The sequence below is a fragment of the Chaetodon trifascialis genome, chromosome 5 (assembly GCF_039877785.1).
Source record: "Chaetodon trifascialis isolate fChaTrf1 chromosome 5, fChaTrf1.hap1, whole genome shotgun sequence".
Lineage (NCBI taxonomy): Eukaryota > Metazoa > Chordata > Actinopteri > Chaetodontiformes > Chaetodontidae > Chaetodon > Chaetodon trifascialis.
Genome location: NC_092060.1, coordinates 12383849 through 12455645, shown reverse-complemented (window position 1 = coordinate 12455645; position 71797 = coordinate 12383849). Strand labels below are relative to the sequence as shown.

The window sequence follows — 71797 nt, the reverse complement described above, 5'->3', positions numbered from 1 at the left end:
AGTTAAAATGTCATAGAGGTTAAAACATTTAAAGGTTTGAGGAGAACGTTTTTCTTGTCTTTGTTGTCTGGGCCAGTTGTGTTTTGAGCTTCTGGACTGTTTACTTTCCTCTACAGTTCAAGTAGACTGAGACTACAGAAAACTAGCCAACTGATCAATGGTCGAGAGCCTCTGCAATTTCCATTATGAAGCCTGTTGTTGAGGAGCCTATTATTGAGTGTTAGGTGTCAAATCAACAATTTTATTGTTTTTTCCTCAATGACTGTGAGTTTGGCAGCTTAGCATGATTGATAAGCATGTTCAAGCATCCTTTCATGTTAAGCATCAATGCATTAAAACATGCAACCAGTCATCAGTAATAATGAGTAGAAAAACAAATGGAGTTTCAAAGTAAGCACTCCTTCACAACCTAATGATTAACTTTGGAAAAATGGCACAGCCATGCCTGCGCTTCCGTCACCCTGGCAAGGACTTGACAACAATAGCCCACCTGGACTCTGCCATTGCAGCTCAAAGTAATCAAACGCTGTGTGCTCAGAAAATGCAGACATGTTAAAATCTGAAAGGATGACATTAAGGATGAGAGATGAACAGGATGACAGAGGGCTGTGTGAGACAATAAAATCAAGGCCATCCAAGAACCAAGATGGATTGATGAGTCCATTGAGTGGAGATGGCAGGCAGCCAGCTAGCACAGAGGTCAGTGCAGAAGGATATCTCTTGGAAGAAATGATGCATTTAAGAGGGCCAAGGCTGCCAGGGTGGGCTCACTGGCGGGGAGAGAAAGGAGATATGAAGTGAGCAATGGATGAGGAGGCGGGGAGTGGAGGCTGGTATGTAGATGAAGTGGGGACGTGAGAAATATTTAAAATGAGAAAGAGAAATGATGGCGAGTGCAAGAAAGATCTATTAAACAGAATACAGGTAAGTAGACAGTGGGAGGGGAAGTATGCAAGCAGGAGTGAAAAGGAGTAAGAAGGGGTTAGATGTGCAAGTCAAAAGGCGACAGGTGGAGAAAACATGATGTGATCAGCCAAGTTCATTTGAATTAAAGCTCTGTACATTCATGACAAATTTGTCACATTATCCGTAACAATGTTAGAGGATAAAAGAAAACAATAAAAATTCATCCAGCACGTGGACACATAGCGTACTAGAGAGGCTCCCTCTTTCTACACAGACACTAGGTTCCACACCACAGTGTGAGCCAAAAACATTCTGCCCGAGGAGACTGGTTTTATTAATCAAACTGATTATTCAATGAGTCAGGCACTCACACAAACAAGGAATAATAATGGGTTTGAGCCTTAGCCACCAAAAATGAAAAATATCACCCATCTGCCCATTGTGATTTGCTGTGATGGTTCCGGCTAAGTGTCTGCTAACACCCCGACTGGCTAATTGAGTTAGGTTTATAACGGTGAGGTCCACAATGAAATTTATGGAACCCATCTGCCACATAAATAAACAATGCTGATGGAGATGAAGTGAATCAGTCAGAAGTTAACTGTCTGACTTTTCAAAAGGTCTCAGCTCTATTCACTGTTTGGCATGCCGTCTCCAGACCCTACCTTTATTCCCGGCACTCTCCGCTCCTTTCAAATTCCCCTCTTGACATTCCCCCTTAGCCCGAGGGCTGCAGAAATCCATGCTGTAATGTGAACAGCAGCAGAGGTTGTCTCCCCTCATCATTTCTCTTGCCTCACTTTTTTGAGGAGATGAATGCTGCACGAGTTATTCGTCAGCTATGGCTGATTGATATCCTCTGTTGAGGCCCTAAAATGCAACTCTTTGCTTCCTGTTGCAATTCAAGGTTACCAGCCTAATAAATGGAAGCATTTTGAGGGGGAGGTAAAGTAGAAAGCTTTCGTAGATGTGTGATAATGGTGATTTAGTACACCTGATAAAGTGAAACATGAGATCTAAAGAAAGAAAGACAATGCTCATTTGAGGCAGAACAGTGGCACCAAAGTGTAGCATGAATGAGTTCGACAGAAGGGTTTCAACAAAACTTCAAATCGGAGACGTAGACATAAAGAGCTTAACTCCTCTTTTAACTTGCCATGATAATGTTTGATGTGTCAGCTCATTGCATTTCTCTCGATTTAGAAATGCAGTCAAAGAATGAAATGAATCCCCTTAAGATGTCCCCAAGGGAAGTTCTTCCGATTTTTTTTTCCTCCTCCATCTGTCAAAATCATACTCTCACTCCAATACACAGCCTGCGGAGTATATAAAACGAGAAGGTTGTCGTAAATGTATATTAAGCTTTTTAGATGCACAGTTGACAACTACCAAGGGCTAAATCGCTCAGTTGAAGCAGAACCTGTTCTCAGGCAAGACGTAACATCCACATCATCCAGGTCATATACAGCGAGCCTTCTCACCCACAGGAGCATCAAACATGCATGCATGTGCAGGCTGCGTGCACATATTAGGATAAAAAAGATAAAAAGGAGTTTCCTCTCAGGAACTGAACTGGGTGGGTTAAACTACACAAGATACAATTACCATTTTTACATTGAGAGAATTCTTTTTCCCTTACTAAGAAAATACATACTGTAGGAGATGGAAAAGATTATCTGATCTAGTTCAAATGTAAAGCAGTGGGACCAATTTAAGGTAGAATGGCAATAATAAGTCAATCAGTGACATCAAATCAATCAGCAACTGCTCTGATCGTCAGTTTTCTGAGCAGAAATGCCAAATATTTTGTGATTCCAGCTTATGCAGTGTGAGGATTTTCTGCTCTTCTCTGTCACATCATTATGAAGTGAATATCTTCTGTTAGTCAGACACATGAAGACCTGACTGTGGGCTCTGATGGGAATTTATCATTATTTCTGACTTTTGAATGATCAGAAAATAACAGAATTTTTTTTTTTTTTTAGCTGCAGCCTGAATTTTAAGCTACGTTTTTGTAGCTATCATTTTCAACTGTGAAGAGGTTGTTCCACAGGAGCATTACTGTAGAGCGAGTTTGCTTTCTGGTGCTGACCTTTTGTTGCTGCAGGTGCTCCACTGCGCTTGGATGTTCACTGCAAGCCAGCAATGTCATTTTGTATGACTCGCCAGGCAGGCAGCACTAGTAAGTTTAGGCAGCTTGTGTGACTTCAACCTCTCCTCATTGGGCACAGTCTCCATCTGCCAGGTCTGTGTCAGCTTGGCAAATGTCCAACAAGCTGTGGGTAACCCCTCCTTTCACTGCCACTGCATCCACATGGGGAAAGAAATACCTACAGCAGTGCTTTGATAGTTTTTCTAAAGCACTGAACACCGCAGCTGGCTTTCTCTGGATGAGAGGTACGAGTGTGTTGATGCACAAAGAGGTAGCTTCCCTTGTAGTGAAATGTTGGACACGTTAGACTCACCTCTTTTGACCACAGTAGCCTCTGTGTAGTCCTCAGCCTGCTTCCACTGTGACAGCTAAGTCCCATCCCAGTTCAGCTGACAGGCCTGCTTGCATCAGGTTGTGATCCCTTTGACTAGAGAGCTTTAACCTACCTCGCTCAAAGAAAGGCCAGACTCCAGATAAGTTGCAGATGGCAGCTCAGCCCCCATCTCTCTCATTGTACTGCAGAGGTGTGAATTCCCTCAAGGTAGCTTGGCCTGCTGCCCCGTCTGGTACAGCAGCAAACACGGATTGTGCTTACTTCCATCCCTTGTAGCTTCAGTCTGTGTTGAACTCTGCAAAATTTCAACTTTTACCGATAAGATGGAGCTGCCGGTACTCTGAGTTCCTGCTATATTTCTTGTCCTTCCAGTTCATGGAGTCAGATTGGTTATTTTCCAAAGCTGTCAAGTGCTACAACACCTGTCAATGTCACAGCTAAACACCTACCATGCTTATGTTGTCATTCCCTCAGTCTGGCATCAGCACAGCCATCTTTATCTAGGCCTACCAGGTGCAGGCCAACAGAAGCAGAATTACAAGTTTCTATTATATTGTCTAAAATCATCATGTGTTGTTTATGTCAAATTTTAATCTCACAGGCAGTAATTGGCAGATAAATGTAGGGGAAGCAGAATGTAGGATAACAAGAAATACCCAAGTAAAATACAAGGGTCTAAAATTTGTACTTTACAATCGGAAACCATTGATCCAAACCTACACTTCACCAGCTTTTTCTGATCTACCATCACATTTATTTGGCAGCCGTCTGTGTTTACTTCATTGCTGCTGATGGATTGTCATCCACGTCGCACCCTGGATGAAAGGCACACATTGGTCGACAGCAGGTCAGCGTTAGCGTACCCTCTTGGGATCTGCCCTTATAGATAGATGCACAGCATGAGTCCCCTTTTGTACTGCTAAATTCAGCAAGTCTGCTTGTGGTTTCTTAAACTACCCTGTTCTTGGCTCTCTGCTTTGCCAAGATAATATTTGACTTTCATGCACTGTCGGCTCATACCTTCTGAACCAGTGCATAGCCGGGGTAAATGTAGTGTTATACCCAAAATTTGTGTGTACTCATCATCAGGTTCTTAAGCTTAAAAGCTATTTCTTTTGACTTAGATGTCTTTTTCCTTCATGTTTCTTAAGAGCAAAGGGGACTGACTGCCTTGTGCATACGTGACACGACGGCTGCTTGACTCATGCAATCAGCTGTTTGCTTGCTTTGCAACTCCAGCTCAGGGAAAGTACCGTCGAAACAGTCTCTGTCCCTTTGGATGGTGCATATGATTACCACAGCCTTCACTGCTAGCAGCACTGATTGCCTGGCAACGCTCACATTCACTCTCACAGGAGTAAAACTGCATCTTGGAATTATTTAAATGACTTTCATTGAGAGATGCCATTGATGATAACTGTGTTTCACCCTAACACATTAATTAGATACTGGCGTGTGAATGTGAGAGGCTCCCATTAACCTCCTCTCTTCTTTTAGCTGAACTGCCAGGCATTGTCAAGGTGTTACTTCATATCCTTCACACAGTTGGCATTACACTGGAGGAGCTGACCAAAGTGGAACGCTTATCTACATAACGGCACTTTGCAGAGAGAAAGACGTGACACGCAACAACAGCTGGCCATCCACCGTCCTTGGTGAAGTGCAGAATCAAACTCTGGGAGGAGGCATGTTACATGAAATAATTATTCACTGCAAAAAAAGAAAGAGCCTCACCCTGACACACTCGTACTTATCAGTCCTGAGGATGTGCCCTCTCTAACACCTAACTTTAATCATCTGTCACACAAAAATCCCAGATGATTTAACTTGCACCTTGTACCTGTCTTACAGCGAGCTGGTATTGTACTGATTTATCCTGTAAATAACCTCATGGTATTTATGTGGTTATATGAAAAGAAAGATGTCTTGTACAAGCAATAATATGAAAAGATAAATGCATTGTGCTAAAGTAGCCCTGTAAAACAAAATAGATAAAACCATAAGGCAGTTTCTGGCCTATTCCAAAGCATTTATTTGGAGTTGAAGTGCAGTAGTCAGGCTGTCCCAGCTTTCAAGGATTATTAGGTGAGTTTGTGCTGTCAGGGACGTGCTGTACTCAGCTGTTATAGATGGTTGTGTTTCACTCAGGGACCAAGTATCCTATCAATCTAACACTTTAGAGTATCATCAGTACTTCAGACCCTGCATTCTGCAGCTGAGAAGAATGAACTGCCTTTGCCACAAGTTAAATCACTATAATGCCTCTTGTTTTAAAGTAGTTCACAATCAGTTAATATGTTACGAGACATGTAATGTGCCGCTTTGTCATATATTTTCCCATCCCAGTATAGCCATTGTTGAGTAACTCATGCATGGCTTATTGTCTTTACTTCTGATATGTGATTGCAAGGCTGCTGTTCAGAGAAGCTGAACACTTATATTTCCTGCTGTAGAATTAGTTTACTGTTGGATCTCAAAATAAATATTTCCTTTGAAATGCAAATCCTGGTATGCACAAAAGGTTTTAAAAAAGTGTATAGCTGGGCTTTCTGCTACTCTCCTCTTGCTGAGGAGCATATTGTGTGTATGCTGGGCTTAAACAGGGGTTTGAGAAGATACTGTCGTCATTTATGATGTCAGGCTGTTCGCTCAGGGGAAATTCTATCTGAATCTGAGCATCTCGTGATTTTTTTCAAGCATTTTTCTGACCGCTACTTCAAAAAAAAAAAAGCACTTTGCATCATTATTGCAAGTGAGAGCAATGAATAAATTATGCTCAGTGGTACAGTAAACAAATGCAAAAGTGTGTTTTTAGTTGTATAAAGTGGGTCCACTGTCCAGAGTGAAGGATCCTTGCATAGATTTGTCATATTATTGAGACTCTTCATCTTCTGGCTGAACTTTGAGCTGGTATCCCTTTGTACAATGGCACTTCAGAACTTATTCATCATGTGTGCCAGCAGTTTCTGATGCCTTTTTGAGCAGTATAAAAGATGTCCTTTAAGCGTTAATCAGAAGAGCTCCTGATCAATTGTGAGCGAAATATAAAAAAACATGTATAAATGTGGTAAAGGAGCGCTCACATTGGCTGCTGCACTTTGTATCTCCCTGCAGATTGATTTCTGTGCTGTGCAGCAGCAGAGTCAACTAAATATGTAATAGCCTGGCTATCTTCACAAGCTCAGGAAATTACGAATGGATATTTAATGAACTGGTTGGACTTCAATATATCACTTCAACATGTGCACATGCTTATGTGGGAGGAAGAAATGGGTGAAGAAGGCAAATCCTGTTGGTCAAGAAATAGATGTGCTTTATCTCATCGTCAGAGTCTTAAATTAGACCATCGAGTCTATAATGTCAACTCCTACAAAGGAATTTTATTCAAAAGCAAAGTACTTCACATCTTATCAAGCATTACCATGGTGGGTGAAATTAATGTGATGGTACTATACGTATGCAGAGATACAAAGATAAGATTGTCCATTTGTTGTAGAATACTAGAGTCGTGTGTGTGCTCGCTCTAAATGGTATTAGTCTAAAAGCGTTAAAGACAACCCATTTTTCACATACTGCAGCCTAAATTTAGATATTTCTCCTCATAGCTGGAGGCATAGGAGTCTAGATTCTCTTGAAAATGTCAGCGAGACAACTCTGAGGACTGGTAGCAACAGTGACAGCTGACAATGAATGGGTGGCTGACATTGTGCACAAAATACCAGTATCACATATTGTGATGATGCACAATGAGATAAAGAAACTATGACTCATCACCATAAATCCCTATTTCACTTGTTAGGGCTTCAGTTTTGTCTCTCAGGCATGTGGCAGATTAGTGCCTGGAGGTTTTAGTGTCTTGCATCATGTACATAAACACTGATGACTTCTCGAAGATGACTGTTATATATATATTTTTTTAACACAGCTATTTGTTGAACTGCATTACTGTCACTGAATGGATGGCAGCATTCTAGATGTTGAACGCAAGTCTGTTAACGAATGGCATCGAAAAGCAAAACTACGGCAGGAAAACGGATTCGTGCTTCTGTTTGATGTACACATAGTGTACATTTTGCTCAGTGCACAATATGAGAAACAATTCCCTCTTACAGTAACACTAAGCCTGATTGATGAATCATCCAACTCCATGCCACTCGCTGCTGCAACTCCCCAAAGATGCAGTTCTTCGTTGCAAGCATGATAGTCAGTGGACTGCACTCCTTCACAGGCAAAGGTCCTATAGAAAACAAAATTATCAAAGACAGACCAAGGCGTTTTGTGAATTCCTCCTCCACACTCAAGTGCTTTCCCTTGTTGCTGAATAGGAATGCTTTTGATCTAAAACTTGAGGCCACTGTGTTCTCAGATGACAATGAATATTACATGGAAACAGCCTTGAGATGCAATTCAGCTTCCTGTCCTCCACAATGATGTAGCGTTTGTCAACAGGAGCCTAGGCCACATGCAGGACTGAGGGGAAAAAAAAAGCCAGAGACTCTCTGCAGACTTTCACAGGATTAGTACTGCAAAGAGTTTAACTAGCCTGTGTGACAGCTGCTGTCAGCTAATTGAATTCTGTAATTCATCATTCATTCTTGTTTATCGCCAGCACAACAGGTGACAGGCTGATGAGACACCTCTGAAGAATTAAATGATGAATGAAACCCACTGCTACTCTCAGTGTGTGTCATGGGCTCCCTACCTACCAAATGACAGGATGTCTGTGTATTGCATCAAAGTCAAAATGCTAGTTTCAGGTGAAATCTCACATGTCTTTTGAACCCGGTAAACACCCTATCATTCCCTCTGTATGCAGCGCTCCATTATCTCCCATATTGCAAGAGAAAAAGGGTAAGGAGGAAGAAATTACCATTATGCAACGCAATTACAAGTTGCTCAGGGGTCCGAACACCCACGTACTGCATTACATCGGGCCAAATTTTCTTTAGCCACGGTGAGTGGTTGCTCATACATATTGCACCGAGGAGAGATTATGTCAATTCATTTCCACCAGGCTTTGACAACATTTCGCAGTAAGTGTAACACTCAAAAATTCATGTACCTGGATTTCAGCCAAATCCAACCCAACCCCATAAAAAGAACTTCAGAAGATGATTCCATTATGGCTCTGGAGTTTTCCTTTGAGTTTAAGTTAACAATTAAGCTGTATCACATGCGACATGCAAGTGCCATATGCAGAGTTTTCACATGGACATACGAAGCGATAAAGGTGGTTAGTTTGTGTTGCCTAGCCGTCAGCTGTTGCTTGGTTGCTAGGTTACGGATATGAATCGTTAAATCAGGTGGAGTGACACTTGTGTGACTCCACCTGATTTAACTGATTGTCCTGACGTATATTGGCACTTACTCAAATGGCTGTGACAGATGAGCTCACTGACAATGACAGAATGAGTAGCTTGTAAAAAATGTAGAGTGCTGCATTTCCACCTTGAATTCTTGATCCAGTGTCATTATGAACACCCTCCTGGTTTAGGCTTTATGTTTATTTTTCCCTAATGCGATGAAGGTACACTTCCAGCATCTTGAAAATGTCTGCAGATGCAGTGGCACCTGATTACTTTCATCAGCTCTTCATTAGTTATGCCTTAATCACAGATCATAGCAGCTGATGCACCTGGGAGTGAAATGGTCTTAATATGGCTGCTGGCAGAGATGAGCTCTCCAGCTGTTTGCTGCCCTCCAAAGCTGTCAGCCCTCATTTGAGCCAATTGCCCTGTGGAACTCAATAATCAAACCTGTAATAACCTCACACAACCTTGAATGCACCCGTGTGCAGGACCAGCCGCTGCACATCCCATTTCTCTCTCTTTCCCTCTTCCATCGGCCCGAATCTAAGTATTGTGCAGGTCTGTGTGCAAACGGCAAACTGAGTGTGATTCATTTCTGACTGCTTCAGAATGTGCCCACCTAACATGGCATTTTTCAAGTTAGTTTACATGGCCTGGGTTTGTAGTAAAGGGCGTACTTTCCATTGTAGCTCACTTTGGAGGACAATAAAAAAATTATTTTACATAAAATGTAACATTAACGTGGATCTTCAAGACTGGCGACATTTGCAAACACAGTAAGAGATGGGAGCTCTTTTATATGCTGATTTGTTTGCCCATACTGAAAATAATTTGTGTAAATCATGCATTAAAAAACATTTGATTATCTTTAGAATGTGTTTCCAGTGAAACTTAACCATCAGCTTCAGAACAGATGCTATAACTTGTGTTTATCCAAGCAAAAAATTTGAGTGGTTCCTCTGTCAGTGAGGTGTGTTATAGAAAGACAGTTTTCCTGCTAACAAAGCATTTCCTGTGCTTGGATAAGAATGAGAGTTCATTACAAACCTGATTCAAAAAAAAATTAGGACGTTGTATAAAAACATAAAACAGAATATGATAATTTGCAAATCTTGACATATACTCAGTCAAAAAACAGTACAAAGACAATTAATGTTTTACCTCAGCAACTTTGTGGATTTTTGTAAATATCTGCTTATTCTGAATTTGATGCAGCAACACGTTTCAGACAAGTTTGACAGAAGCAACAAAAGACTCCAAAAACACCACAGGTAAACAGTTTGATTGGTAACAGGTGATAGTGTCATGATTTGGTCCGAGTCCCAACATTGTGTGAATCAGGGTTGTGCGTTGAAGAAATAAAGTGTCATTATGCAGAAGTATGATGTCCTGTAGGGAGTGTTTCGGAAAGCGTTTGCTTAATTAAATACAACATAGTCTCGTTTTGAAGATCCCACATCTCGCTAAATTTAAAGGATGCTGTCATTAACATACCTGACCTTTCTGTCACGTTAATGCAACTGTAGCGTACTTCAAATATAAGCATTTCACAGGGGTATTCTTTTGTATTAAACAGTATCTTTTTCATCCTTGATGAGTGCATAACATAACGCCGTCTGTTGCTTTCAGAGAACCGTAGTCTCCTTTGTGGCCTGATTTTATAACTGGGAGGCACCGCCTGACTTGTCCTGTAGCGTTCTTAATGAAACGAGTTTAAAGCTTAAACTTTTCTGGACAGCTTCCCCTTTCTACTTTGCCTAACAAGAAAGGTATTCCATTTCACTTGGGAGCTTTCAGATACGTTTTAGTCTCCATGGTGTGATGAGGTGCCAAAACTACCAGGGGAAGGCAACTCTGTGGAGAGTCTGTCAGCGCGCTAAGGATCAAAGCCATTTGCAAAGAGCACACACACATCAAACACAGCCGTGCAATGTGTTACCTAGCAACCCCAGACCAGGTGTTGCAGAGAGTAGGAAATATTAAAGCCCACATTCTTCCTGTTTTCTGCAAATACAATTTTAAAAGAAATCGATAAAGCCGTGAATGTGTACTGCATGCGAGAGGAGTGGAGCTTTTTTTCCTGCACTACGGCAGACAACAGGGGTGCCAGGAAGATAAGAGTATAATATCAAACCCTGAGGCCAGAGGAAAGAAAATATGAAGGAGTGACGCATATCCTCTGATGGATCTCACTAATAATGCCCATATCCTGCCCATATAAGGAAATGTACACTGAAGTGAACACCAAAAAATCGTGACACACACACATGCCTCACCAAAGAGAGGAGTGTGATATGTGAAGCTAGAAAGGCCCAATTCCACTGAGTGGCCTTGTCAAAATGGAGTTAGGCAATTATGTCTGATGCAGCAGGGTAGTGAAAGGGAGCAATGCTTTGAGCGCTAAGGTGAGGCCACTGGGTCCTCATGCATCACAGGCAGCCCTTTATCATGATTAGAACACAGCTGTCATATTAAGCAGTTCTACAGTCCTACAGTTTAACAAGGCTGAGCATGGGGCATCCATGCCTGTTGTCACTGGCAACAACTGCATTAAACTGCTGGCATCCCCCCACCACCACCACCACCACCACCACCAACGGTGAAGTCAAGCATAAGTCAACCCCGAGGGAGGACGACACTGTAATGTGGTTTGAAATGCACCACTACCGCTGAGATGCAGGTGAACGTGTGATTTAGGGACATTAATAAGAACCGCGTCCTCGTTCCGCTCGCTCCGTGTCACGCTGGGCCAGGTTAGCGTTATTTACTTATAAATGGTGATGGTCATCGCGGGGAGCTAATGCGAAAAGCATCAGGAACAATATGTGTGTGTTAGCCCCTCAGGAACACTTGAGAGAGCGCAGAGAGTGATGTGGCAGCGCAGCCGTCCCAGCTTGTCTGTCTTAGCCAGCGGAAACAGGTGTAAGCTGTGAAAGTGCTTGATGAATGTTCTCTTTAGTGCCGGTGACTGACTGCCCTTATTCAAACAACAGACAGCTCCTCTGGCTAAGTACTCTGGGAGCAGATACTGTACATGGTTCACACAGGCATACAGTGCAACCAGGCAGACAGACACACACACAGATACAAGAACAAGTGTGCGAATATAGACTCATAAAGACGTTTTTTTTTAGCATGCGTTAGTATCACACAAAGCCCAGTTTTGCTCCATTTTGATGAGAGGACACTCACTGGGAATGTGATCACTGTTTTCATTTTCTTTGTTGATGATGAGAGACATGAGCTTCCCCACCTGTAGCCTCCCCTGAGGTGGTGTATGTGGGCGTGTGTGTGTGAGATGCATCCATTCTGATAATTATTACACTGCAAGGATGAATAGGCTGCAAGAGGATACAGCCCTGTACATGACAACTTAATCAAGCCGCACAAGGACAAAAATAGGATTAAAGAGGGAGAGAGAAATGTGAAAGACGTCTCTCCTTTCATGATCTATGAATAGAGTGTGAAACAAAAGGACAGCAGTGGATGGAAGGCCTGCCTGATGAAGACAGACAGTTCCCTTCTGGGCATAAGGGATGACTGACAGAAGCACAGGGTCGCGATCTGACTTCCCCCTGACAAAGGAAATAAAGAGTCACATTTAAACAAAGAGCTCGCCATCCAAACACAGCTTTCATCTCAGTCAGTCTGACTATGAGACGCATGAAAGGAAAAGATGCACACACAGGCACAGAAAGCACAGGCAGGCAAATCAGTGAACACCCACTTTTAGTGCATCCTTTATTACTTTCAGATTATTGCTTTTTCTTTTCCCAGCTGGCCTCTGACCCCCCTCTGCACTGAACTTTTATTTACTGTTTCCTTTTGATCTTCTTCTTATGCTGCATGCAATTATATAAATGTAAAAGCCAAAAGAGAGAGGACTCTGCAAAGGGAAGTTTCCACATGTAAAGTTTGTGCAATTTGTGCCGAGCTACCTGCACGTAAAATATTGATGCAATGATAAACCTGATGTGAATGGGAGATGATGAGGGGTTCTTAAAAAACGCCATTGGTGTGGGGAGCTGCATGTCTGATGGCCCCTTGTAACCTTTTAGCTGACACCCTGACACATGTCCCAAAGAAACCAATTACTCCCTTGTCTGATGCTTTTCTGCAGCTCGATATGCCAACTTTTATCTGATTCTTTCTTTGGTCCAGGGCTGTAGTTATTCACGATTGAACTATTTATTTTTTCCTTTAATCTTACTCATTTGGTGGCTCATACATAACAAAAAAGGTTTGTTGCAAACTTTTCTGCTGACAAATATAAAATCCTTTAAGGCACAATTGAATTTATGAAAATAATAGGCAATTAGAAAGCACTGAAAGGGTTTGTCAAGTGCAGTAATGTGAACGTAATGTGAATTTGTGTTTGGGGCAGTGAAGCAAATACAAACAACAAAAATAGTAACATAACTGGTTCACTTTGTCCAGCCGGGCAGCCAATGTGTACCACAGACGGGAGACTACCTACAGTATCATCCTGGATACAGTAAATACAGTCCACATTCTCACGCTGTGTGTATCCATGCAGCGTGTTATGCAATGCAGTACAACTGCACTTCATCAATCACCGTGATACCAATTCAGTCTTGATACAGAGAAAAAGACTTTGTCCTGTGGGTTGTAATGGAAAAAAAACAATAGTAGAAAAAGTATTATACACCAAATAAAGAGCTGCATATCACAAAAAGAAAACTATACACACACGAACATTTGTTGCCTTCAAAAGCTTCTTGTGGTCTGCAGCATGAAACCCTTTGAGAAAAACAGTCTTCTGGATCTGATTTGATGCAACTGAGCTGTTCACTGGGGAAACACTGCTCGCATATTTAGCTTTGGTTTTGTCACAGATTTCACAATTTTGAACCAGCAAGCAGCACGGTGTCTGGCAGTGCCGCCTCGCTGGGTGTGTGGATGATTATGATTCTCCGTAATATTCTCTGTATGGCTTAAATATTTGTTTAAACAGGTGTATGAAAGAGTTTTTTTGAGGCACTTTTGAAGGCAGCTTGTCAGAATTACATTTATTCAAGACAATAGCCTTGTTTCCTAATCGTCAAGCGAATTTGAAGGAAACTTTTGAAATGTTGCAAAAAGAAATAAAGGAAATGTGAACTAGGTGTGTTTCCATCAACTTTTTGGGGGCGAATAATCTAGGCTACGCAAAGCATATTTCATCAGAAGTTGGTGGTAGCGGTTACATTATGCATGACTGTAATAAACAGAATAGAAAAAGTAGAAGTTGCAAACAACTAAGTGAGTTGTTTGACAACCACCATTAAACCCTAAAGAAGACAAAGAAGAAGAAACAAAACCATAGCTGCTGCTTCTTCTTCTTTTCGGGAAAGGTGTTTCCATCACCCATAAAGCCCATTAAGTTTTTCTCTGAAAAGGCAAAAGTCATCTGAAGAGAGAAATATTTGTCTTGGGTCGTTCCTACAAAGTAAAGTCAAGGAAAAACCAAAGTTCTTCATCACATTAGACGTGTCTCCCTGTAATTAATAAACTTTTTTTTTTTTCAATTGAGCATCTTCTTCCTCTCTCGATCATGTTAGGTAAATGTTTGCTATGTCAGAACTTATTTGGAAAAGATGTTTCCATCCCTCATTAACTGCTTTAACTCCTTTTAAATAAAAAAGGCAAAAACCACCTCAAGCGACTCTTTTTCATTGTTGTTTTTTTTTTTGTTACAAAATGTAGGACTCTTTCATCAGCCCTTTCTAATGCCATGTTTCAAAATACATTGATGGAAACATGGCTACTGATGCAAAAACCACATGAAGATCCAACGTTACCATAAAATAGCATGCAACATTGCTCACTATGGCCTAATAGAGTACACTCAGAGATGTTAAAGGGATAACTGTCAGTGTAAATGGTATAGCAAGATGTCCCTCACCCAAGCCTGACATATAATGTAGAAGATGTTCCATATTCCACACACAAATGGTGTGACACCTTGCTTCACAATGAGGCTACCATCAGATGCTTCATGCTAATGCGATTCTTCTCTCATACATCTCCTATCTCACCTGAAGTACAACATGACTGAAAGCACTGAAGCTAATTCTCAGATTTACAGAAATAATCAACCGACTTTCTGCTACATACATTAAAGATGCATATTTGTGATAAAACATAAAATGCTATCATGTGCATCATGAGGAATTTGCTCCAAATACGTGTTCTACATATTTTTTTTAATATCTATCTTCAAACCACTAAAAATACTTTAAGTGTCACTTTGGCAGAGTAACCAGTCCAACAGCCCCAGAGCAACATTTCTATCTGTGAGCAGACGCATGCTTCATCAAACTTTAATCGCTCCCAAGTGATGTCCTCCTCTAATCGAACACACTCAGGCCTCTGCCCAGTTTGTCACTGAGGAGGTAGATAAAGTACAACTGTAAAGGTTTATCCCTCTGAAATGAAATATTATTGTATATTGCAAACAGGTTAAATGATATGACATGATCGCTAAATTCCCTTCTGACTCTTGACACTGTGACTTACACTGCGCTATCCCATGTCCGAGCTTCAATTTATGATAGAAGAATGAGCTGGAAAAAGATGACCAGGAACAGTAATTCTATTTTGATAGATGCGATTGCAGCATGTTGTAGTTTATTTTGGTATTTTGAGCGTTCTGCAGCACATAGCTTTGCCCGTTCCTGACTCAATAAAGCACATTTATCATTTAACCCCCAACTCAGGCTTTGCATGAAGGAGAAATGTAGATAAGAATTTCCTGTGTTTTGCCTGTGCTTGTTGATGCGTGAGGATGGCTCAGTGGGTTGCACTGTCTGCGTGGGTTTCATCCTGTTGCCCCTTTTTCCGCTAACAGTCCAAAAACATGCAGCTCTTGTGAATTGGAGACTTAATTTCCTGTAGTGGGTGTGAATGTGAGTGTGAATGTGTTTGTCTATATGTGTTAGCCCTGTGATAGACTGGTGGCCTGCTGAGCGTACAGCACCTACAGTATAGGCTGCAGCTCGCAGAGACCGAACAGGATAAGAGGATATATAAGATGGATTGATGGATGCTACATGTCAGTGTACATTGATTTGATTCTTATCCATGACAGGCTGGAGACGTAGTCGCATCACTCAGACATGTCTAATGAAAGCATGGTTTCAAGAGAGAAAATTACAGTGTTGCTAGTTAAAGTAGACAATGGAAGTGAGAGCCAATGCTTTGTGTTTCAAACTGTAAACGATCAACTGTCAATGAACCATTTTAAATCAGAAACACATGAGATACACACAGTGCATAAAACGTCCTGAATGCCCCTCTAACTCTTATTGACTGCATTTTAGCAAAGTTTATGATGCAGTTATTATACAGTGCAGAATACAGTGATGGAAAATGTATCCAAATGCTTCCTCAAGTAAAAGTTCAAATATAACAATGGAAAAATAAGTAACAAGCAACAGAACTGAAAGTACCTACAGTATTAGGCAGACTGTGAGACTGACATGTAACATAGACTAACATATAAACAATACCTTAATGATGTAATTGGTCCGAATTCTAATGGATTGTTAATTGCTGTATATATGAGTACCATAAGTACCTAAAAAACTTCAACTACAGCCATCATATACATGTAGTGAAGTGAAAAAGTACAGTATTACCTTTTGAAATGCAGTAGCATGGAAGTGTACATTTACACAAAATTGAAATACTCAAGTTAAGTACTAGTTCAATCATATATTTACCCTCCACCTCTCATTGAATCTAATAGTTTTCTTTCTTGTTGTATTTCATATTGTTTGCACGATCACTCTGTGTGTAACATGATTTAATTTCGGGAGGTTGGCTTCTGTAAACATTAGTCTACAAATCTTATTGTCTGATCTTATTTGGATGAAATGTTGTTTGGGAAAATGAAGGAGAAAATGTAATATTGGTACCAGAGGAGCTTACAGGAGAAGGAGGCATATTGTTTCATCATAATACTCAGTCGTCTTTGAAAAATACTGAAGACTGGCTCCAAGATTTTGAGGGCAGAAAACTGGCTAATTTGAAGGAGAGCAGTATGTGAACACAGTGTGGTCAGCAAGTTTCCTGTCAGCACTTGATCCAGAATGGCAGCATAATCTCTTTGGGTGGCAGCTAATTGTGTATCGGTCTGAATTGCAAATGGATAAGTGCTCAGGACACAAAGAGACACAATCAACACACATGTGCTTTCCCATACCACGCAAGCCCCGCTTCCTGCCACTCAGGCTACACCAAGGAAAATAAACCAAATGGCCACTTGTGACCATGTAGCGGCATCATACAATGTCAACAATCACGTCTGCATTATGCAAAAAGTGGGTAAACAACAGACTGAGGGACACAAATTGGCTCAACACCAGCTGTCTAATTAGCTTTGTGCTGCTCTTGAAAAGCAAACAAACAGCGAAAGCGGGACGGTCTGAAAGCCGGCCAGGCATCGGTTCTAAGTGTTCTGTTCCCCCCAAATCAGACGGGGCGCTCCAATTCTGCTTGCACAGAGAGAGAGAGAGGTTTCAAATAAGACACACAGATTAGATCATACGTTAAGTCCCCAGAAGGCCTTCGCTCGGTTATTTTGGAAGCACTGTAAAGACTCACAAGAGGCTCGGCTAGAATTTACATTTTAATGAAGCCTTAGCTGATTGCTATTACGCGGAGTTCCTTGAAACGCCCTAGTTTAAGCTTATGTGAAGCACAGAAGAAAGCATATGTGCACACACACATACATGGGAAAATCAGCCTGATGCACGTGTGCACACGGAGGCTGCAGATACACACACGCCTCACTAATTTAACACACTCCTGCTGAGAGGTTGTTGCAGAAACAAATTGTCCTGTAAACATAGAGAGAGAGCAGAGAGGACACCCAGGGGTGCATTACATGGCGAAAACACATTCTGTCTGAGCACGATGTGGCTGGAAAGAACATTTGGACAATTTTCCTGCATTAGAACATGTGCAAAATACAAGCTTTTGAATTCATATAGGACACAAGGAGTTCCAGTTAGAAAAATTTAGGGGAACAGGGAGCGGGGATGTCTTTTTTTGTTGTAACGTCACAGTGACAGGCACGGCGATGAGTAGCGGGAGCACGGTGACAAGTGGCACAGTGACGAGTGTTACTGACGAATTCTGTTCGGCGAAAGACGACATGTATCATGTCAGAATCGTCTGGACTCGTCACTTCACTGTCATTTAGCAACAGCCCGTGTGGGAGTGAAGACAAATCCACATTCCCGCGTCGTTATCAGGCACACTGCAGTCGGAGGCATGAGTAATGATTAGTCACGTACAGTGGTGGCTGCTATTCACCAGGCATCACTAAAAAAAAAAGATGGCAGCAGCGGCACCTCAAAACTCCTGCCGTTAATGACATTTTCGGTGGGTGACATCAAACACTCTACAAAGGCAGTTTCGTGCTGTGAAAAACAAATCCAGCTTGTGCTGTGGGACTCGGTGAAACTGAGTCCTGGCAGTCCTAAGACTTGTTTAAAAATGATCAGTTCCTCCCTTGTAAATGGCATGAGCTCCTGGCACATCCAGAACAGGAGACATCTTATCTGCAGCCTCCCTCTTATCGCTCAGCCCCAGTGGAAGCTATTGCCAGGTAGCAGGTTGTCATATGACACACAACGCTGTGACAAGCCACAGCTCAGCATAGTTTGCCACACCACTGGCAGCTCCCATGTGATAATACATAACACAACAGTACTGCAGGGTCTCAGATAGCACAGAGGGGAAATATGAACCCAGTGGTGATTTATATCTGCCTTATTAAAGAGCTGACCTTGACCATGGGGAAAACTGGATTAGTCAGATTTTTTAACAAAGACACAGGATGATGTTATGCTGCTGAAATGGGGAGAGTCTCTCCCTTTTCATGCTCTCTCTGTTTTTCCCTCACTTTCTCTGTCTTGCCTTCACTAGCATCCAGTCGTCATTGTCCTGTTAAACAAAAGGACGGGCTGATGCAACAGTCTGCGGCCAGGCGTCTCTCCCTGGCACAACATTAACACAGCAGACACTGACTCGGCACTCGCTGTGGGGTAACAATGCTCGAGCAAACAGCACACGCACGCCAGCCATGCTACCACAGTCATAGACAAAGCCTGATGAAAGGATGCTGGAGGTGATTGAAGGGATAAGTGCGTGCTGCAAACTGCAGTTCATGGCAGGTAGAATCCATTTTTTTTCTCAGCTAGAAATACATGAGCGTGTAATTTATGACTTTTAGAAGGATTGTGCAAGAGGGCTTTTTCTCCAAGACATGTAATCATTTTGGATAGGCCCACATTGCCCTGCTGTTACATTTCATACACAGGCTCAAACTTGGCTTTTTCACTTAAGGAATTTGTGACACATTCGGTATCTAAAGAGCCCCTTAGTGAAACAGAGACAAGCACGTAGTAGCCATAACCTTACTGATGCTGACTTGGGTTCAGTTCAAGTCATTCTGAACGCTAGTAATTGCAGAATGAGAAGAAAAACTCTCAGGAAGAAGGTCAGTTGTTGAACAGATGAATTGAAAGGTATTTATGTCGCTGAATTGACTGGGAGACATTGAATTGACCTTACATTAAAGGGTCCCTACACTCCTTTCTCCTCTCCCACAGGGAACATTAGTGCTCCTTTTCTTTCACCCTCTTCATCTCCTCCTCTCTTCCCCTTTCTCATTTTCTCCTCTGCTCTGTACAAGGCTCGCCGCTCCTTTTTCCCTTACCGTTAGACGTTATCTCAAAGAGCAGATCACCATGGCAACAATTAGTCACATCGTCATCGCCCACACTTTGTGTTTGATGGCTGTTTTTATTTTGGAGGGATTCGTCGATGCACCCGTACCTCACTGGCAGATCGCCAAGTAACCTGTTCTGGTGATGAAGGAACAATGTTGCCATCTGTTGGATCCGTGTGTTTGCACACAGTGACCGACATTGAAAAGCATCCAACGTTCCTGTGATGACTCATGACAGGCAATCACATGCCAATTAAGACCTTCGGCTGCAACCAAGAGCCGTATGGCTCAATCGTATTTGAAACACATCTAAGCCACTGCAGTCCCTCTTTGAAAAGGTCAACATGCACCGTAGCGTTTCTTCCCCTTGAAAGGAATAGAAACGGAAAACAAAGATGCTGTTTCCCTCTAGTTTCTGATATGAAATGCAGCCATACACAACATAATGGTGGTATGATACAAGCCCAACTCGAGTATGAGTAGCTCGATGGCAGCTCAGTTAATTAAACATAGAAGATATTTGGGCTTAGGACCAGGACTTACATTTATTCATCAGCGCCTGCCATATTGTATATCTCTAAATGAAAAGAGTGCTCTTGCAGCAGGGTACCAACTAATGTGAGAGATAATATATTGGCTGAGATTTTGGCTGAGTGTTACCCTTGAAATCTTGGATCTGTTTCTGCTCTCCAAAGGCGCTAATTAAGTTTTTTTTTTTCCCCTAAGTCTTACCGTTAAGTGATGTAATACTTCATAGTCACAAATAATTTTCCATGTGGGACAGATCATTGCTCTTATTATTTATTCTGCTCACTTAAGTCCTTGCCAAGAAAAGGGTGTTAAAATGTTTACCTACATTATCAGGATTTCTTCCTCAGATTATAGTACTAAGACAAATATTCCCCAGCACTGAAGCACAGGAACAAAGCTGGTTATTCAGAGTGAGATAATGCAATACTGAAGGTAAATGAACTCAGGTCTGCTTGGGGCATTTCTGCACCGGCACCACAGGTGGGGACCCCTGCCAAGACACATGCCCAGGGCTACACATTAATTATTATGTTGCAGAGCTGTTTAGCCAGAAGTCCAATTCAGCGTCTTTATAGTTGGATTTACAATATGGCTTGTCCTCTAAAGATAAATGACCATGTCGCAGCGTCCAGTCACTGGCACACGACTGTGTTTGCTTCAGGTTTCCACCAAAAGAAGACAGCAGCTTTCCAGTTCTTGGACCGTAAAGCTCTGCTATGGCTTGCCAGACTCTGGGAAATAAAAGGGACAATTGGCCTGCAGATGCTCAGTGGTCTTCTGTAAATTGAGTGAGTACTGTCTTCATCAGCTCTGCAGCAGTGGAGGAACAGGGTCTCTGTAATTCCACTAAAGCTCCCATGTATAATGATGACGACGATGAATGATTTTTACAGTCAAATATGCATCTAAGGTCAGCAAGGTAAAGGTAAAATGTGCAGATGAAGAATGAAAAGCACATTTCTTCAATTACCCTGTTAGATCCTGCGTCTTTTAGTTTGAAAACATTCTCAGTTACTCCTCTTACATTTTACATTACAGTGTACATTAGGATTCAGCACCAACCCTTAAAACATAAAAAAGGTTGTAGAATATTTTCCATGTCATTTACTGTCAAGTACACTGCATTTTTTAAGTTTCCTCACCAAAGCGTTGCTATATTTGGCTGCATATTGTAACACCCCGCCGTGAGGTAAATGATCCCCCAAAACCTTGGCTTAAAACTCTGTGAAATGTTCTGCATTTTATGCTTTGCAAATTAATGCAAGCACCTCGTTTCCTTTCATTATTTATTCATTGGGAGCAAATGTTTTTCTCTGTATCCATGCAGAGGCTTTCCCCCCTTCAGAGGAAGATACAGGATCCTAGGTGTAAAAAATTTTAAAAAGAATTAAAGAAACACTTTTGCACACCATACCCTCCCTATAAATACTAGATTGAAAACATTATCTTGATACAGGAGGATAAAAATAGTCTCTGACTTGTTTTTCAATTATTGCTGAGTTTTCAGTGCGAGGCAAAAAAGCCTATCCCTTTTTTCCATACAGATTTGCATAAAGTTTTATGGAGATTACCAGTACAAAAATGCTTCGACTGTTGATCCCTTGCCAGTCAGTGTTATTCAGGGATCGGGCTCAGATATCTTCAAATATCCTGAATATCGCTACAGCGTTATGTAACTGTGATGGAAACCACATCAAGAAAGCTTTGAGTTTAATCTGCTTTAGGACCCCATAGGTTGCAAACAATCATTATCATCATTATACTGCCTGTTTATCCACAAAGTATTGAACTGGCGCTGATCTTTAGAAATAAGTTTGCAAAAAATCTGTAGAAACTATCATTTATGTGCTCTTAATGAGCTCTTGGTTGAATTTGCATTCTTTAGAACAATTGCTTTTGCCAATTATCTACAGTAACTTATCACACCAGTCACCAGACCTTACACAACCCCATTCAATTAATCTGGATCGAGATCTTAACATAGACAGACTGCACTCATTGTTAAAGTCTTCCCTGAACCTTTAAATGTCTGTTGTACTAGATGTCCTCAAGAGTGCATTGATCCTCTCGGGTACATTAACCTATCAATGCAGTAGGCACTGTGCATTATGATTAAGCACATGGAAAACATCCACGTTCCTCACTCAGAGGTCAGAGAGAGGCAGCTACAGTAAACCACAAAGCACAGCATGGAGTAAAGTCCAGACATTAATATTGATGAGATGAGAGTTCACGCTATGCCATATCTATCATGGAGAGAAGATGCCCTGATTAAGAGTGGCCGGTAGTATCGGGGGTCTATTAAGCCTATGGCACATCTGGAATAGATAGGTGAGTCCGAGGTATTGATAGGGACACATGGTTGTATAAGGGAGGCGAGGGGGACGAGGAAATAGCCAGCCATTGAGATGCGACGTAATTAAAGTGCACGGGGTGCTTGTGCCGCTGGCGGGCTCCTTGCCACGTTTCCCATTGACTTTCAACTGGACGAGGAAGGTCACCAGCAAGGTGTTTAGAGCAATCTCCACAAATTGTTGGACTGAGGCTTGATAATCTCCAAGGCTTTAATGGATCTCAGATCTGTTTACCAAGTGAGTGCACCTTACAAAGTCATTTGGCAATTGTTTTACCCTCTAACGCAATAATAGAACTGGAATTGGCTTTTTGATCAATGACATCAGTGGTTAAGTTGATATATTCAATAAGCACGACAACCTTGAGCCTCGTAGAATTACTGTGTGCGTTTATGTGTGCGTGCGTGTGAATTACACAGAGAGATGTGTGGGTTGCACTGTACTCCTGAACTGTACAGAGGGATTCTTACTTTTATACAGGAGGCATTTGTTTTCATCTCCTCTACAATATCTCATTAGGTTGTTTTGAGCGGGTTTCTCTTCAGTAGTTCGACCTATAGAATACTTGTGAGAAAACAGCAATTTACATACAGAACAAAGGGTGTAAAGTGGCAGTGGGCACTGTCTGTTCTTTGCTATTGCTGTATGTTTTTCCCAGACTCCCCACACAGCTGATTATTACATCAAAAGTAGCTATAATTGAAAAAAAAACTGCTGAGCGTACAGTAGTTTAAAATAGTGAGGAGGGTGATATGGAGAATGTTCTGTACTGTCTTGTCATGTGTAAGAATTATTGAATTTTTTACCAAGGCTGGGCAAAGGAAGCAGCGAGTTCGAGGAGGAAAGGGACCCTGGTCACTCTGCTTCAGCGTTGATCTGAGGGCTGTAACGTTTCCTCTGGTCTACTCTCCGGCATTAATGGTTGAATGGATAGGATTGGACATGCCTGAAGACTCAACCAGCCTCTAGATTTGCTCCCAGCGAATCTCAACAGCCTGCATCTTAAGCTCAAATAAGCACTGTGGTCACTGCCCTCCAAATAATTTGAACAACTCCCAAGTGAACCCCCCCCCCCTTCTCATTTGTAGCTCATTTATCAGATAGTTGTGTGGTTTGCTTTGACAGAGACAAACCAAAAGAGAAAGAAGGAGAGAGAGGGAGAGAGAGGAATGACTACCATACAACCAGCCTCAAATAATTTCACTTTCACAGCAACAACTCTGACAGGAAAAATGAGATTCTAATATACACATTATTTGAGGAGCCAATAGCTAATAGTTACAGATGGTTATTGCCCATAAGATTGCAGGAGTTCGGTCTCTTAGGCTGACACGAGGAGAGGGAGAAGGAGGAATGAGAAATATGGTTTCATAAGTCTTTAACAAGAACTACTTATGACTTGTTACGCCGCATTGCAGCTCAGATGCAGTTGTGAAATATCCACCCTTTGGAGCCTTTTAAGACAGGATTCTTTTTTTCCCCCCTACTATTTCTTTGTCATCTTAATTTCACTGCAGCAATATCCATAATTCACAGTGATTTTCCCGGCCCCCTTGTCTTTCCCATGTGAAGAAGTTTTGGAGATGGATTCCCCCTAAGTTTCATAAAAAAGTGTCAGATTCTCAGGCGAACAATGAGAACACTATTACAAGACTTGGCACAGAAAAGCCTCAAAGGCCTTGGCACAAAAGCCTGTACAAATTGAGAAGATAGAAGTGCAAACTCATTAGCTTACCAGGTTTCCAATCACAGCATTTTTTATATGCTGGATGTCTCAGTCTGCAGAGCTCTCATCTGATGAGAGCCATTTTGCATGACTTCAAAGGATACAGTTCTGCCTTAGAACTCGTAGCTGATGTTTCCAGCGCTGATATTTTTTGTCAGAACATGTATGGCGGGATATGTTTCACCTGGAAAACTCTCCCGTTCGTGTTAATAAATTTGGCTCGTAACCTCCATCAACAGTGCACGACATCCTGCCTTCTACTTCCATTTTGGTGATTCCAGAAAATGCTGAATTGTTATATGGCCCCTTGCTGTTCAGAGCCTATTCTGTGCTTTCTGTGTTGCAGTGTGACAAACTTCCTTCGCCACACTTTCTTCGGGCACTTTTGAAAGTGTGAATCTATCTGCGCCCATCCAACATAGAGCTAAAAGACAGCCAAGATATTTCCCAAATGGCATGCAACACGACACAGAAACAATACTTGACTTTGTGTTTAGGGGAAGAGTCAATTGCAAACTCGGATGAATAGGCTGGTTTGATATCGCCTCAGCGTGCACTTACAGCAAGGCAAATTTCAAAAGGCCAACTCTAAAATAGCAAAGTGTTTCAGCCTTGTAACGGGTAGCAAGAGAGAGCTTTATATTTGACATGGGAATACCTATGATATCACCTGCCAGCACCATGCACAACAAAGCACAAAAATCACAAATCCGACTGTAAAATATGCTCTTTGTGATGCAAATGAAGCCCTTGTAAACAAATTTGACTTATCACATGTAAGCACATTTGATAGTTGCTCAGCTCCTTATTTTCTCTCTGCAAACCCAGCTAGACATCTTTGCCCCTGCCATATATCAAGTGTTTAATCTGCAGTTTGAATATCGTGATTCACTCTCAAACCTGGATTCATTTACGTAAGTGACTGGATCCAAAACTGCAGCCATACGCACATGCATTCATTGCACCCTGGCTATCAATGTGCTCCACTTTTAATCGTCCCCCTGGGTACACCATATGGGAGATGTTGAAAGATATACTGCTGTCATTCGTGATCCTGTCTTTTTTTTTTAAATGTGCTGCCTTGCACAATGATGGTGTAGGTAAGATATTACCCTATTATCCCATTAAGGTTCGTACCTCAGAATCTGCAGCGTTCATTTTCAGACAGCTCGTCTCCTGCACCATTTTCATCCTGTTCTGAGAGATGCTCCTCTGCAAGGCTGCACTACCATCTGCTGGGGAACCAACAGGCAGAGCCAGTCGCAGCAAGTGCTCAACTCTCCTTCGTCCTCACTCGCTCTCTCTCTCTTTCTCTCTCTCTCTCTATAACGGAGATTGATTTCTCTGTCTGTCACTGATGACATTGTACGACTACTGCGTTTAAATTAGCGGCAGTCTGATAAAAGAATATAAATGGATAAAATCTCCTTGGGCTTAAAAACTTATAATTCATTGACAAAATACAGTGAAGGGCTGCAGCCATTTCAAAAGCGCCATTGATATGACTTAAAACTGACAATGACCTGTGACAGCTCCCATTTCTGATTAGGCTGGCAGTGTACTAGACAAGAGTGCTTGACTCTGTGCACAGCCAATAGCCACAGCTGTTTGACTCCTCTAAAAGACAGCACAACACATTATGTAATGCAATTATGCATCAACATTAATTGCAGGCAATTGTGCAGGCAACCAGCCAGCTGGGATGGGTTTATATAACTGCCTAAAATTGACAAATAAAAGAAAAACGGGAAACCTTTTCCTGTGAGGAGCAAACTTGCAGGCAAACACACACACAGACACACACGGAGCCACACGAAAACCATAAGTTATCCCTCTGCTCATGCATTCAGCCTTGAGACAGTTTAACAAATTGCTATGACATAATTGTAATATTGCTTCCAGTATGTCATGCTGTTAATCTGTATAGCTTGGCTTACATTCAGGTGCCGTATATCGAGCTCAGCCATTGGTGAAAGTGCTCTCACACAGATTGCATGCATAAAGAAGATGGAGAATAGCTTTGAGCACTTTGTATGTACAATTAGCATAATGCCTTTAATTGTAGTCTATCTGTTATTACACCCAAAGGATAGTTCCATCAGCAGACTACAGACATGCCCACATGTGGATAATGTATACAGTGGATAAAGGATCACTAAAACAAATATGTTAACAACAAGTGATACATAAATTAACACACATTATCAAAAGTGGGGGTGTATTCTTTAGAGAGGTCAGAGCAGCATTCTTTACGACAAGTACAGACACGTGTGACAAACAAAGCGCGAACAGAGCACAAATCCCCTGCAGCAGGGCACATTATGACATCCACAGTCAGATCAGGCTTCAGCATGTCTAATGAACGCGCACATAGATTTTGTTTTTCCATCTTAAATGTGAGTTGAGAGTGCATCTTTAGCCATTTTGGATGGCGATGCGAAACTTGCCTGTCGCAGACATGCATGGAGACACAGAGAGCTGAGACTGCTCAAGGTGATGACAGCAGCATCCTTCTACATCTAATAACAGCTACGCTCAAGCTCCGGAGGAGTGTCATATACAAGTAAATATTTCATTCCATGCAGCCATAGGTATGCATTAAACTGAATCGATTCATGTATGTCTTGGTTGATATGTACCCTGGTTAGTGCTGTGAATAGTAATCACACCCCTTGAGAAGATGAACAGTCTCTGCTGCCACCTAGAGGTCTTTGGGGCTACCTTTGGTGGTTTATTCATCAAAAAACGTCAAGAATGTTTTCTATTCGAAGACCTGCAGTAAGCACTCCCTCACCCTTCTTTTCCCCCATGGTTTACAGCAGACTAAAGAATATTAATGCAATCTGATGTGGTAAATGTATCCAGTCACTCGTGATTGCTTGAAAGAGGGAGTAAAACTCAGATTTCAAGTCCCTCGCAGGCAGGGTTTTATTTTCACTCAGCTCCAGGAGGCAGATGCAGTGTGTGTGCACGTGCCACGGGGAAATGACTTGCAATCTAAACAACTGTAAATTTCAGCTGTAGCGCAGCCTCGGCCTATGTCAAGATTTTATAACTCAGATTGATTGGAATTATATAATGCTTGCCATGACTGACTGACTCCACTCAATGGATCTGTAAAAGGAAATGCATGATGCAGGAGCTCAGGCCGTAAAAAAAAGCCATGATAGATAAAGGCAGGGTTCACTGGGGGCTGGAAGGACCACTGCCGACTGAGAAATCTGACTGTGCTAGCGATTTTAGAACTGCACACAGAAAACATTTTCTTCCACAGTTTATCTCCCAGAATATAGCACATGGTGAATCACCTTTATTTTTGGGCTGCTGGGTCTGTGGAACTGGCCTCAGATAAGCCTGACTACTCGTTCCCATTTTAACAACTGGACACCAACCTGTGTAACCACACTCATCTGCTGTGGACCACTGAGCATATCTTCTGCAAAAATTGGAGGTTGAGAAGCAGATGTTATTCAATTTTCAGGATTTTGATTTCAGATGTACAGCCCTACAGCTCATGATGAGTTGTTTTCTTTAAAGTGCTGTGTAAGTTAATGTAGTGTAGTAAAAGGGTATTTGTTAAATGGATCGGAAAACCAAGTCCTCGGAGGCTCGACACTGGACCCTTATATTGCAAACCGCGAGCTCCTCGAATTCAAATGAGGTAAACCTGCTGAGAGGAGGCTTTACAAGGTGCTGTTCATTAAAACATTGTTAAGTGGAAGGATTTTTGGAATTTTTCACAGAGGGGAGCCAATCAGAAGCAAGTCCAACTGTGATGTGTTTACTGGAATTGGCCCCATTAATCTGAACTTTCTTAAAGCTGCAGAAACTTTAACCATTAAAACTAAGTTGAACTTTAATTGCTTATGGTAATTTTGTGGTTTATTATCTATAAACGTTATTTTTAAAATGCCCTAAAAGATTCATTCATTTCATTTACAAGACGTGAACCAACGATTGTAAATTCAGAAATTATTCTGATCGTGATAACTTGAAAATACCTATCCTAGTACTTCAGGTTAATGACTAAGCAGATAATAAATAATTCTCTTCAGTCCGGTCAGTTTCCCCAGGCCTTGAAAACTGCAGTAATAAAACCTCTCCTAAAAAAGACAAATCTGGATGCTTCAGTAATAAGTAACTACATGCCAAATCAAATCTTCCCTCTCTAGGAAAAATTATTGAAAGGGTTGTTTTTCAGCAAACGCATGCTTTCATGATGCAGAACAATCTTTTTAATGCATTTCAGTCTGGATTTTATCCACACCACAGCACTGAGACTGTACTTATGAAAGTTTTAAATGGCATACATCTGAATAATAATGCTTCCAAAACCTCAGTCTCAGTATTATTCGATCTCAGTGCTGCCTTTGATACAGTTGATCAGGACATACTTCTTGACAGACTGGAAAAGTGAGTGGGACTTACTGGCGCTGTACTACACTGGTTTAAATCCTTTTTACAAGATAGAGACTACTTTGTGTCAGTTGGTGAGCATGTGTCTGAACGAAAGAAGATGCGTGGGGTGCCACAGGGGTCCATTCTCAGACCACTTCTTTTCAATATCTACATGTTTCCCCTAGCTCAGATTATGGAGCATCATAATATTTCTTATCATACTTACGCAGATGATACACAACTTTATATTTCTGTGTCATCACATGACTACAGTCCCTTACTTTCACTGAGTCAGTGTATTCATTAAATCAATGAGTGGATGTGCCAGAATTTTCTTCAGCTTAATGCAGATAAGACAGAAGTGATTATATTTGGCCCCAAAAATCAAAGGTCAAAGATCAGTGCTCATCTTAACTCCATGTCACTGACAACAACAAATAAAGCCAGAAATCTTGGTGTAATTATTGATTCTGACTTTAATTTTAACAACCATTTAACGCTCCTTACCAAATCAGCCTACTACCACCTGAAAAATATAACCAGAATTAAGGGATGTCTGTCCAAAGAAGACATGGAAAAACTTATCCATGCATTCATTTTCAGTAGGTTGGACTATTGTAATGGAGTCTTTACTGGCCTAAACAAAAAAACAATTAGGCAATACAGCTGATTCAAAATGCTGCTGCACGAGTCCTTACAAACGCCAGAAAAATAGACCATATCACTCCAGTCCTCAGATCACTACATTGGCTTCCTCTGAGTCAAAGAATAGACTTTGTCTACAAAGCATTAAATGGTCTTGGACCAAAATATATTCTAGATCTATTAACCCCATATGAAGTATCCAAAGCTCTCAGGTCATCAGGGGCAGGCCTATTGTGTGTTCCTAGAATCAGAACCAAACAAAGTGAAGCAGCTTTCAGTTATTATGCTCCTCACCTGTGGAACATTCTCCCTGCACACCTGAGGTCTGCACCAACTGTCAGCTCATTTAAATCAGGGTTGAAAACATTATTATTTGCTATAGCTTTTACTTAAAGTAAAAATGTCTGCTCAATGATTTTAATCATTCTAAATGCTAAATTATTGTCTTTTACTGGCTTCTGTTTTTAATTTTCCTTTAAATGTATTTTTATCTTTATTTTTATATTCTCTTCTTTCTTTCTTTCTTTCTTTCTTTCTTTCTTTCTTTCTTTCTTTCTTTCTTTCTTTCTTTCTTTCTTTCAAATGTATGATTTGAATGTATTTTTATGCTTCTGTAAAGCACTTTGAATTGCCTGGTGTATGAATTGTGCTGTACAAATAAATTTGCCTTGCCTTGCTTTTGTTCGGTTATTAGCAAGCTTTACATAACATTCAACTCATTTGCCAAATGCTTTTGTCCAATATCCGAGTGTGCGTTGTACTTGGGTTTTAGCTCCAGAATCCTACCTTTTTTGCAATTTAAATGAAGTTATGTGACAGAGACTTGTGTGTTTTTTCACGTATGTGTCTTCACTGAGTCGAGGGTCTTAGATTGGAGTATCCAGTTCTACACTACTCCCACAATCATTTGTCACCTCAACCACAGATGTGAAATCTGTTACTAATGCTGGTCTGAATGTGGCTCTTCATTCATTTTGGCTGAAGATGATAACTGTTAAGTGTATTGGACCTGGTAAATTGACTCAGTGAGTCATATTAAAAGTGTGGATGAGTGAATGTTTTTTACTAAGTGGCATACACTAATTGTTAGAAGGAGCGTGTGCAACCCAGTGGGGCTGACTCGAAATCCTCCCTACTTTTACAACTGTGTCACTAGATTTGGCACCCTTTCAGACCCCTTTAGAGACTTCAAACATGAGCCTGGCAACAAATCTAGCAACTTTTTGGCCAAACAAGAAGTACAGTCCTTTGAGGAGAGTAGCCTACTGCTCAGTGAATCTGCAGACATCCTGCTTGCTGTGGCTGAGGCTCAGCTGTGTCCTGTGATTGTGAAAGAGCAGCACATAATGTAGGCTAGCCTAGTTTTGTTTGTAGCTGAAAGAAGGTTTTTCCTTCTTCTCTTTTTATACTTTGCATATGTTCTCAACCAGCATGTTATCACAGTTGTCCACTTACTGTAGAGTTCATCTTATTGCAGTATTTGTATAATTCAGTGGGTGACATTAGGGATAATGTTCATAGGTTTTTCAGAAATTATAAATTACAACAGTGATTCATTGCTATGAACATTTTTCCACCATCTCTGCTCTACAGACCTTATGTTGATGAAAAAGGTGTCTGGGGTAGTAACTGGGACGACTGAAATGGTGCCGTATTCTTATTATTATTCTTTGAGCCCAGTGAGCAACACAGTCATGGTATTTATTTTTTACATGGTTTCTCATGTCTAGGCATGCTAATTTTATTTACATAGCACATTTCATTAAAAGTAAACTCAATGTAATGTATGTATTCAATGCATGTCAAACATCCAATCGCTCACTTTTGACCAGGAGCTGCCTGAATTGTATTTCACTGAAATTAATGGTCAAATTAATGAAATTAATTTGGTAATGCTGCTGAATATTTATCATTTTTAACAGCAGAAGATAAAAGTACTACATGTTTGCTAGCAAACAATTGTAGAGCGTCTCTGTTATGATGAGGTGGTGACATAAACAGCCCTTGCATTGAATATTTACATGGAGTTTCAGCAGTGGATGCTGTGAATGCATAATTAGCCTGCTACTATCACAAACGACCACAAGAGGGCAGATGCCGCCCACAAGTAGAGCCAGTCAGCGAGGAAACGAAGATGCTGCACCTGTGAGCTGAAAGCAGCTTTGAAAGACAACTGAATTAACTAAATGTAAAATTTTCTTGCGGTGTGTTGATGGAGGACGTTGGAGACCCTTCTCATCTTGCACCCTGTCCTAGAGGCCTGTGTAATGTTGGCTGAAGCAGATCAGCACCATGGACAGAGACACATCTCAGTTCAGAACGATGGACAGCGCCTGACCGGGACTCGGCAGCACGGAGCTTATTTCTTACTGTTCAGAACAGTGATAAGATGAATCTGTGTTAGCTCACATATCAGACCATGTGGTAGGCCTGTGGAGTTGATGGGAGGATGAATAATAACAACCGGGGTTGATAATAACGTCATGGTGATTATTTACACTGCGTTGACCTACCAAGCCAAAGAGAAACATGTAAACTCTATTTCCTGTCCTGATGAAACAGATATTGAGGTGAATGTTGTACTTTGGGCTTGTACAGCAGCTTTTTCTGTTTCTTTTTTTTTTTTTTTCTTCATATGGTGGTCATACACCCTTGCAGGACATGTCACATAATAGCCAGCTCCATGCCGGTTTGAAGCCACAGCCTGTCTACTCATGCTCGCCTAGAGCAGATGAGACAGGACAGGACAGTTCAAGGAGATGGAGCTATCTGGGGTTTCCTCAAAGAGGAGGGGGTGTAGGGGAAGCAGGAAGATTTCGCAATCATTCGCCCACTACAACGAGGATGGCGTCACTACACTGCGCGTACGTCAGACAGGGGGTAAAAGGGGAGGGGGTGGTAGTTAACCCCTTCCTGAAGCTGTTAATCAGCTCAGTGAAACATGGGGAAAACGTGGAATGTCCAGCGACGGCAGTGTTAGCACTTTAGTGTGTAGACTCTCGCCTTGTCTGTCTCTAATTGGCCCAGTAGAAACAGCATGACCTGATGGAATGTTCGATATTCTACCCGAGGGAAATCGTGATTCAATCTGAGGTCATCCTCTGCTCTGATTGGCTGAGGCACGTTCGATGCAGTCAGTACACCGTAAACTCACGAGCTCGTGACTGCACAGCGTTGAATTTCAATTACGTAAATACGCAAAGCTCTCGGCGTGGAAAAAATAGATCCACTAACAAGAACCCGTCTCGTATTATTAACATATTTTAAATTATTAAAATAATTATGTCAATTGACTTTATACTTTTTACAAAGCATCAGTGAGCATCCCCAGCTGGTCCCAAAAAGAAGGAAAGCGAAACAAATCAATAATGTAAAAAGAAAATCAATATATGGCGTAGCCTTATATGCTTATATGCTTAATACCGAATCAACTCACCCCTATCCCTTACACAAAATGGTATCACCCTCAGATCGCGCTCTTATTACAGTTCCACGCATTTGGCACGCCACACAGGAGAGAGATGAATGGTTCTGAAGGTCCTCCACCTCGTCAGAGTCTTTAGTCTGCTCTGTAAGACAACACTCAATGAGCTAATTGGCTAATTCGGGGCAGGTGAAAAAAATACACTAAATGGCATCACACTTACTAAAGATGGTAGTTCCATATGTTTATGAAAGCCGATGAAAGTTGTCCCAGTTTTCAGTAGAATACGAGATGGGAAAATCCAGGAGAGCCCATCAGTCAAACTGGTTAAAAAAAAGTTAGTTCTAGCATGATTTCGTTTATTAAATGTTTGCAAATGGAAGAAAATAAGAAAATAACTGCACACAAACTGCCTAAAAAAAGGAGTCAATTTCATAATAACAGAAAAGCGGCATGAGGAGGTGGTTCAGCTCATTTTACTTGCTGTACCAGATGACATCTGGGGTGATCAATAAGTGGAGGGAGCCAGTGATGGTAGAGAGAGAGAGAGAGAGAGAGAGAGAGAGAGAGAGAGAGAGAGAGAGAGAGAGAGAGAGAGAGGAGGGGTGGGGGGCGGAGGGGGGACATGATAGTCTCAGCCGCACTGAGAAGGGGGCCGTCCCTGTTGGTGGAGATCAGCCCGAGGAAGGCCCACCTAGTGATCGTTTAAAAATATCTCCCGTTTAGACGATAGTTTGTGTCGACTGTGCGACTCAATCATAAGGGGACACGTTGACGTCTATTTGTAAATAGGTAAGGACTCTTTTTTTTCTTGCATTCCTTTATTGTTGTCATTTTATTTTATTTTATTTTATTTAGCATATAGAGGTCACCACCGTTTGAGGACCATGCATGTGAGCGTCGTCATTGGAAGGCATTGGCTCACACCGTGACTACAGTTAATTAAAGCTTCTAAACAGCGGAACGGAAATGCTGTTGCTCACCATATCAAAATATTATTAGTTTGTGTCTTTAAGATAATGCAAAGGCGGAGAGATTGAGACAGGCACGGATGCAAGCGTGAGAAATGGTCGACATCGTAAATGCGGTTTAATTGATGGGTTGACCTGCAGCATCAAGGATGGGACTGTGGAGGATTGGTGTCTGATGTAGGAATATAAGTCGAGCTGTTAGCCCGCAGCCATGTCTGCTTTATTCAAATGTTTCCCAGCGCGTGATCCGACTAACTCAGATTACATCCACATGATTCCACGTTCAAACCACGATGTGTTCAGATATCAGTGTGGATCGTGCCTCCCTTCCCCCAGCAACGTTGTGAAGCTCTTGCAACATGCCACCTTCTAGTATAATATGCTGTGCAGTCCGTGAAGAAGGCCTGCGCCTTTATCCCATGCGCAGACAGTCCTGTCATCTCGCTGCCACTGAGTGTAGCATTACAGCGAGCAATAATTAATGAGCGCCCCCACAATTAACCATTTCATTGAAATCTTTGTGCCTTTGAATATTTCATGCTTTGACGAGGATGTGAAAAGGGGCTTTGAATGCATGAGTGAACAGAGGGTTTTACTACAGCCTGATGGCTGCAGCTGTCAGCATCTACCACAGGAGGCGGTGCCGCCTTCTTTTACCATAATGTATGGTCGTCTAATACACTCAGATCCATAGAGGTTTGTGGAAATCCATGGAAACATAATTACTACAGCTGCTTTTTTAAAATAATACGTGATAAGCCATGTCATTTGTGCATACCAATAAGATCAAATTCATGTGTACACTGACAGTGACTGACAGCAGTGATGGTCCATCTCTCCACAGCAGCTCGGCCAAGATGGATGTGTTTATGAAGGGTTTGTCTAAAGCGAAAGAGGGGATGGCTGTGGCCGCAGAGAAGACCAAGGAAGGAGTTGCGGTGGCGGCGGAAAAGACTAAAGAAGGAGTTATGTTTGTAGGTAAGACGATCACAAATGTCTGTCTGCGGGATATTTTACATGCAAATCATACACAGGCCCATTGAGACTGATAATGTTGCTGCTATATGCAGGAGCAGCAACAAATCAGCAGGGAGAATATTTTATGATGTGGGTCATGCAGCATTCCCATATGACCTGGAACAAATGGTTAAATTATACAATAACTTCCCTCATAAGCACCATAGACAGCAGATTCCTGCTATATATGAATGAATCAGCAGGCTGTATGTACTGCTCGCTTTTCCACCTCTTTGTTCACCCATCATGATACAGTTAGATGACAATATGACACCCCCGTGGTTTCTTCTGTACAAGTGCAGTTAATTAATTGGACTGAATGTGTGATGTAAGTTGAAATGACTGATATTTTAAAGAGCACACCATGATAAGTACTGAATGAATGCACACTCTCTGTGAATTCAGGGTAGTTTATTACAGCAGCGGTCATTCATTAAATCAGTCAGCCAGCTGTTGCGCAATATCTTTGTTTTACTTATGCAGACTGATGCAGTATTTAAATAATCAGCAATTTTACCCTTTGTGTCAAAAGGAACATCCAGTATTTAGTCCTGTAAATATCAGTAGTTTTGAAAAGGACACACTGGGATAAGGAGCTCTTTGATGAACATGATGTGATATGAAGCTTTGAATGTCCTTCTGCCCTCTCGCCTGACTTGACTGGGCCACAGGCAGGAGATGGGAACAGGGGTGGGGGTGGGGCAGCAGGATGGTGGGAGCAGCTCTTGCCACATGTCTGTGCATTGGACGGCAGCAGATTGTAAAACAGTCTCAGCCCGCGGTCACCTCCTAGAGACAAACAGTCTGAAGGCTTTTGTCCTTTACAGTGCAGCTTCATTTGTAATGGATACCAGTAGAGATATCTGCACAGACTAGTGCTTCTGTCTCATGATTTTAAAGTGCAGTTGTCATATATGTGCGTTGGATTATCGGCCCAGTCTGTTTTACTTGCTTTAGATCGTTATTTGAATAAACACCTGTGACATAGAGGCAGATGGACACCTGCAAAAGGTTAGCAGCTGGGCAAAGGTACAATACAAACTGACACTGTGTCAGTCTCTTTGATCATCTTGTGTTCAAAATGAAACATTAGAAAAGACCAACTGTCATCATATTCCAGTTTTAAGCTTCACTTGTGAAGGCAGTGATATGAATAATTTAATTATCTGTGTTGCTGGGCAGTAATTCCAGTTTATTCTTTAATGGCATCAAATCAGTATGAAATAATGTATTTTTAACGTCATGATAACTAAAGCTAACCAGTTCAGATGTCATAGAAATAAATCCCAATACCAATAAAACAAAATGACATCGACCATATTTCACAGAACCTAATCTGAGTCTAAGGCTGCAACTGCTGATTATTTTCCTTGGTGATTGAACTAAATATTATTTTCTTGATTATCCAATGAATCATTTCATCTGTAAAATGGCAGAAAATAATGAAAAACGCTCATCACAAATTTCCTCAGAGTCCACTGTGTCATCCTCAGACAGCTTGTTTGCTGCTTGTCAACAGTCCAAAACCCAAAGATTTACAGCACTCAGTTACATAAGATAAAGAAATGCAGAAAATTCTCACCGTTCAGAGGCTGGAAGAAGGTTATATTTGGTATTTTTGCTTGAAAAACGCCATGTACCACCCTAAGTGTACTGAACATTGCATCTTTTATTATATTTTATGTGATTTAATGTATTTCACCAAGTGTTTATCTATACTGACAAACATCCTCATGTTGTTTGTGATGAATAATTTCTTCCATATTGGCCAGCTCTGCTTGTTAGTCCACAGTTGGTCTGTTAGGGATGAAAGGGGGAGGGCTACATGACTCAAGGGACTCAGAGCTGGACACAGGCCGTGGAACCTGCCAGCCATTACAGATATTTATTTTGTCAGTTGTTGAGCTGTTGCCAGAGAGCCTAAATTTCCAGTGACACCCCTGCTGGTACGTCTGCAGTCACCAGCTCGGACCATTGAACCAGTGACAGTATGTTTTGAGTGCATGCAAGAGACGCCGGGTTTTCCAGGAGAAGCTGTCAGATAAGTCCACATTTATATGGAATCCAATTACCCTACATATTTAGCACCGTGTCCCTGCCTTCATCACCGGAGCCAAACATGTCAGGCTGCAATCAAAACACGTGCAGACTCGCCTCGCCTTTTGCAGCCAAAGGAGCAATTTTGTGGCAACTCTGTGCTTCTGCGTGCTGCTTGTTGAACATGGTGGTGCCCTAGAAAGCTGCATATGATTTGCTTGAAGGCCCCTCTTGGAGGAGGGGTAAGAGTGATCTGATAGGTCTGTGGCCCACCTTTTGACAGCTGCTGCTGCAGACCGCCCACCCAGCTGAGCTGAGCAGTCAGCCTGAGTAAGGAAAGAGAGAGAGGCGGAAATGAGAAAACCCTGCTGTCCTAGATGCCATTTAATGTCACAGCTAATTCACTCATCTCATTCATAGAGCCTCCATGTACCCTGCGATGACAGGGTGGGGTATTTATACAGTGCTACTTTAAAAGCAGCTTTGTAACTTTTGTTAACCCTTGCAGTCACACTATAACAGTCTCAGTATTTATTGTATCAGCCCCTTTCTACTGTAGATTTACACAATTATCGCTGCTAACATTCGTTAAACCATGGCTACAGTCTGACACTGCTTTATGAAATCATATGCTATGATGCGAATATATATTAGCAATGCTTAGATCACAATAATCTAATATATTCATGGGAGTTTAGATATCCAGTGATCTTTATATTGCGTATCTTTTTGTCCTCAAACATTGATACCACTGCAAGTAAAACATAGGAGTTGCCAGCTTGGAAAAGAGTCACATCCAAAAAGACTCATTCTGGTATTTTTCAGCTATTTTATAACCACTAAGGTGACTTAAGCACACAATATGTAACATTTCCACCTTAAAATGTCTAAAATTGACTAGACCTGTGTTATATATCTTGTTGAGTTGCCTACTTATATAATCCCAAGTGTTTCCAACAGTGTTCAAACCCAGAAAAATCTGTAATTTTATTCAAGGCAACAGCTTCATTTGGTCACCTGTCAGTGGAAACAGGAGAAACACAAGATGAAGAGTCAGAGGAAGAGGGAAGAAGCCAGCGAACGTGACTGAACTTAACGTGAATAAAACTTTAATACATTAGCTCGTCCATAGACATTTCTGAGTCACATCACATAGATATTCATCAGCAATGGTGGTGAGGACAACAACTCCCATGATCCAATGCTACTTCATGACATCATTAAAATCTTTTGTTTTCACTGTTTTGATTGAGAGGCCGTTAGCAGAAGAAATTGCATACGTGCAGTTAATTCCTTTTCCTTTTTTTGTTTTTTCTTCCTTTTTATTGAATAAGCTTCAAACGCATTTCTCAAAAAATGATCACTAAATCAATTTTTATGTTTTTATTTTGTTTTCTTGGAAACAAAATTTTGCCATTTGTTCTTTCTGGAGAACAACAACCTTTAAAGTCTTTCGCAGTTATTGATATTTCTAAATTGTTACCCACAGCCATCATCCATTTATGTTACTGTGGACGTAGTGCAGTAGCTGCGCTTTCTTAAATGGATGCATCTTCTTAGATGTATGTTGCTTTGAGGCTCACCCTTTGTAAGAACGGTACTGTACTTCATCATCATTTCAGCTTTTAAAGGCCCTCAGGGACGAATAAGGCACGTGACTGCTGCACAGTAGAGAGGATGACAAGGCTCAAGTGGTCAGGACCAGTGGGCACACAGTAGATTGCCAAAATAGCTCAGTGGCGTACAGTGTAGATGGATGAGATCTGCCAAAGGACAGAGGGCAAAGGTCATCTGCCAAAGACAAACTGGTTTAGCATTACATGAAAACTATTGATTGCTTGGGACTGGACAAAGGTGATCATGTTCGTTACATTTCACAGTTTATCATGCTTTTTATCGTGCTGTATCTTTAAATAAAGACAGCTCTTTGTCATGTCAGGATACTGTAATGATAGTGTTTCATGATTTATGCTGTCAGATAAAAAGCATTTGACCTGATCAATGTGGTAAAAGTCGCTCAGAAATGGTGCATTAACAAAATACAAGGCAGCCTAAAATTCCCTCTGAATGAATGACAGCAGTGATTCAGTATTACAGTTTCAGGCAAGTGTAAAGTTCTCGCATCTGCACACACGCAAAAGAAATTCATCTTGACGTGGAAAACTTATTCACAAAAACACCTTTTCTAACAAATTTCTTTTTTTTTTTTGTTAATTCAGGTAGCAAGGCCAAAGACAGCGTGGGTACAGGTGAGTCCAACCTGAACATCATCACAGTAGCAGCATGAAGCTTCATTTCATTACAGTGACACTTACTCCTGACTGGAAAGTGGTACATTCATTACGGTGAAGGGAGGTTTCTCTGAGTGTCCATTATCTCCACTAATCAATTGAGAAACTAAGCATCATGTGCAGGCTTTTAATCTGCCTGCTGAATCTTCAGGGATAATGTTACATGTGTGTGTGTGTGTGTCCATGATTTTGTGTGTATCCGTAGTGGCTGAGAAGACCACCGGAGCCGTTGGGAACATCGTTGCAGCCACTGGTCTGGTGAAAAAGGACGAGTTCCCAGCTGACATGAACGTACGTACGCCATTACAGTCTCCATCAGCTCCCTGCAAGCACGCATAGTGAAGAGTAACACACCTTTAACTGTGAAATCTCATCAGAGGTGATTGACTTTTAGTCCCTAGTATGAGTCAAGCCCCAAAAATGCTGGATCCTACATTTCCCATCATGCATGACATCATGAGGGTTATTTTTTCAGACTCCCTCCAGAGCCACCTGTTATCACCGGCTCAGAGGTTCTCCTTGTGACAAGTTAATAAAACAAAGTTTGTAGAGTGCCCCTTTAATGGCATGAAATGACTCCAAAAGCTGCCTTGTACATGCGTGGTAACAATGCAAAATGGACTGTTGTTCTTCATTGGGCCTATTTGTGCCTGAGAACATGTGAAAGAAAGAAAGAAACCTCAGTTTCAGATCCAAGGCTCACTTACAGTTGGCAACTTGCTCTAAGTTGTGTTCATTAAAGTCTGGGCAGGATTGTAGCTGAGCCAGATTTATGAAGCGGGAGTAAACACAGGCTGATGAATCTGCATGTCACTCTGAGCCAAAGTTACTGGTCTGCATTTCATCTGTCTCACTCCTCTGCTGTCAGCGCTGACTTTTACTGTACTTAAATTTCTTCCACCAGAGGAAACATGATCTTTTTTTTCTTTTTTTTGAGAAAAAGCAGAATAAGTATACCTGTGTCTTGAAGTTAAACATGTTTCTCAACTCTGCAAAATGGAACTTGTTAAACTCCTGATTGACAGCATTTTTAGAGTTAAAGTGGAGAAAAAAAATGCGCTTTCATTGAGGCTTTGTTTTCCGCTTGTTTTATTGGAGGAAGCTTGAGGGTTTCCAAGGATAGACAGTGGTTCTGCACACTCAGTCTGTAGCAGCCTCAGTCCACAGCCTGTTTCGCTGTTCGATCTCTGTGGGACTATCAGCTCTCCTCAACACACAGCTGTTCTATTCTTGTCCCCTGAACCCCTGAAGACCTCTGCTAATGTCACCGCTCTATGTCTCCACTCACATCAGTTTATTCACACTGTGATGATGAGCTTCTGTGAGATGGGAGGAGAGAGGTGGAGTGTATTTGACTTTCCACGGACATAGAACGTGGAAAAATGAAAGAGCCAAGCTGTAAAATAAGATTCGAGTGCTGCACGTTTTATGCACAGGCTGTTTTTTCGCTGTCAGCATGTCGACATTTCGTCTGTCTCGCTGAGACTGTCAGTGAAACAGGGAGGTCCCGGTGTTGTCCTAAGCCTTCATCCCTCAGACTTGGACCCTCTCCACTGACTCACTAATCTAGTAAATCTGACAGCCTGCTCTAATAGGCTTCTTGAAGGCACTATCTGAGTGCTAAAACTACTCATTTCAACACCCTGACAACAGGCTGTTAAACTGTTGACATGTGACATGTGCAGCACTATGTTTTGTTCAGTTCCAGCTTGTGCTGGGCTGCACGTCCACTGCGTTTAATTAGATAAAATATTTTAGGAAGAATACCTAAAATAGTCCTTCTCCACTCAAGAATATGTTTTTTCTTCCTGTTCCTGAGCAGAATGATGTCCTTTGACAATAGAAGGCTGTTTTCACATTGATCTGCTGAAAGTGGGAAGTTTCTCTGTGCTCATTGAAAACCCATTTTTAAACAGGCGGGGCTACGAGCATCATTTGTGACATCACAAAAAGTTTTGACTCCAACCCTGGTCCAATATTCAAATTACATAAGTATGATGTGGAAACATGAAGCCTCTAGTGTAGGAGAGTATTAGGAGACCTCTCCTGTGAATCAGTTAAACCTTTGAAATGACACGTGTTTGCATAATCATTGATTCTGATTTTTTTTAATGAGGAAGAAAAAGCAGATGTCATTTTAAGGATTTTAACAAGATAGCACAGCCCTTTTTTGAAAACCATATCAGAAACACATTGTTAGTCAAAGTGCAGTGTTTTATAAACATCTTGAAACCTGTCTGGAGGGGTCTTTAAAAAACTGTTATTTAACATAATCTGTGTAAAACGCTCGTGCTACGTGGCCTGAACATGAGGTTTCTCTGGTGCTTGAGTCTCGACTGAATTCAAATGTGTGACGAATGAGACACAAAACATATCTTCCTCTTGTGTTCTAATCACATAAACAGCCTTTTTCATATTCACTTTTTCTCAGGCAGTGATCTGCCTGATTAGACGTGTCTCTGTGGTGCTTTCCCTTTGTAGCCTGTAAGGCCGTGCTAATCATGTTGGTGGGCTTAAAGCAATAACACCAGGTTGATACAGTAGACAGGATTATGGTCTGTTCTCTGACCTAATTGACTTGATTAGTGCTGGGTTTAAAAATAAATGTGTGGTGACCCACTAGCTTTGTTTCCAGGGCTCATAGTAGCAGGTGCAGCAATGATGGAGCACTGTCCTGTGCTTCAGGAAGCGCTCAGAAGGAGACACAGTGGTTAAGGCTCACAGTGTCAATATGTTAACTTATTAGATTTTCAGTGTTAACTAAAATATAAGATTGGCAACTTTCTATGTCATTGAGACCCACAAAAAGACCAAAATCAGTGAATCAACCCTACTAACAAGCTTTTATCCAAAGCCTGGAAGTTCTTGTTTGTATGTGCCTCCACTGTTGTCCAGAAAAAGGCTAAAAACATGTCATTGAGTCACATTTTTGCCTTTCTCGGCAGGTTCCTTTATTGCAATTAACGCAGGCAACTATAGTTTACTTTAAATGGACCCACAAGCACCGCCCTGCTGCTGTAAATACTCTGTAGAATACCAAATGTGTATTGGTTTGCGGCTGAAAGTCGACATCTTGAAAGATTCATGTCTTTAGATGAAACCGTTGTGCTTTGGGCTGAGTGTTACACACTGGAGGGGTGGAGAGAAGGACTGAGAGACAGACTAATGCATTGTTGGTTTTGGTTTTTGTAGCCCCAGTTGTCGCCTCTTATCTGTTAGCGTTACACTGGAATCACAGAGCTAAGCATCCAGTTCTCAGAACAATAAATACCCAGAGGACGAGGTTAAGAGTCGACAGCCGCAGCAGCCCTGAGAGGCTGTACTCAGGCTCAGCTGTGTGTGTTTGTGGTAAATGTCAACATCATGTGTATGCTAACATGCTCACAGTGAGAATGCTAACTTATGTTAAATGGGGGTACAGCATCTTAGTTTAGTAAGTTAGCACTAATTACAGACTACAGCTCAGGCTATAGTATAATATTGGACAAATTTAAAGTTTGACCTGATGATGCTGCTGTCTGAAAAGCTATTACAATTCATCCTGTGGGGACCATTAATGTCTGCACCACATTTCAGGGCAATGCGCCCAGTAGTTGGATGAATTAATATTCTCCTTGCATGATAAGAAAATTTTTTTGTGTCCTAATCCAAACTAAAATGGTAGCTGGAAAAGACAGACATCTTCACTCAAACTTAAAGATTTCCATCACATATATTTTTGTATATTTATCTTACCTCCTATTATTTTATTTTTTCATTCAAAAAAAAGCATTAATATGTTTCTTGTGTTGTGCAATCAAGGATCAGAAACTAGCATCATAACTGGAGAAGGTTAAAAATCTTTGTTATTGTGCAATAGACAAAATCATTTCATGCAAATGTTCTGAGAGTCTTTGAGAGTCAGAACAGAGCGTTAAGCACTGTTAAACCACCTCAGCATTTTATTTTTTCCAAAAATCATACTTATTCATATGTATTTGTTACTGCAGATCTTTTCCTCATCTTTCTGTCTGTCTCCCCTCTCTGTCTCTGCAGCCTGAGGAGTATGGGCAGGAGGCCATGGAGGGCCAGGGAGAGGCAATGCTGGAGCCAGAAGGAGAGACATATGATGAGACCCAGCAGGTAATCAGCCTACACCACACAAAGCGCATACATGTGTCAGCATGTCTCTGTGATTTGATTGTGAATAGCTTTTTCTACGCTTTGTGCAAAGCCTGTAAAAGAAAACTAAACTGTGAAGCTGCGGACTGCGGTCAGGGATGCGTCCATTCACTTACAGTAGATGCAGGCTCATCAGTATTCACCAGCTCTGCATGGTTACACACTTTAGCTGTATTGCATTTCAATAGCACTCCACACTTGCCCTCCACTTCTGTCCCACACAAACACTACAGCTCATGTTGAGGTAATTCTCCTTTTTCCGCAAATGAAAACAGAGGGCTTAACAATTGCCACATAGCTAGTACAGTGAATATAGCACCACCTACCTACACTGAGCTCTGTGTGTGTGTGTGTGTGTGTGTGTGTGTGTGTGTGTGTGTGTGTGTGTGTGTGTGTGTGTGTGTGTGTGTGTGTGTGTGTGTGTGTGTGTGCGTGTGCGTGTGCGTGCGTGTGCCTAGTGGAAGGATGCTAGTCTGACACAGATGGTTATTTTTGGAATTTGGCTGTCAGGGGCGAGACAAAGTGTGCAGAACCTTTTACTTTGAAAGCAGAGTTTAAATAGGTGAGAGTAAATAAAAAATATCACACAGTGTCCACACTAGAATATAAAATGATTTAAAGTACTGCACCACTTATGTTTTTAGAAACCTATTATATTCTCATGGAATATTGAAATATTCACAATCAGCTTCATTTGGAGGACATTTAATGTGAGATTTAACATGATCTCTAATAATGTTCAGTTTATTCAGTGCATTTGGTGGGATTTTCTTTTCATTCCCGCTTAAGGCCTCCATCAGTGGATTATTGCAGTAATCAGTTAAAGGAGTAAAATGGAGATATTCCCTGAGATGCAAATGAAAAGTGAATTTCTCAGAGGCACCAGCTTGTATCATCCATGCCCTCCTCCATCTCTCTCTCCTACTCCTCTGCATTTCTTTCCCCTCCCCCATCCCTTGCTACACCAGCGATGTGCAAGCTCTGTCTGAATGGGTGTGGTGATGACGCTCTCTGCCTCCATGCATTGTGGGTAATGTCAGGGTCTCCCTGCATTGCTGTAAATATGGAGTCTGAGTGCTGCACAGTGAACCAAGCCTTCCCAGAGAGGATTTGGAGATAAAAATCCATCTCATCTAGTCTCTCTCTCTTCGTGAATACGTCACATGGCGTAAGACTGTTGCACATTCCTGAAGGCTATTTTCTATTTTTTTTTTTTTTAAATTGATCGTGTGCACGGAGGAGGCGTGTGCTGGGTTATAAGGATCCTGGGACTGTGCTCACGACGCGTCCTTGAAGCTGGTGTAGGCTCGTGCTGCCCTCTGCAGGCTGCAGAGAGACACTGAACCAGCAGAGGAGCTCACAGCTGTGACGTCATTACCTTCAGCCGAGAGCGAACATGTGCACTCTGTCATACATATTCTTCTGCTTTAAGTTGAATTTCATGCGATGAAGTTTTAATTAAACTCTTGAATTTAGCTCGGAGCTTCTCTGTGCTGCAGATTTGACCTGCCACCTCTTAAAGCTGCTTCTTCTCTTCCCAGGAGAGCCAGGACTACGAGCCAGAAGCGTAAAAGCATCAGTCCGAGCCACCATCCAACCAGCAGCACAATAATATTTCTAATAATAAAAAGGACAAATGCTGAAACTATTACAATTATACCCCTGTTGCAAAAAAAATCACAAAACAACAACAAAAAATCATTCCCACTGAAAAATGTTCTTCCTTCAAGACAAATCTTTTATTATTATATATTGTAAATGTCATGTTATTAATGTAATGTGTTGGGTGTAGGTATTTATTGAGATGTAGGATTTGTCCTCTCGGTCTCATTTCCTTGATTCCCTCCCAATGAAATGAGACAAGAGCCTGGGCTTGTGACTTTGTACTTGTGTGTATCTGTATTTAGAAACGTGCAATAGATGTTCATCATCTTCCAATGAGACATTGGGAGTGGAAAAAATAAATATGTCCGGTTGCAAGCAGATACGGAAACAATAATATCCTCTTAAGTGTCGACAATGCCTGTTTGTTGGTTCTTTATTTTTGCATTTCTTTGGAAATTTCTTTGAACATTTTTGAAGTAAGAGTTTTTTACATTGTATCTTTATAGTTGCTTGTGAAATCATTCCAGTAAATTATCTGTTAGAAATACAGAGTATACATGTTTGTGTGTGTGTGCGCGTGTTTGTGTGTACTGAAGATTTTAACAAGTTAAAGTCAATATATTATGTCTTGAAATCATAATGGTTGTCATATCAAAATGTGCTTTAAATTGCAGGACTTGTCAATATAAAGGTTTATGTGTTAAGCCAGACATACATTCCTCTGTAAATAAAAAGTAAAAAAAGAAACCATTCGTTAGTGTTGTTTGATCATGTTTAAAATCACACATTAGACTTTAAACCTCTTGTAATTCTGATTTTTCTGTCTGTTGGTCTAAATGAGGATCTTTTATGCATCACTCAGGTTTCCTTTTTTGCTCACTCTTGTCTAGGGGTTTGATTAGGATGTGTAAAATCTGCTGAGCAGGCTCTGGCCCTTGGCAGGACGCTGCCATAGCTGGGATGCCAGTCTGATCGGGCCTCTTTGGGTGGGTTTTGTTTGGGTTAATCCAGCTGGAACGTGCAGGCTCGGTGGTGTCGGGCTCAAACAGAGGGTATTAAACAGCCGCTCGCACCGCTGTCGGCTCAGACGGATGTGTGGATGCTGCAGGGCCACGGACAGGAGCCATGGCCTCGTTCAAGAAGTCCTTTGAGAGCCTGAAAGGCACGAGCCACTCAGCTGCGAAAGGAGTCACAGACACTGCAGGTACAGAACGACAGCTGTAAGATAGCACAGGGAAAGAGAAAAGACTCGTCTTTTTTTCTTTCATGATTGAAAAAGAGCAACTTCATAGTCCAATAAAGCACTGCCTTTTTATTTATCTCCACACATTTTACGGCAGTGAGTACCATTACTATGAGCTGAAGTCTTAAAAAGAAAAAGTGATAACTGCTGTAGTTTATTTCTCCTGAGGTCGGTGACTGTAAGCCCCTGTGATGTGTTTCCAGTGCAGGCAGCTCAAGAAGCTGTGCAGCAGGTGGCAGACTCCTCCAAAGAAACAGCCAATGCAGGTAAAGTGCAGATTCCTCTGTCTCCGAAGCGCCATGATGTGACTATAGAAATATTATGTGGGACAGGCAGGAGTTAGAGCGCAGACTCAAGCTGTTAGAGGATAAAAAAAAAACTTGGCTTCCGAATTAAATGTCTAATGGCCGATGAAAGATAAGCTCCTAAAATGACATGGAAAACGACACTGTCTAAGCCTCTGCTCATCGCTCAGAGCTGGAAACAGTGTGAGGAAGTGGACTATAAGTGGGAATGGAATGACTATCAATCTTATTATTTGACTTACATATCACTGTCTCTGACCATGGTAACTTTAATGTTTCTATACACTAATAAATATATACTTAGACACTTAGTTTAGTCTTAATCAAACTCTTTCTTCAGCCTTATAGTGATGGCTTGTTGTTAATTTCTCTTCTGCCTCACTCTGTTTCCCTGAAGCTGCTCAAGAAGCCGGCAGACAGACTCAAGCAGCCATAGGGAAAGCTGCAGACAAGGCCACGGACACCATCAAGGAGTTTGGACAGAAACTGGAGACCAAATGATCCCTGAAAAATGAACAGTTCTAGCTGAAACACTGGAGCCAACTTGTCTGACCATCTTTTGACAAGCATTAATGTCGGGATGGCAGTATGTTGGCATCAGACAAAGAAAAATCTGAATAAAGATATATACAGTATATATCTCCACACAGCTAACATTCCAAAGGAAATCTTTACAAATTGTCTTTTTTTTTCATATTCTCCTCTCACCCTTTCCCATTTGTGTTTTTATTATAGATTTCATTACATGTGACTATTTTGGGAAAATAAAAACAGATACCAACTTGTTTCTCAGCTTGGTCAAATGTGATATCCTGCCACTCGCAGCCGAGCTAACGCTGTCGGTGTCCGTGGAGCGGTGCTGTTTAGCGCGCTCATCAGTGAATCACCACGATCATTATTACCAACACATTGCTGAGAAGATGGCCTTTGGCAGGCTGATGGCTCCTGATGGGAATGCGATCAGAGCTGTCTACCTTGGCCCTCAGCGGCACACCTCCCTCCATCACACTACGCGGTTGCTAGGCAACAGATCTCTGCGGCAGCCGGGGATTGGTGGAGGCCTTTGAATTAATGGTGAGAATACTTCTGTCAGTACACAGTGTTCTGGCCGAGCTGCAGCCCACCGCTACAGTAGAACCAGAAAAAGGGAAGAGTCTCAAAAATGAGGGAATGGTATAGAATAATTTCCTCGGTCCTCCACAATTACTCAAGGCGAGCAGAATTTTTGAGGCTCCAGAGAATTGCGTGTGGAGAGGATGGAGGATGGTGTAAAAGTGTTTGTTTGTGTGGGAGGCACAGCTCTGCGTCCTCCAGGCTCCTTCAGCTGATATCCCCAGCTCTCTTCCGTGCACTTTCATCTACTGCAGCATGAGCACTCACTTTTTACTAATATTTCACAAATTTCCTCCGCAAAGCCTGAGTTTGCATTACTTTCCTGCTCCGGTAATGAGCCTGTGGTGACCCACCTCCACAAAACAAAACCTGGTTTAGAGGAAGCGTCTTTGATGAACTCTTCAGCCTGCTTTTTACTACAATTGCATATTGATATCTTTGCTCTGAGAGTGCTCAAACAAATGTGGCCTTCACAGACATGCACATTGTTGTCTTATTTAAAAGACGTGCTGCATTATTAAAGAAGAGAAATCCCACTTCTGCATGTTTCACCCTCCCTTCAGAAGCTCTCATCTTCTGTGGTGACATGAAAGCTTGTATCTCCAGTCTCTTCTAAAACTGATCTCCAGCAAAGCCAGTTCACCAATTCACAGATTTAATCTCTGTGCACACAGTCAGGATTGTGTTGCTATGAGAACCTGGAGTTAATTACTATGATGTACTGATGATTCGAGAGCTGAAAAGAGATTTTGTCATTACATTACCACACACTGCCAGAACCAGACCGTGGTTTCCAGGGAAACTAGAAATGTGAAGCTTTTCAATAGACACAGACACAGCTTAAAGAGCGAGGGTTGCCTAAGATAGATTCTTCTAGAGACAAACCTGTAGCCGCTGCAATCACTATCAATCAGCAGGGGAGGTATACGGACAGATGTGGGTCCCGATCAACGGTGAGATTTGCCATGTTTGACCCAAATTTTGGAGAGAGTTACGGAGAGACTTCAGTCTGACTTAGACTGCTGAGGTAAGTCTGCTACTCGTGATTTCCTTCACTTTGCTTCTATTTGATTTCACACTTACAATTTGACGAGCGCTCTGGATTTTAGCGCATGACTTAAGTTTTATATTATTATTGATTAGATTGATAGAACTCGAATGTGAAGTATGTGGATATATTTTTAGCATAGAAAGGTGCAATCCGAGATAGGCCTATAATTAAACTGTAAAATGATTAAAAAAAAAAAAAGTCTGATCTTTCAGAATGCAGTTTTATCATATGTTTAATAATAGGTTTATAAATATCCCACATTACAGTGTCTTATCTTATCACTCTAAATAAGCATGTAGATCATTTCCAATGATGTAACTGAGTTGCATGTCAGTGTTTGACATCGATGTCATATGATGGAATATTTTTATCACAAAGCTTTTTTTTCCCTCCACTCTTGCTGGGGCTTGTTGTTATAGTTACTGATTACAAATTGCACAAGCAGTGTGTCAGTGCTGTGTTGTGCCCTGCAGGTATTCCACCACTTACATGCAGAGAGGAAAATGGGAAGTCTTAAGGATGAGATGAGAGGTGTCAGAGAGGACCACAAACCCTGCGAGACGGCAGATGATGGAGAGCGTTCAGGCGACTCACAAGGCAGCGCTGTGCCCGAGCGACCTGAGATAAAGGTGAGTCAAGAGACGACAAGTCAAGGGGACTACCAGCCAAAGCCTCACATGCTTGCAAGCTACATTGAAGAGAGAGATGAGAATCCAGTACCCAAAGATCAAGTGCTATCAGGAGAGGTTTGTGACAACACTGACTCTATTGGGGTTAAAGACTCTATGCAGACTGTTGCCATCCCTCTGATCCAACAGCCTGAAGCTGATAAGATAACAACAGCTACACACAACGACACGACAGTCTCTTACAAGCTCCTGAGTGATGGCGAGGGAAATGGTGAAATTCAGGGGGACACATCCAAGGATGAAATCATGAATCATGATGGAGAGAAAGAGACAGAAATTGAGAATGTTTCGGTTCCTGTACCAGCAACTCCAGGCCCCTTGGATCCACGTTCCCCAGCTCCTGCTGGCCAGCACCACATGCGCACACAGGTCAGCCTGGAGGTGGCGCAGTGCCGCTCTGCAGCCACCAGCCCCATGACGCCTCCCGAGGGCAACCATTCCTTCTTCTTCCCGAGCTCTTTTGGGAAATCCGGAGCTGTGGGTGCCGACACTAAAGACGCTGAGCTGCAGGTGGGTCAGCAGGTGGAGTTCTGCTCTGTTGCCACGTCCCCCATGACCCCAAAGACGCCATCCACCACAGCATTCCCAGAACTTATCGGGAGAGAGGTGAAAAAGAGAGAGGGGCAGAGCCGGGTTGGGCAACAAGAGAGTTTCCCTGTGACAAGAAGTCCGGAGGTAACTGGAGCTTTGAAATTTACCACATCAAAGGAGCTGAGTGAGGATTTCAGCTCAAATGCAACCCCAGAGAGCTCGGCCAGCCGTCCCGCTGCTGGGTCAACAGATTCACCAGGGACTCTGGAGGATAGTAATCAGCAATGTAAGCAGCAGAGGATGGGAAGTATGGATCAGGACATCACAATCTTGGTGACCCACTGTGACAACAACATGGAGGAAGAGGAAGAGTCATCTTTTCATCCCACAGAGCCAGAGATGGTCAAAATAGATGAACATGAGGAGCTCGGAGAAAGCAACAGCGATAATGGAAGAGAAAATATCTCCACAGAAACTGTTGTTCCCGGTAGTGCACAGGACACCTCAAACACAAACATGCCACAAAATAAAACCGCAGAGGCCTCTGTTTCTGCTCAAGACAATGTGAAATGTGAAAAGTCAGAGGTCAAAGAAAACAACGGTACATGTGAAGAGCCCAGAGACATTTCGACGAAGCCTCCTGTCCCTGAATCTCCTGCTCCCTTTGGCTGTCACAACATCCGCACACAGGTGAGCCTGGAGGTGGTGCAGTGTCAGTCTGTGGCCACCAGCCCCATGACCCCTCCTGAGGGGGACCACGCCTTCTACTTCCCCAGCTCCTTCGGGAGGTGTGCAGCAGTGGGTGCAGAGACTAAAGACGCTGAGCTGCAGGTGGGTCAGCAGGTGGAGTTTCGCTCCGTCGCTACAGCACCTATGACCCCAAGAACGCCCATCACCACGACATTTCCTGAAATTAGGAAGGAAGCCAGCATCGGGGAGAAGATAGTGGAGGAGGAAGAGGATATAAAGGAGCAGGTGGTGGAGGGAAAACAGGAAGTAGGTCAAGAGGAGGAGAAAGTAGAAAGGAAGATTGAAGCGACTGAAGAGGACACAACAGAGGCAAGAAACTGTAAGGAGAAAGGTGAGGAGCCGGTGCAGGAGGTGAGCTGGGATGAGAAGGGGATGACGTGGGAGGTGTATGGGGCCGTGGTGGAGGTGACAGTGCTGGGCTCAGCCATCCAGAAACACCTAGAGAAACAGGTGAAGAAGAAGCAGCCCTCCATGCCCCCCCCTCCTCCACTCAATCCCTCAGCCATGCCTCTCTCTTCAGAGTCCACCCAGGGGGGTTCTGGTAAGGGCCGGGCAGGGAAGAGGGGAGAGCAGGATGGGGAGGTGAGTCGACGCAGGAGAAACCCCTTCCGTCTGATGATGAAGAACATGCAGCAGCCACACTGTTGCTCCAAAGCTCATACCACTGAGTGACATAGGAATGAAAGAGGACAGCTGGCTGGAGGAAAACACCCTGTGCTGGGAAATCACACATCTGATACACGGTTGTGATACAGGGCATTCACTGATTCACATCAACATGACATTGTCTTCAAAGCGTGAGACATACGAGACAACAAAAGCACAAAAGCATTTAATATACAACTCCTATCGTGGAGCATTGATCACTGAGCCATACAAGATGGGCTTTTTGTTGCTTTTTGTCTTTTTTTTTTTTTTTTCTTTTCTTGGAGTTTCACATTTGGAAAAATCAGGCTAATATATCAAACTCTTCTCCTTCCACGTGTTTCACCTAGACCGTTCAAATGTCCATGAGTCATTTTAAGTGTTGAGGCTTTTTTTAAATGCACCTCAGATAATATGAAGCCATGTTATTGCTTCTGCTGGATGCTGAACACAGATTCAACTGACGACTGCAGAGAGACAGCTTCTGATTGTGATTTATGACCTCGAGGTCGGCCAATACAACCAGGAGGTCATTTTGTTTCGAATGTATGGAAGGTAAAGTTGGCCTAAATGTTGCCCCGATCGGTGTGTAAGAGGAGTCCTTACTATGAGTGCAGGCTTTTCTATGTCTTATATTCTGCTTTTAGATTTGGCACAATGTTTTGACTTGTTTGTATTGTGAAACGTAGAAAAATGTACTAATGACAAGCACAATCATGATCATTTGAGAAAAGTAATAACTCCTGATATGAGGGTATTTTAATCATCACTACTGTATTTTAATGCCATTACTAGTGATTCAATTGTAAATTATGTGATGAAACTTATTTTAAATGTGTTTTAACTCAGCAGTTGTTACAGTGTCAGTGATGTTGGTGTTCATACATTAACTTCATAAAAGTGGAATCAAACCTTCATTTGCAGAAATTGATTTTAGTCACAGATTACACTTGTAATACATTCATTTAGATGTCAGTAAAAGATGAAATAATCATTTTAGTCTGCTGTTTGTAGGAAATTGTGCTGCATGAGGCTTTATTTCAGCAACGTTTTCAAAAACTATCTCAGACCCAAAGCAAACACTGACCAATTAAATATGCATAAGATCAAACCTGTTGACTGATGCACAGTCTTAAATATGGTTTTCATTCAAACACTGACATTATGCAATGTTTTTGTTTCCTTTTTTGGAGATTTTCTTTCCAGTACCATCAGCTGCAACAAAAAAATGTGTGTTGTCATAACTTAATACAGTTTATTTCAGAGGAAATCAGTTTTTAAGCCGTTGCTTTATATATTAACAAAAATAAAGTGATTCACATGCGCAACAAATGGTTGTTTTATTTGCTTTCCCATTGCTTCTGTTCATTTTTTCATTGTCTATATAAGGTTTATGTACAGAGTTTTAAATGAAGAGAGAAATACGCTTGTTTGTTTTCTTGGCCAGAATTAGATGAGAATGTTTATGTCTTTGATAGGAAGCCATAGCTAGCAGGCAATTATCTTAGCTTAGCATAAAAACTAGACACAGGGGAAACGAGTCGCACTCTGTCCAAAGTTTCATATGTTTTTGTACAGATTAAAGCTGTTAACTGTGTTCCCGATCTTAATGCTAAGCTAAGCCTCTTGGCAGTGGTTTCTAATGAGAGTTGCATCAATCTTGTCATCTAACTCAAGAAAGCAAATAAGCATAAACATATTTTAAGTGTCAAAAAATGCTTTGAATAAACAAAGCAGCTCTCAGTTTGGTCAGATTCCATGAGCTCAATACATCATGTGGTGTCATTACATTGTTTACATGGAGTTTCATCTCCCATTTTGTTTTTCCTTTCTGTTTTTCCTTGAATCAAATGTTTACACAAAGCAAATTTAACACTTAAGGCGCCATGAATCTTGTACATACATATATCAGTAATACATTACTATTGGTCAAAGGAGAAGGATATTTGAAGACACAAGGACTTGATACAATACCATCAATGTTTTACTGACAATTTGGTCAGCTTGATTACAGCGAATGTGCCCGCCTGAGGCCTTTGGTCAGTCTCTTCCTTTATTATTTCCATCACAGGTCTGTAGTGCTGAACACAGGGTTCTTAAAAGCCATAGCATGATTGTCAGGACTTTTGTTCCGGCCCCACTGGGCCAGCGCGGCATCCAGAGGCTCTTGGTACACTGCTGACGTGTCACCCTCTTCTCGATCCTGGATCAAGTTTTAGAAGTTTTAGAATTATATCATATTCTGATATGTACAAATAAAGATTTTAAAATGGAAACTCACCATGGAAGTTCTTCTTTGACCAGAAACGGTGATGTCATCAGTGTCCATGGTGCTGAGGCTTTAGTGGAAAAAGAAAAACAACAGGTTCAGAGTGATCTCCATATGCACAATTAATCATTTCAGAATGAGAGGTTTTTGACTTATATCAAGGTCACGTGCCAACGATGGGAGCCAAAAGCCACTTCTCCATCACAACATGCTTTAGTGAGCATGCTGGGCCAAAATGTTCACCTGGAAACAGTCCCAGTTTATTAACCAGCACTGCCCGGAGTGTGAGCCACCGCCTTGTCAGCCACAGTGACCAAACAAATAACTGCCATCAACAGAGAGCTTTTCTTTACCTGCTTTTGTCCCCATCATCCTCCAAGTCCAGGACCATGGCTGTGTCGATGTTGAGGTTGAGAACAGGATTAGCCCTGTAAGTGAATGAGGACATATACAGTCAGAGATTTACATTTCATATCAGTCATTCCTTTATCTTGTTAACACTGTTATCTCCTCACCCCTCCATGGTGTATTTGTTGGTTCCAGGCACCACAGGACCACTTTTCTGATTGTCAGAAGTCACCTTGGATGCAGAATTCATGGCTTTAGCTGCCTTCAGCTTCCTCGTGTAGCTGTAGCGTGAAGTGAGTCGATCAGTAAACATGTTTTCTCATAGATGATTTCAGATCAGTGTTACTCTGGAAACTGGGTTGTCCTGTCAGTGCTGTCCTTAACTTTATCCAAATCCCTTTTCTTACTTTCTGCGAGTGCATATCATGGAAATGGTGAGGACAGCCAACACAATGACGAGGCCTCCCACTACGCCCAGCAGGATAAGCTCCAAGGTGCGTGGCTCTTGGGACGGCGGCGACACACCCGTCCCCTGAAACAGAAGTAAGAAATCTGTCTTTGGTATATAGTTGTCTGTGGACCTATAACGTATTATTTACATTCACACTGTCAGATCTAGCAATATAGTTCAGAAACATTTTGCAAATATCATTCCTAAATTACACTAAACACTAAGAATTTGTTGGATCTCTATTTGTATTTGAACAATTTGATTATATTTCAAACATGAAAATTATTCTGCAATGAACTCCTCTGTCATTACGTTCTGATTATTATTATTAGTAATTTATAGTAAAATACACTCAATGATTTTACACGCAAAATGTAAGAAAATTGTGATTAATTTTAGCTTCCAATGAGGCTGAACATGTTGTACAGACAAATTTCCTCATCGGTGCAGATCTTTCTAATGGTCATACCTTTTAAAATTCACGTTTGGTATATGGAAGTTTGTCTCGTCAGTGTTGTCAGTTAGATACAACAAGACCAAAACAACCTTCTGCAGTCACTATAGTACTAATGATCTTGCTATTATTTAAGCTTTGAGTTATTTTCCGTAGTTGCTGTCCTATATACCGGAAAATCTCTACTGCAGTAGAAAATTATGCGTTTGGGTGAAGAAATGATAGAAAACTACTCCAAAGATTCACATGGGGCATGTGTTGCTGCTTTCATGACGTTGATGATGTAACCTGAAGAAACAATAACAAGAAACCCTTTCAGCGAATAAAACTTAATTTCTGTAACTACTCATACTTACGATAGTCTTGAGGCCCAGCTCTATCAGACCAGGAAAATATTCAGGTTGAGAGATCAAGTCTTCCACTTCAGCAGAGGTCAGAGCAGTCCCGTTGGAGAAGACAAAATATGCCGCTACGATGGTGTTTTCTGAAGACCTGAGAGAAGAGTACAGCTTACCAGAATGAACCTAAATGAACAATGTAAAATCTTGCACAATTATCAGCAAAGAATGAATCCTCAATAATGCGATTAGATTAGATTAGAGGGACACTGCCACCACCTAGTGGACAACAGTCTATACCTGGAGGTGAAAAGCTGAAGATTATTTTGGAGTTCCTTTTGACCCCAGCCAGTAACATCTGATCTTTGTCTGTCTTCACAGGCTGTAGAACTGATTATGATATAAGGTGATTTGCATTTAGAGGTGGTGAGAAAGGGTACTTGCCTGGATGCTTCAGGAGTGTCACTTTCGATTGCAACAACTCGAACAGAAGCCTTGGTGGCAGCAGAAAGAACCCTGGAATTGAAGAGAAGAGAGTAAATATTGTTAAATGTTAAGTTAAAAAAAAAATAGGAATAAAATCTTGTCATCAGATTCCAAATAAAAGTGTACCTGGTGATTTCATTGAGTTTGTTTTCAACTTCAGCTGTGGAAGATGTAAATTGAAGTTCAACTCTGTATGTTTCAAGAATTACAAAAATCTGCAAAATAAAAAGAACAAAGTATTAACACACTCTGAAGTCTCACTGTCACAGACACACAGGACACAGACAGGATGGCACATGAATGAAAATCCAGCTAGATGATTTCAGTCACTCACATCCAGTTTTGTCCCGGTAGAGAGGCCGCCATTATCAGTTGCCGTTACTGTCACCACATACTTCCCTTTCTTTTGTATATTAATGTTCCCATTAATTCTGCAGGAAGTAAAAGAAATCAGGAGTGCAGCCATGAACAGATTAGGAGTGCCCATTCAGAATTCCTCTATGAGTGCAGCAGTAAACACCAAACACATGTTTAGAGAAGAATGAGACACGGCAACGTGACAGTGATGCATGACTTTGTACTCACTGAATAGTTCCAACATAAATGCCGTCCTGAAATGAGGTGACGGCCCTGAACAGAATCCCTAGGTCAACTAGGTTATTGTCGCTGTCTTCAAATTGGACTTCTGTTACTGTAAACGTAATCTTCCTATTTTTTTCAGAGTCACTGTCTGTAGCCTGAGAACAGCAAGAGATACAAGCAAGAGTGTCTAGACGTCATGTAGCATAGCTCATTAACAAGCTCAAATCAGGTCACTTATTTGTTTTTCTTTCATACTCACTCTGACTGCTCCGACCGATGTCCCCTGACTTGTGCTTTCTGACAGCACAACTAAAGACCAAAGAAGAAAAATCAGTATTAAACAAAAATGACCAAAAAAAACCCAAAAAACTTGTATATCTGCAATCAGTTTCTACGTTTGTTCAAAGGCAAGTCGGGTCAAAAGATAGATGTGAGAGGAAAAAACATCTAAAGAAATATCAATTTCTTTAGACATTCCTGTAATCTGTTTTAAAATACTACTACCACTACTACTAATGATAAAAATAACTGTTTTATCTATAATTTCAATATTGCTCCTCAAATAATAATAATAATAATAATGAATGAATGTATCTTTATTACTTTTTTTCTTTTAATTTCATTAATTTCTCTAAACTAAAAGTGCTATGAGTGAATGAAATAACAACTACTGAGTTTGCATGTCAGCAGAGCAAGATCCATGAAGACCCTGTCATACTAATTGCTTTGTCAAATCCTCTAATCCTCTTTGTATATTACTGGAAGTTTGTATGAACAAAACATTATTCAAATAAAATGTGTTCAAAAACAAGAGACATATGCAAGCAGTGACAACGGGGAGGACGGGCTTTAGTTTAAGGAGTCACAGGCCATGCTTTAGATCAAATTTACTTACAGTCTCACATATAAACTCACCAAACACAGAATCAGAGTGAATAAATTCTGGAGCGTTGTCGTTGATGTCTTCAATGTCGATCACCATTTGACCTGAAATATTTTTTTAAAAGTTAATTAAAGTGGCATGAGATGTGTTTGTAGGTCTGTATTTGCTTTTACCGCTTTTATTTGATGCTCTTATTCTTTCATTTTATCTGAAAACAACCCAGAGCTGACCTGTTGTGACACTGTTGTTCTTTCCCTTCTCTGTGAACTCATCCACCACCTGAGCTTCTATCAGCACCTGGTCACATTTTTCATAATCCAACGGCTCCCCCTGTGGGTTGGCTCTGACTTCCCCTGTTGGATCCAAAATAAAGCTATTGCATGGTGTCAGAATGCCACCACATCTGCATTTCATGGACTCCAGCTCGTAGACCAGGGAGTGGTTTCCGTCTTTGTCAATCCCAGTAAAATTCCCAACAGCCCCAGTGATGGTGGTGTTCTCCTTTACTGTCACGTGCTCTATAACAGTGAACTCGGGCCTCTCATCATTCACGTCCAACAGGTTCACCTCCACTGTCGCTACAGCTGTCTTCTGTTCCAGATCTGCCGCCTCTATATGCAGTATGTATTGCCTGCTACCGCTGTCGAAGTCCAGCTCAACGTCTGGGTCCACAGTGATGTTTCCCCGATAGCCCCGCTCCTCTGCATAGGTGCGAATGATGAAGCTGCCAAAGCTTCCATCAATGATGCTGAAAGAAATGCGGTTAAAGTCTTTTGATTGGTCCCGATCCTCGGCGAAAACAGAACCAACAAAAGCACCTGGATGGATGGAAAAGTACAATTAAAATCCAGCTACATGAACACTTGAGAATGCTTTGCATGGATATTTACTGACCTTTTTCTCCTTCTTTAACAGAGAAAGTGTAGGAGGAGGCACCAAATTGTGGTACGTTGTCATTGACATCCTGGGATGCATCAAAGGAAAACTGTTAGTAACCTCACTGTGACTGGCAGCATCAATAGAAACAAAGCACCCACAATTTGCTGCAAACAGCTGAAGACTTGCCTCTATATTGATGATAACTGTGACAACGGTGGACAATGGGGGAGTCCCACTGTCAGTAGCGGTTACATTGAGCTCAATCCGCCCATTCAGCTTCGGGTCCAGGACCTCACGATCAAGCTGCCCAAGGTTTCTTAGCACACCAGTGTTAGGGTCAATGGTGAAGTTATCACTGTACCTGCCTGGTGCGATTCCAAACACTATTTTACTGTTTGCTGTGTTGAACTCATCTCCATCTGTCGCCTGTCCACATGAGAAACATGAGAAGAAATGGTTAAGAAACTACATTTATTACTGAATAGTACAAGTATACATTATTGCCAAAAGTATGAGAACACCAAAAGTAGGTGTGTGGACACCCATACATGATGGCCAAAGCTACTTTCATTAATATGTGACAAGAACAGGTTCCAGCCTTATAGGAAAGCTTGGCAGGGATTTGTTCCCCTCCAGTCACATCAGCATCGGTGAGGTGGACTACTGATGTCGGATGATGTTATAGATTATCCCACACGTGTTGAATAGGGTCAGGGCTTTGTGCAGGCCAAACAAGTTTTTTCACACCAAAGTTGGAAAACCATTTCTGTATAGATCTGGTCATTGTTGTGTTGAAGCACAGGAGGGGCCCTCCCTAAACTGTTGATACTGTGTTCGAAGAACACTAAAATATCATGTTATGCTTTACGCATGATTTTCCACATGAAAGTGTGTTTACAAGTCTTGAGGACAACTGCATATTTGAAAATGTTGTATAAAGCTGTTTGTGTCTCCAGAGGCAGGTGCAGAATGTCTGGTAAGTTGCCTCAAGCAAGCCACTCGAGTCAGCCTCTGATGGGACCGAAGACTTCAAGTTTGAGAATGATAAAAATCTGGGGGTGTGGAGTTAGACAGAAGTGAGCTGATCAAACCTCTGAAGGCCACTCCTCATCTCTGCTTGAGGCCAGAGGCTCGAGGCTACAATAGCTACTGCAAGTGGAACCCAGCTAAATCTTTGGCTGAACTGTTGGAGGTGGAGTTGCACTGTGGGTAATGTAGGCATCAGGAAGATGATATCTTGGGGGGTTGTTTTGTTTTGTTTTTGCAGGGGGGGAATCCATTTTGAGTTTAACGATGTTGTAAAAGTGTAAAGTGCTACATCGACTTCTCATAAATGGAAATAGGGGACTAAAAGATCAGACTATTCAAGTCAAATGGCAGGCAGAGGCAACAGATCTGGAAACGAGAACGATGAGAGGCCCAAGTTCAAGCTAACAGAGCCTGTGACAGCGAAGAGGAACACCACCATCACTGGGGCTGTTGGGAGTTTTACTGGGCTTGACAAAGATGGAAATCACTCTCTGGTCCACAATCAAAATCAGACTAAAAAAAAAACAGGAGTGGGTGGACAGAGGTGTCCACATCTCCCTAAAAGTAGAAAAATTAGCACACACTTTTGGCTTTCAAATTGCTATTAGCAACTTTTACTATTTCTGTCTCCAAAATTAAGACACACAGTAATGCAATACCTGTGGAATGTAGGTTTCTAACTATTAATTCACACAGGGAAGAAATCAAAGAAATCATAAACGCTGTTAAGTACAACATTAACACCTATGAGGTGGAAATATTTACTGTTCTCTCACTGCTTTCTCACCTGTATCGTAAGGTCAAAGTCTGCACCCTCTTCAACGAACACCTGGTAAAACTCTCTGTTGAAGACTGGATGCTGGTCGTTGATGTCAGTCAGAGTAATCTCCAGCACTGTATTACCGGAGTTGTTGTATGTGTCTCTGGCCACCAGAGTAGCTGAATACAGAGATCTGACCTCACGATCCAGCAGAGTTCCGTTTACCACATAAATTTCACCCGTTTCTGGCTTCACATTGAAATACATTAGTCTGAAACACAGATACAGACTCTTCAGTGGTGCATGGCAGCAAAAGGCACAAAGCAGCAGCATTCAAATAATCAGGGTAATGGGTTCAGGTGTAGACATACATGCTGTCTGGAAGAAGTCTGTAGATGATATTGCCTTGATCCATCGTGTCAGGATCGACTGCCTGGGGGGATAAAAAGAAAAAAATATGTGCGCCTCTGAGTGCCATTCAAGAATTTCCTTATATTCAAGCTCAAATTCAATGAGTAAGAATCCAGATAGTAAAGGACTTACAGTAACATTTCCAATTACCGTCCCTGCAGGAGAGTGCTCAGGCAATGGAAACCTATACATGTCTTTTGCAAACTGAGGGCTGTTGTCATTGATGTCTGCGATGTTAATAGTAACAGTAGCAGTGGAGTTGAGGTTGTGGTTTTCCTCATCAATGGCAGTCACCTGCAACATTACATAAACACAAAAAACACCTCAGAATGATAAAATCACACATATGATGACCTAAAGATGAAAGATGTTGCTAATATTATTATCACAGGCTCAGAGCCTGTTTTCTTTTCTTACTTCTAGAACCATTTGCTGTTTTCTTTCAAAATCCAGGTTTTGGGGCTGCCTGACCAGAAGCTGAACCATGCCGCCTGTCGTGATGAACTGAGGTTCCACAGAAAACACGTTCTTATCTTCTCCCTCCAGGATTAGTTTGATTTGGGAATTCTGTGAAAAGCGGAGAAAGGATGATGATTCATGCTTGGTCGTTAATTTCACTCAGAGCTGGCCACTTAAACATGCATTACAGGAAAACCTCATCTTTTTGTTGAAGACAGTACCTCATCTGGGTCTTTGACCATCATGTTGATTGAAATTAATCCTGACATGTGCTCAGGGACCTTTCCTGTGAAGTCACTTGCAGCCACGCAGTTCTCATCTCCTGAACCCACACACTTGTAAAACTCCGGCCTGTTGTCATTGATGTCCTCGATGTTGATCTGTACTCTTGCTGTGGTGCTGGCGGTGTTCCCTTGGCTATTTAGTCTGGACTCTGTAGCCTAAAATTGAACAACATTTCACTCATTTGCCAAAGTGAATGCTCTCATTGTCAAATTAAAGACACATTTTTGTCCTCAAATTCAGTTTTGAGGTAGTCTCACATTTGTGAGAAAACTTTGTCACATGCATTATTTATTCTAGCCTTCACATGACACAACATACGCCAAAGCAAGGTACACATAACTGATCATTAAGAGACTGTATATAATATTAGTTACATCATGACTGGACTTTTTGCTCATTCACATACTCACATACTTATATTCCACCACCAGAGATATTTCCCCTCTTAGTTGCTTTTTTACCAGCATGTTTTGAAGTACTTGGAGTGAAAACAAGGTTAGAAATTGCAGCACATAATTGTGAAAGACCGCAGCTTATTTTCTGTTAAATTTCATAAATTGCAGCAGACGTCTTTGTTTGGTTTGCTGTTCAATTTCCTGTGCACCTTTACAGGTGTGTCTAACCTTGCTCCCACAACCTTCCCTCCCTTGCCCCCTTGCCTCCTTTTCTCAAGATCAAGAGGCTGCCCCCATGTTGAGCCTCATTCCCTGCACCTCACCATGACACCTTCATTCAGCCTGCACCATCCCCTCATGCTCAAACACCTTTTCATTTGAGATGCAGACAGCAGAAGACTGTCTCTCCTGTCTCTGGAACATGGTATTCAAGGTGAGAGGAAGCTGTTTTAAAACCTTTCTATTTAGCAGCCTCATTCTGAATCAAAATGCAGATGATGGTGTATTTGTGTGAGCTTTGTTCTCTGCGTTGTTTAGATCTGAATGAGCTCAAAAATGACAGGTTTGGCTAGCTGTCCAGTATTTATGCTAAGCTAAGCTATATGTAGCATACAGACATGAGAGTGGTATTAATCTTCTTATCACACTCAGCAAAATGTTGAACTTTCCTGTAAATGTAAAATTAAGAAAATAAAAATGTCTTCATGCTAAAGTTCATAATGATGTATTACTAAACAAAAATAAACAAGCCATACCTTTACAGTCAGAATAACAGTGGGACCAGTAACTTCTCTGTCAATTGTTGACAGTACAGATATGACACCATTATCTTCTGAGATTGAAAACAGGCTGTCTGCTGTGAAATCTGCCGAACAATGTGGTAAAAAAAAAAAGTTTCTGACTGAGTTCCAAAAATACATTGTTCTAACTTTTGATGTTGTTGTTGTTGTTTTGAAGTCGACGAGGCTCACTTTCAATACTGTACTTGATCTCATCATTGACACCTCTGTCCTGGTCTCTGGCGGTCACCTGAAACACAGACTGGCCCTGAAAAGAAGACAAAAGATTTTCTGAAACTGGCAGCAGCTGAAAGTCTCCTCATTCAACTCAAAGCAGCCTTAATGCATCCAGGTAAGCTCATTTTCCCATGGAGCGCTCTGAATGAAATACACTCACCACAGGAGCATGCTCTTCTACTTTCCCTTCATAGGGAAGACCAATGAATTCTGGGTCAAGGTCCGGGATGTCCACAACCGTGATGAAAACAAAAGTAGTGCTGTTCAAGTATGTCGTTGTATTATAGTAACATCGGCCTCCACTATCCTGTTACAGGACACACAATGATGCTGAAATTCATAAAATGTTTTGATTCTTGTATTTGAAGGTTTTTTTCCCCACCCAATATGAATTACAGACAGTAAAGTAATATTTAAAAATCATCAAGGAACTCTATCCACACATTTAGCAGTATAATCACGATATGAACCAGAATGAATTATGACATGAAAATGTTGTTTCTTTTACTGTATCAGTTTTATAATAAATATCAAATTAGTCACTTTAGGGATCCACAAAGGAAAGAAGACTAAAATCAAGCTGCAAATGATACAGTATTCTCCTCAGTCTGCTCTTATATTAAAGTATTATTACTTAATCATGCATGTAAATTTATTCGAGTGAACTGTCCCATATAAAGGACTATTTTGATATTTTGGCAAAAGCACTTATTGTATTTCTTGGCCAAAGTTAAATGAGAGGATTGACACCATTTCCCCACTTGTCTGTTTAGTATAAAGCTAGAGCCAGATGGCTTTCTTAGCTTAGCATGAAGACTGGAAGCAGAGGGAAACAGCTTGTCTCTGTGTAAAGTTAACAAAATTTGACAACCAGCACCTCTAAAGCTCTCCAACAAGGAATATTTCATTTGTTTAATTCACACAAAAACAAAAGTGTAAAACCACACATTGTGGTTTTTTACGAGGGTTATGTATAGTTCTTGGACAGGAGCAGTAAACTGCCCACAAGGCTTGCTGTTTCCTTCTGTTTCCAGTCTTCATGCCCAGATAAGCTACAAGGTTGCTGGTAGTAGTTTCATATTGACAGGAAAGACATGAGAGCGGTATGAATGTAACCCTCAGCAGCAAAGCAAATAATCGCATTTCCCAAAATGTCAAACTACTGGAAGCTTGAGGTTATATTAATGAGTGTTTGCATAGATGATGAAGCCATCTTTGTCACTTGTTCCACTTCCCCTTCAGTATTAGTATCACTGAGGATAAAAATAAGAAACCCAAACTCATCTAGAAGCATAATACTTACAGTTGCCCTGATCTTCAGCTGATAGAGAGGATTCACTGCATAATTCAGACTTCCGTTTAATTTGACTTCACCACTCGAGATCCCGATGCTAAAAAGACTAAATCCATAACTTGGAATAACCTAGAAAATATAGTGTAAATTAAATGAATGTTTAAATGTTTCAATTAAATTAATGGAACATAAGAATGTAATACAAATCAATTGCATGGATGCTCACTTCATCAATGCTGTATCGAATAATACCGGCATCTCCAGAGTCTCCATCACGGGCCTGCACCTTTAACAGAGATGTACCTATGGTGGTATCCTGATGGATTGGATGGGGATAAAAACAATGGAGAAAAAAGTGTGTAAAATAATTTCGACAGGATGAGGGATTAACAAATTGATGCTTTTCTCTCACGGAGGCTTGGAATGCATGGTTAAATGACATTATGTATAGAAACAACATAACATGCTAGAGAAGAGAAACTGATCAACAAATATCTTAAGAGAACTATTAAATATGTTTGACTTACTTCTTCAACGGAAATATCATATGAAGGCTGCAGAAATGTGGGTTTCATGTCATTGGCATCTAATATTATTATATTTAAGACTGCTGGTGTCTGAAAAACATTACATCATGGACTCTGTGAATATAATGAGCAAATTGATATGAAATAGATGATTAACTGTAACTGAAATTTCACTTACTTCATTGGGACCATCAGAAACAGTAACTCCAAGTTCCATTACAAGGTTTTGCTAGAATAAAGAAAATCCAAAACAAATTGAGAAAGTGAGAAGAAGAGTCAAAGTGAAACTGTTGATAACTGAAGGGTCTCTACCTCCACCATACCTCTCTGTCTAGACTGTCAACGACTGATACATCCCCATTCATTTTGTTGACTGTGAAGAATCGCTTGTTAGGATCAGTGAGTGAGTAAGTCAATGGTTTACCTTCCATGTCTGTTGCATTTATAGTAAATGCGACAACACCTGTGAAAACAACATCAGTGGAGCTTAATGAATATGTGTATTTGTTCAGACATATTGTCAGAAAAGAGATATAAAAACAGTTTTCAATATTTCACACAAATATACCTTTGGGGGTGTCTTCACACACTCTATAAACATAACTCTGGATTATCGGACGGGTATTTGCTGTAGAAAAACAAAGGAGAATGTTAATCAGTAAGATGCAAACATAATGACCAAATCACAATGAAATGAACTGAATACTTACCACTACTTAAGCTGATAAGGCACAACAACAACAAAACACCTCCTGTGACTGGCCCCATGTCTGTAAATAAAAAAGAGAATAATGATAAACTTTACTTGTACAGCACCTTTCATACAGGAGTTACAGCTCAATGTGCTTTACAAGAAAGAAATCACATGCATGAGTGTGAGTGAGTGCTTTACATAGACAAGACAGAATGGCCATAAAAACAGATAAAAATGGAGGTCAGATAAAAAATGAAAATACAGACAAAAAATATGGTCAACTCAGGTCTCAACTTCTCAAATGTGAGACTTGTTTTTCTCTGATTTATATCAATGTAGGTTACATATTTTCCATTTCAGACATTTGGTTGCGCACAACAAGCAAACTGAATGCGTTGCACTGAGATGGGCATTTTTCACTATTTTCTGCTGTTTTCTGGACTAAATGATAAATCAATGAATTAAAACAATAATCAATAATCCAAATAATTACAAATTGCAGTCCTACTTGTAAGGCAAGAAAAGACAGTTTCAATGATGAAAAACTGAAAGACAATTCACACCTTTCATTCATTTATTTGTCTGTCTCACTTTTCTAAACAATTTGGGATGAAATATGTACAAATCTAGATTAATTCTTACTGTTGACGTGATCAGATGTATTCAGTTTTGCAGCTGGACAAAATACATTGAAGTTTCTTGACAGGAGCCACTTAGGAACCAGGTCAACAAGTAGTATACTTCAGTGTATTAGAAATAGCCATCCATCCATTTTCTATACCGCCTATCCCTTTCGGGGTTGTGGGGGGGCTGGAGCCTATCCCAGCTGTCAACGGGTGAGAGGCAGGGTACACCCTGGACCGGTCGCCAGTCGACCGCAGGGCAACACACCAGACGAACAACCATTCACACTCACGCTCACACCTAGGGGCAATTTTAGAGTCACCAATTGACCTAATGAGCATGTTTTTGGTCTGTGGGAGGAAGCCGGAGTACCCAGAGAGAACCCACGCATGCACGGGAAGAACATGCAAACTTCACACAGAAAGGCCCCGCCCGGGGATCGAACCGGCAACCCTCTTGCTGTGAGGCACGCACGCTACCTGCTGCGCCACCGTGCTGCCCATATTATTATTTAAGTATAGAAAAGACATTATGAGCACACTTTCAATTTTTGTGCTTAAATATGAAGCATATGAAAAAGCGTACGTCTAAATTGATGCCATTAAGTTCTACTTAAATGTATTTGAATTAGATATACTAATCGTGCAATACTTAAAGTGGTATTTCAAAGTACTTGTCAAAAGTGTACTTTTTTTTACTATTGTAAGTGTATTATAAATTATACTTGCGTGTACTTTTAAAAAGTGTACTAAACGACATACTGTTAATAGTAATCAAGTGTACTTATGAAAAGTATACTTATTTCCAAGTCCTTTGTAATACACTATTAGCATACTCGATTAAAGTGTACTATTAATTTCACTTAATTTAACGTATTCTTCAGTATATTTCCAACACATTGGTTATAAAAATACAGATGTACTGCAAGTGTGTTTCGAATGTTCATGTATCACGAGCTTCACTGGTGTACTTCAGTACACCTAAAGTTTGTAAAAGTTGTATAGTACACTCATTTATCACTCAGGTGATACTCAAGGACTACTTGAGTACACTTACGCATACTAGAGGGTCACAAAAATAGCACAAAGTGTACTTTGCACATTCTTTAAAAAGTAATAATCAAATATGTTTTCCTCTGGGCATTCATACCAATTAGATCCCTTCTCACTCTTCCAACTCTTCATACTCCTTCAGCTGCTTCTCCACACACATTAAAGTCAATAGTTAAGTGTTTAGTGTCCACGTTTCAACAAATGCTCCACTATTCCACATATTTCATACATTACTGATATTGTTTAGCTTTTAAAGCCAACAATGCAGTCTAGCATCAGGTTCTCAAAATCTGGCATTCACATCACACTTTCTTCGGAAATTGCCCTCTGGTTGTATTTGTTGTTTTTGTGAAAGTCACCACAACATATGATGACTGAAAACATTGAGATAACACTTTTAAAAGGTAGATCTGACTTAAAATACAGCAGTGAGACTTACCGACTGACTTTTCACGGAGGAGCCTCTCCTTTACTGATGTCCAGGTGAGACCTTTGGCTCTTGTTCCTCCTGTTGTCTTATAGTTGTAAACATTAATGATTAACACATACTAGAAATGTACAGCCAATAACTCAGCAATTAACTTCCTTGCTGTTAAGGGAAAAAAAACACGCTAAAAGCATCTTACTGAAGTGAGATACATCAACTTTGTAAAACACAAAATACCAAGCTGTGGTTTGCTCTCATACATGGCTACATTATAGCTGTTTAAGTGTGAGTAATAATGAGACACAGCACGTCACCTCATCATTGGCAGGCCAGCCCTGCCACCAGCAATACCTGGCATTATGCCATACTGGTCACTAATGTCGACACTCAAACCCAGGAACATCTGAACTGCTCTTTTGTTTGAGTGGGTGCTTCTGTTGTCATGGCAATAGCCACAATCTCTTTGCTTCCATTGAGAAAACCCAATGTGACCAGGGGCCTTTCCAAAACAGGTCTCATCAGAACCAATCAGTGAAACAATGCCTTTTTCAGAAAGCACAGATCCATGTTCCTCACTAATGAGCTCTTCCCAATAAGCCTTCCCTTTCTGCCCGCCCTCCTAATTAAAGGGCATATCACAAGGGATTATCTTGTCTTGTATTCACTGGATTCATCCATAATTGGACATTTACTTCAAAATAAAAGCATGGCCCCACACCTCTTTACTCTGACAGGAAACATTTAACAGGTTTTTTTTTCCATTTATGATGGGTGTACACATGAAACAACTGGAAACCTAAACCATCTTAAATGAAGATACAATTTAATGTGACCACACCCAGAAAGTTGAAAATAATCACTCATTGCACAGGCAAACTACGTGTTTAAGTTCAAAGTTGAACTCAATCTCCCAGGGCGTTTGTTTAAAATATGTGTGATGGTCTGACTCATCGTGTTTGCTTCATTTCTTCTGCCCTTCCCCCCTTCTAACAGGAAGTGGAAATGTTCCAGACAACACATAAAAGTTCTCACCCAGTTTCTTCCACTATTTTCTTGTTATTGTGGAGAAAAAAAGTTTGTGAAACAGCATTTAGAGCACCATCGGACACTAAATCTCTCCATTGAAAGCAGAAATTCTTTTAGGCTTAACAGTTCCTTCAAGCAGGATGAGGTGACTTTCATTGAAGGTTTTACACAATGTCCTCACACCACACTGGAATCATTTCTATGGTCAGACAGTGACTGGCTGAAATCAGGGAAGTCCTTGACTCAATATCAACATGTACAAGCCTTGGAATTTGATTATACAACAGTGTTGGCTTCATCAACCTGTACAAGTAATGGCTTTTTGGCTTTCAGACACAGGTGTCTATTATCTAAATGATCAGTAAAGGCTCTGTTCAGGCACGACAGGACGTTTACAGCAAGAGCTACAATGGCTGAACAATATTTGTTATATGTATAGACCCACAGGAAATGTTGTGCATGTTTCAAACAAAACAGTTGTTATTTAGTTCCCTGGATTTTGATAGAATCCATTTTGATACCACAAGGGTAATTATTTCTGTTCTAAAACAAATGAAAAACTATGGGCTCTATTTTCGACTCCGCCACTGGCGCAGCGCAGGCGCAGCGCAGACGCAGCGCAAAGTCAGGTCCGCTGCGCCGATGGGGCGTGGCGGCGCAGACTTTGGTATTTTCGTGAGCTGAGCCGCCGGCGCGTCTTCACCTCCTTCTCATTTCAGTCCCACCCAGCCGCAAATCTTCACCAATCACAGCAGCTCCTCGCCTCACCTTTAAGAACACCACTGGCGAGGCGCATGACAAGTTTCCAGGAGACTGACGTCACTCATGTCTCCTGACATCCGTTTGTATTCCTTTGCACACCCGTTTGTATATACTGTTTATTTTTTCTCTATAGTTTTTTCTATATAGTTTTATATGATGTTCTATATTTTGTGGTATATTTTGTTTTTGTTGCAGTTTTGAGCACTGCAACAAAAACAATTTCCCCTCGGGAATAAATAAAGGATTTCTGATTCTGATTCTGATGTCTAAATATGAGGTCCTTAGATGGTAAATCCTCCTCCTCATCATCATCCTCCTCAAAGCAATAATATACTCCATCTTTTAGATAACGTTAAGCATTACAATGATAACATTTGTATTTGGAATGAAATGACGTGGGCAATAGCGGACAACGATCATCACTTAAGTTTTTTCCATGTGTCTGTCTCCCTGTCTCTCGAGTGCTCTGAGATGATTAGTTTGCATCCCTGTTTCATCTGTGTACATTCGGTCAGGTTGAGTGACCATTACGTGTGCCGAACGCGCTTGCGATGTCGTCAGATGAGATACTGATCAAAATATATAAATTTAGGTCTGACTGTATGTGCTGACTCAGACAGCTGCATTGAATCGTGGCTGTTGCTAATTATTGATCGCAGTGTGCGTTCGATGACTGACCGAGCACTGCTGAAAACACCGTTAAAACCACGCTGCCGTCTTGTTGACGGTGTGATATATGGCGTCATCACGTTTTCAGTGGATAGCCGTTATCACCTAGCAGCCACACATCCAGAGGGGTGTCCCCCTGAAAGACTGTAGGGATGCTAGAATTCGCCGGATGAACGAGTCATGTGCCGACCCGGGGAAAGTGGCATATACGTTTGTCACCAGGCAATTTGAGTCACAGATCACCAGACATCCCTGTCTCACCTGTGTACATTCAGTCAGGTTGAGTGACCATTACGCGTGCCGAACGCACTTTCGATGTGGTCAGATGAGATACGGATCAAAATATATTAGGTCTGACTGTATGTGCTGACTCAGATAGTTGCATTGAATCGCGGCTGTTGCTAATAATTGATCGCAGTGAAATGCCAGACACTGTGGAAACCTGACTGTGAGGTATTGGTGACGTGAGCGCACGACTCCGCCGGTTTAGGAAAATCCACTTGCGCCGCTGGCGCACAGATTTGACCAGGTCTGAGGTGGCAAGCTTTCAGCGCACTTTTACGCCGCCGGGGCAGACCGAAATGGTCGAAAATTCCAATGCGCCGGCTCATTATGCCGACACCTCCCCCCTACTGTGCCGCAACGCCCATCCTGGCGCACCTCTGTACGCCTCGGTCTACCAAAATACCAAGTGCGCCTGCCTGCGCCACTCGAAAATACCACTGCGCCTGCGGCGGAGTCGAAAATAGAGCCCTATGCCTTAATGGTACTCACTATTTATTGTAAAATGATCAGGTGTTTTAGTTACTAACTGCACTTAAGACAGACAACTGCCTTTTTGATAGGGATACACATGTTTTAGCAGCTTAGAGTCTACAGCTATGCTAGCAGCTCTGTGAGGCTGCTACTTCAGGACAGCACTGCTTTCAGTTAAATGTGCTGATGTCAGCACACTAACATGCTTACAATGACAGTGTTCTCATGCTGATGTTTAGCAGGTATAATGTTTACCATGTTCACCATCTTAGTTTTGCATGTTAGCATGCTAACAATTAGCTAACTAGCACTTCTGTGCATAACAAGTACAGTCACACCATCAGCTCTGTAAGAGTTCGGAAGAGCAATGCTTTGAGCTAAATGCTAATGTCAACACGCCGCCGTTTTTCCTCGCCGCTGTCGCCAAATGCTTACTCATGAGGGAATTGTTGGGCCTCCATAGATAAAAGAGCTTGGCCTGTACCAGTTCTATATGGAAAGTGTCCTGAGACAATATTTGTTGTGATTTGGCACTATACAAATAAAATTGAACTGAATTGAACACGCTAACATTGAGACAGTGACAATTCCAGCATATGCTGATGCTTAGGAGGTATAGTCTTAAGCATGGTCACCATCTTAATGTATTAACATGCTAACATTTGCTATTAGCACAAAGCAGAAAGTGCAACTGAGACTGATATCATGAGGCTGTATGTATTTGGGCCAAAGTATTGGACAGACAAAATTCTCTCTGGTGGCATTATTGGTACTGTCAAGGGATCACCAAAGGTATTACAATTCATCCAATTTACAATTTCATGGCAGTCCATCCAGTATTTGGTGAGATAACCACAAATGTTCTTTAGGATTCATTCCCCTGACACCATGAATGCTTGAACTACCTCTCATGTCAATCCAAGCTGTATTTGTTGGATATTTCAGTCTGGACCAAAGTCGTGGAATGACTAACTGACCAACCAACCGACAGACTGACAGTGCTACCCATATTTGCTGAATTTGCCTGTGATGTGTCAAATGTCAGAAGAAGGATCAAAGTAGGTCATACTGGTGAAGAGCAGGATTTTTTTGTGTGTCATTCAGTAAAATCATTCTGTTTGGTGGACAGATTACGGCACCTTTTATGAGTACGTACAAAGCCAAAGGTGCAGCTGGGTGTTAATGACATAAGACATCCCAGAAATCCATTCTGTTCTAAAAGCTTATCCATTTAGACTTTGGTTTATGACGAACATCATTGAACACAACCAGTAATAAAAATGGATCGCGCTTACTGTACTTTCTACACTTTTTTTGTCTGTATATGTTTTTCCTTTTCTTTATTCCATTTTTTCCAGATGGTTTATTTTTCCCATTTCAGTACACTGTTTTCCTTGTAGGCCTACTTTCATTTCTTGCTACTTTCTACTTCTGCTTCACTACATCTCTTAGGGAAGGTTTGCACTTTTGACCCCCTGGCAATTATCTAACAGCTATACTTGCATATAAAGATTTCACATACAATACATATGATTAACAAAACGTGATGCATTCTAAGTTTATCTTCCCCGCAATTTGGTAAAGTTCGCTCTATCTCGACCAGCTACAACATTCTAATGCTGTTCATAATTTACAACATGCATAATAAGGAGCCAGTAATATAGACTATATGAAAAATATAAGTCTGTGAAAGATGCCATTCTACGTGGTGACAACTTTTACTATTGATACTTTAAATAAATTTTGCAGGCAATAACTTCTGTAATTTTCGTTAATACACCGATGAATGCAGGACATTTACTTTACACTGTGGCATTACTACTTCCACTTTAATTAATACTCTAAGCACTTTTTTATAATTTGTTGTTGTTGTTGTTGTTGTTGTTGTTGTTGTTGTTGTTGTTGTTTGTCGTTGTCTAGTTTTCGCTTAATTCCCTGAATACAAATGAACTCTTTTCAGAGGCGACCCTGAACTTTCGAGTCAGACTGACA

General features: G+C 41.3%; 4 protein-coding genes across 5 annotated transcripts; 3 read left to right on the top strand and 1 right to left on the bottom strand.

Moving 5' to 3' along the window:
* Positions 1-33096: 33096 nt before the first annotated feature.
* On the top strand, positions 33097-45349 carry sncb (synuclein, beta). 2 transcript variants are annotated; one of them, XM_070962555.1, is made up of 6 exons: positions 33097-33312; positions 34336-34469; positions 38765-38794; positions 39042-39127; positions 42872-42958; positions 44539-45349. In XM_070962555.1, the coding sequence occupies exons 2-6, from the start codon at positions 34349-34351 to the stop codon at positions 44566-44568; spliced, it is 354 nt and encodes a 117-aa protein (XP_070818656.1). In that variant the 5' UTR covers positions 33097-33312; positions 34336-34348; the 3' UTR covers positions 44569-45349. The 2 variants fall into 2 exon arrangements, with proteins under 2 accessions (XP_070818656.1, XP_070818657.1); XM_070962556.1 differs by having other exon boundaries at positions 33154-33312; positions 34339-34469.
* Positions 45350-45482: 133 nt separating this feature from the next.
* On the top strand, positions 45483-46883 carry adirf (adipogenesis regulatory factor). Its single transcript, XM_070962558.1, has 3 exons — positions 45483-45806; positions 46049-46111; positions 46548-46883. The coding sequence occupies exons 1-3, from the start codon at positions 45728-45730 to the stop codon at positions 46649-46651; spliced, it is 246 nt and encodes an 81-aa protein (XP_070818659.1). The 5' UTR covers positions 45483-45727; the 3' UTR covers positions 46652-46883.
* Positions 46884-47904: 1021 nt separating this feature from the next.
* LOC139331663 (G protein-regulated inducer of neurite outgrowth 1) lies at positions 47905-52263 on the top strand. Its single transcript, XM_070963275.1, has 2 exons — positions 47905-48290; positions 48788-52263. The coding sequence occupies exon 2, from the start codon at positions 48818-48820 to the stop codon at positions 50954-50956; it is 2139 nt and encodes a 712-aa protein (XP_070819376.1). The 5' UTR covers positions 47905-48290; positions 48788-48817; the 3' UTR covers positions 50957-52263.
* On the bottom strand, positions 51812-64226 carry cdhr2 (cadherin related family member 2). Its single transcript, XM_070962170.1, has 25 exons — positions 64119-64226; positions 63495-63584; positions 62135-62281; positions 61930-62005; positions 61714-61823; positions 60500-60718; positions 60237-60386; positions 59952-60113; positions 59780-59841; positions 59436-59679; positions 57806-58045; positions 57635-57704; positions 56971-57558; positions 56773-56844; positions 56117-56166; positions 55861-56012; positions 55610-55706; positions 55402-55490; positions 55234-55305; positions 54808-54943; positions 53954-54078; positions 53714-53827; positions 53552-53626; positions 53211-53268; positions 51812-53132 (listed from the first exon to the last, which is right to left on the bottom strand). Exons 1-25 carry the CDS (start codon positions 64224-64226, stop codon positions 52995-52997), a joined length of 3444 nt encoding a protein of 1147 aa, XP_070818271.1. The 3' UTR covers positions 51812-52994.
* Positions 64227-71797: the final 7571 nt, after the last annotated feature.

What these genes read in the sequence shown, in the direction of transcription:
- sncb (XM_070962555.1), top strand. Translation starts at nt 34,349, where the DNA reads ATGGATGTGTTTATGAAGGGTTTGTCTAAAGCGAAAGAGGGGATGGCT. An exon ending in AGAAGGAGTTATGTTTGTAG is followed by an intron (nt 34,470 to 38,764) that starts GTAAGACGATCA and finishes TTGTTAATTCAG; the next exon opens with GTAGCAAGGCCAAAGACAGC. An exon ending in CAAAGACAGCGTGGGTACAG is followed by an intron (nt 38,795 to 39,041) that starts GTGAGTCCAACC and finishes GTGTATCCGTAG; the next exon opens with TGGCTGAGAAGACCACCGGA.
- adirf (XM_070962558.1), top strand. Translation starts at nt 45,728, where the DNA reads ATGGCCTCGTTCAAGAAGTCCTTTGAGAGCCTGAAAGGCACGAGCCAC. An exon ending in AGGAGTCACAGACACTGCAG is followed by an intron (nt 45,807 to 46,048) that starts GTACAGAACGAC and finishes ATGTGTTTCCAG; the next exon opens with TGCAGGCAGCTCAAGAAGCT. An exon ending in CAAAGAAACAGCCAATGCAG is followed by an intron (nt 46,112 to 46,547) that starts GTAAAGTGCAGA and finishes GTTTCCCTGAAG; the next exon opens with CTGCTCAAGAAGCCGGCAGA.
- LOC139331663 (XM_070963275.1), top strand. Translation starts at nt 48,818, where the DNA reads ATGGGAAGTCTTAAGGATGAGATGAGAGGTGTCAGAGAGGACCACAAA.
- cdhr2 (XM_070962170.1), bottom strand. Translation starts at nt 64,226, where the DNA reads ATGGAAGGTAAACCATTGACTTACTCACTCACTGATCCTAACAAGCGA. An exon ending in TGGTCAAAGACCCAGATGAG is followed by an intron (nt 60,387 to 60,499) that starts GTACTGTCTTCA and finishes CGCTTTTCACAG; the next exon opens with AATTCCCAAATCAAACTAAT. An exon ending in AACAAATACACCATGGAGGG is followed by an intron (nt 53,627 to 53,713) that starts GTGAGGAGATAA and finishes ATTCACTTACAG; the next exon opens with GGCTAATCCTGTTCTCAACC.